Genomic DNA, 60,948 nt, shown 5'->3' with positions numbered 1-60,948 from the left:
AGGGAGTTAACTGGGTAAGCAAATAATTGCAATATAGTTCATTAAGTGCTATGGTAGAGGTCAGAGAGCCTAGAACAATAATTCTCAAACCTGGCTTAAGGTTGCAACTTAAGAATTTCCCAAGGAGCTTTTAAAAAAATACAGATGCTCTTGCCCTATCCCTCAGAGATCATGACTTAAATTATCTGGAAAGGAGCTCAATGAATTGGTATTTTTTAAAAGCTCTTGAGAAAATTCTAATACACAAGTTGGGTTGAGAATTACTGGGATAAAAGATGGGCACTACACTCATCCCTTAGGACAAATAGGCAATGGTCAAGCAGACAAGGAAAGAAGAATTTTTCAGGCAGAGAAACAGCTTTGTTCGAAGGCATGGAAAGAATAGTACTCAGGGTGCATCAGGGGAACTACAAATAGTTCTGCAGAGCTCAGTGTAGGATGCATGAGGGAAGGGGATGAGCCTGGAGACATAGGCAGGAGGAGGCAGGTCATTATTATATGGTCTGTGACTGAGTGTGGGCTTTACACTAAAGTCAATGGGAAACCCATAGGGAAGTGATATGACCTCATTTCTTTCTTAGAAAAGGTAGTTTCAGTGGTGCCAGTCATTAGAGGGACTGGAAGCAGGGAAACAAATTAAGAGGTGGTGGTAATCCAGGCAGGAAAGAGGGGCTGAACTAAAACAGTAGTCTAGGAAGGTAGCAGGTATTCAAAGAATACTAGTAGATAAAGATGACCTGGGCAAATGGATGTGGTTGGTGGGAGAGTAAGAGGAGTCTGTGGAGTATAATTTTCCTTACTTTGTACCTACTTTTATTCATTTGCCAGTGGATCTGCCCATAATTAAACATTTCAGAGTTTGAGAGGAGCAGCTTTTTATGGACTTAACAATATCCAATGTGGTTTGAATCTAGTCATTTCAAAATCAAAAGCTATCAAAAGAGGCTGTTTACAATCCATAAATGACTAAATTCCTAACATGCTTAAGGCCAAGCATCTAACTAGCATTTCCACCCAGTTTGGTGGGGAATGAGATGTGAACAGCACTAAAGCAAAGGTTTGAGAGATTTTAATGGACACAAATGGCTATGCTTAGTCTTTAAATCTGTCCAAGCAAATGGAGTGGAAGCCTTCGAAATCTTCAGAGATTCATCTGTCAGTGACCACAGAAAAAAGAGCCTCCCTCCTACATCATCAAACTGACTTCCTTTAATTCCTTGTTCTGTGTAGGTCTTAGATCCCAGGACTCTCTGAAAGAGGAAGGAGGAAAACAAATACACACACACACACACACACACACACACACACACACACAGCTAAAACATCAAATACCCTGGTACTCACTTTGCAAATCCCCTAAAAATATTAAATTAGAATGTACATTAACAAATGCATTCCAAAAATCTACAACTTGTCTAGACGTTAAAGTGATTTTGAAAATGAAAGTAGTTCTCACCACATTAGATTCATTTTTGCCCTTAGTTGCTCTGCCCATAGTTGTAGTGCCCACAGTACCTGAAGGGAAACATTAGGACAATGAGAGCTTTCTTTGAGGAAAAAAAAAAACTAGTTTTAGTTTGTGTTGCAAGGCTATTAACATTCATCACAGTATTATTATTGTATGACTATAAGATTGACTCTGGTATTAGCATTAATGTGGATTTTCTAATTGCTGTTTTAGAAAACAACTTTATTGCCCTGGCCAAGTGATTAAGTTGACTGGAACATCATCCCATACAGCAAAAGGTTGCGGGTTCGATTCAGGTTCGATTCGATACCTAAATTTCGGTTTGGTCCTATGTCAGGGCAACTAAGGGAGGCAGTTGATCAATGTTTCTCACATCGATGTTTCTCTCTCTCTCTCTTTCTCTCGCCTCCCTTCCTTCCTCTCTCTATGGAAATCAATAAAAACATATCCATAGGGAGGATTTAAAACAATTAAAAAGAAACAACTTTATTAAGCAGTATTTTTAACGTTGGAGTGACAAGCCTTTTTGTTTTGTTTTGTTTTTATTGAGAGCTCATGTCCCACAGGAAAAAAAATAATCATTGAATATTACGTGCAAATAAGTGATTTTATTTGAGAGGCTACAAAATGTATTTCTAATACAACTTTTAAATGAAGAAATGTGATGGTAATTCATATACATACAGTCACACCCTCAGATAACCCACAAAAATGGCCAACTGTGGATAATAAGAACAAACCAAAGATTAAGGTGGGGTAGGGAGGACAAAGAGGAGGCACAGTCTGAGATAGAGCAGGAGAAGGGAGGCAATAAAAAAGAAGAAAAAAAGGGGAGAGAGGGAGAATTGTAGGGTGCTAAATAGGCTTTGTAGTGAATCTGTCCTAGGTTAGTGTTGCCAGATTAAAATATAAGACACCCAGTTGAATATGGATTTCAATAAACACCACATAATTTTTATTATAAGTGTATCCATGCAATATTTGGGACACTTATACTAAAAAAGAATTGTTTATCTGTAATTCAGTTTTAACTGGGCATCCTCTTTCTATTTGCTAAATATGACAACCCTATCCTAGACGTCCTGCTGCTCTCCTGAGTGTGGTGCAAAAAAGTTTGGAATCTATTGTCACTCACTGAAATAATCATAATAAAAGTGCCGTTTACTTTATTTAAACCTTTAAAATGTATATTTTGGAAAAAAGACTTATTCTCCTCCTGGAATTCTGTGGGGTTTTCTATGAAGTGAAAGAATGACCTAGTTTAGAAATTAGCTTCATAACCTACTAATACCATAAATCTGACATTGAGTTGCCTCAAAGCTTAAAAAGGCCTGTGTTTGAGAGCAATACTATTTATCAAGGACCCAGATTTAAGCTAGCTGTGGGTTTCCATCCTGCCTTTCAGCATTTTAGCTTATTTTCCTTTCAGCAGCACCTGCTGGAGTGTATGTCAGCCATCAGGAAGAGTAATACTAAAGTGAAGTAAAGGTTAAAGCTGAGAAGAATGACTTGCTTTCTTTTAGAACAGAGGGAGTTATAGAATAAATAAGGTCTCACGAGTATTCATTTCCCACCACACTGTACTTTCCTCTGAATTTATAAATGTAGCAAAATATTCACATCTAACCTTCAGCTTCTCAAAAGAGTTCAAGAAAATGCTAAGAGTTTGGGGAGGGGGAGGGCGGAGGAGAGAAAACCAAGGCTGTCAGAATCAAATGTCTTATCACCACTTCTATTATTACTAAAGATAAACCTCTTCCTTAAACACTAGCAGGCATGATGAGAAATTCAGCTGAATTTACAGATTGCTTGGTGCCTGTGTTCTCTAAGATAGGTGACAAAGGCCAAGAACTGCTCTCTCAACTCTACTGAAGCCAAGGAAGGGCTGCCATATACCCTGGGTCAAATTGTAATTTTACTCTGGTGGGAAAGCAAATCCCTCCAAATGTGCCCCATCTCTGGAAAGACTAAAAGGAAAGACTTTACCTAGGTATAAAATGTTTTTCTCTTCTATAAGACTAGGTGATGCAGTGTGCTAAACAGATAAGACTGACAAGGTTAATACTACAACCTGGGCCTCAAGGGAATTTGAAAGTAGTGATTGCGCCAAAACCGGTTTGGCTCAGTGGATAGAGCGTCGGCCTGTGGACTGAGGGGTCCCAGGTTCGATTCCGGTCAATGGCACGTACCTGGGTTGCGGGCACATCCCCAGTGGGAGATGTGCAGGAGGCGGCTGATCGATGTTTCTCTCCCATCGATGTTTCTAACTCTCTATCTCTCTCCCTTCCTCTCTGTAAAAAATCAATAAAATATATTAAAAAAAAAAAAGTAGTGATTGCTTGAAGTGTAACCAAGTCAGTAATATTAACATAGTATTAAATTTTGCCAACCAAATAGGTCATATCACTGGGACTCAGCCAACCAGTACACAGGACAGTTGATGTTTGAGGAGGGATTCTTGGCAAGAGCAGTGAGAGAAGTGCTCTCTCTACTTGGAAATGCCTAGAACAATAAGTCCTGTACCTTGATTTACTGGGAGATGGGTCCAAAATTACATTCCACCTCTTCCTTAGGACAGATTTGTGAAATTCAATTCTTTTGGAGCTAGAGGAAAAGAAAAATGACCCAGGAACACTGCTAAGTACTTAACCTTCAAGAAACCACCACACCTTGTGCAATTCCCTAACTGATTTTTAATTCAGTGCCCCAATCACCTAATTTATCAACGGTAAAAAGAAACAGTGATAGATAGGGATTGTGGAGGAAGTGGGCAGTGACTATTTTTGGGGGAGGAGTAGAAAAATAGATAAGAATTGTGAAGCAGAATTCCAATTTTAATACAGTCTAATCAAGGCTGCCAATGATACACCTCAGTACCACAGAGCATGACAGTAAACATCAATAAGTTGTGGGGTGTGTGTGTGTGTGTGTGTGTGTGTTTCAATTGATATATTGTCCCAAGGGTAATAGAAGGCCAGTCGCTCCCACAGCATTTCCTGAATTACCTTGACTGTGGACTAGAAGCATGGATGTGATGGGTGCCACCTACTGGGCTAAATTCAGAATTACAAATCTGTCAACCTGTTTTACTGAACAAATTAATCTTAAGGAGTATGATTCTTCATTCGGAAGATTATACATTAAACTAGTGATAAGTTTGAATTCGAGTCATAGCCTGTAGAAATGGAAGAGTCATAAAAATCACATACTTTAATGCTGCCATTGTATAGCATATTCTAGGAGAGGAACTTTGGATATGGAGTCAGAAGCCTGACTTCTCTGAACTAGTTTCTTGTTCTATAATCACTACCCAACAGAGTCATTGTGAGGGTTGATCAAAACCATATGCTTTCGCCCTGTTGGCTCAGTTGGTTGGAGCATAGTCCCACACACCAAAAAGACTTGAGTTTGATTCCTGATCAGGGCACATACCTAGGTTGCAGGTTTGATTCCTGGTCAAGGCACATATTGGAGGCAACCAATTAATGTTTCTCTCACATAGATGATTCTCTCTCTCTTCCTCTCTTTCCTTCTCCTTCTCTCTCTAAAATCGATAAACATATTCTTGAGAGATGATTAAAAAAACCCCAAGGCCACCATATGTTTTCAACATGCTCTATAATATTTTATGGTTATTTTAGATAAAGAAAAAACTGAAACTAAATGACCTGCTCAAGTTATTTAACTGATTAGCCTCAGAGTAAGGCCTTCAATTTATACATGATTCTAAACATAGTGCTTTTTACACTAAATTACTATTTCCTAAAATTTGACAATGAGATGACTTTAGGTGGCAACTGAAATAAATCTGGAAGGTTTATTTAATGCTAAACACATTACTATAAGTCACAGTGGGAAAACTATCCCTTTTTAATTCTCTCAACCTTGATGGCATCAAGGAGAAAGTTTCAATATGTTGCTGGGTTTTCTTTAAAACTCTCTACATCTTGCTTGGTCAGCGTAGCTCAGTGGTTGAGCGTCGACCTATAAACTAGATCACGGTTTGATTCCTGGTTAGGGCAGATCTTGGGGTTGCGGGCTCGATCCCCACTGAGGGGAGTGCGGGAGGCAGCCGATCAATGATTCTCTCTCATCATTGATGTTTCTATCTCTCTCCCTCTCCCTCTTCCTTCCTCTCTAAAATAAATAAAAAATATGTTAAAAAAAAATAAAAAACAAAACTCTCTACATCTTGCTAATTTCATTTCCTAATAAAAATAAAACATACCTCAGCCTTCAACATCTTGTTAGAATATTAAAATTTTGTTTTCCATATACTTAGTATTATATTTACTTTCTGTTATAAATAACTGCACTAGCTTTCATTTAAAATAGTAATATAAATTTTATTTTCAAGTAATGTGTTTAAGAATTTAAACTCAATCTACGGAGAAAAATTAAATAAACAATAGTCCAAGGGACATAGAAGTTGGGAAACACTGAGCACCACCAAATCACTTCCCTATTATATCACTATTGGCAATAATCTTAAGATAATTACTTTAAAAATCCCTCTATAAAGGAAACTAATGTTTCTTTTGTTTACTTTGCAAAAATCAAGCACAAGGTTATAAATAGGTCAACATAACCAAACTAAGACTTAGATTTCAGACCCATATGTGTGTATTAAAAAATTAAACTGGCCTATAATCCATGCTCAATGAATGCATACTCAATAAAACACAGTAGCAATGGGTCACTCGTGCTTGTGGCTACACTCATTCGCTGTAACAAAACGGGTTGGTGTCCTATCACTTAATTCTCCAGACACATAGGAGGAGAGATGACAAAAAGGATGTTGATCTGAGGGTTGTCCTAGTTCACAGCTCCAAGACTCAGAGTTTGAGGTGATGAAGTTGAATGGAATATTTCATTTATTACTAATTTTGGCTTGATTTAAATCTAGAACTCCAAGAATTTTGACCCCTTACTCCATGGATCCCTCAAGATGACCTTCAGATAATTTTAAATTAAGTAAAACAAGGATCTCTCCTCCTCAGAACCCTCTTTTCCTCTATCATTTTCATTAGTATCTTAATGACTTTATAGTAGTTCTGGTTGTATTCCAGGTTCTTATTGGAGAAGAAAGCCTCAAGCTTTCTGTATCCAATTCTTTTTTTTTTTTTATAAATATATTTTATTGATTTTTTACAGAGAGGAAGGGAGAGGGATGGAGAGTTAGAAACATCGACCAGCTGCCTCCTGCACACCCCCTACTGGGGATGTGCCCACAATCTAGGTACATGCCCTTGACCGGAATCGAACTTGGGACCTTTCAGTCCACAGGCCGACGCTCTATCCACTGAGCCAAACCGGTTCGGGCTCTGTATCCAATTCTTATCAAAAACAACAGTTAAGCCCTAACCAGTTTGGCTTAGTGGGTAGAGTGTCGGCCTGCGGACTGAAGGGTCCCAGGTTCTATTCCAGTCAAGGCCATGTACCTTGGTTGCAGGCACATCTCCAGTAGAGGGTGTGCAGGAGGCAGCTGATCGATGTTTCTCTCTCATTGATGTTTCTAGCTCTCTATCCCTCTCCCTTCCTCTCTGTAAAAAATCAAATATATATATATATATATATATATATATATATATATATACAGTTAAAAGACAAATATGAATGGAACACTGGCTGAAAGATAGATAGTCCATCCAGTCTTCTAGATTTTCTAAATTTGCATATGGATCAAGTCAGACTAACAGAATGCTATATATCTGGACCAAATCATCTTGAACTGATTCATCATTTTTTTTAAACTTCAAATTAATAATTTCTTATCAGATTGTGCCAAGGAACAGATAGGAAACAGTCTAGGAAATTTAGATTGTGAATTCATTGTAGAGTAATTATTGAGGACACTAGCTACTATAATACACATAGTATCCTGTCCCCATGATAAGGACTTGGAAAGAAATTTCTCCTGGTCTCAGTGCCAATAAAAGCTATGGTTCTCCCGATCAATTGGTGATTGCTTATTTTGTGGATACCATAAGTCTATGTTTCTTTTTCTGGGAAATTCAGAATCATGTTTGAAGCCTGCCTCTACCAACTATATAGTACTTCCGTTATGTATTTTCATGTATTCACCTGGCTTTGAATTATTTTCCCTTTGTGTTGATTTTCTAGTCCATTTATTTTGTCCTATCTATTTATTTTATCCTGTGTTGTGCTTGAATTTATAAACTGTTTAAGCTCTTTATGGAATACAACTGAGAAGAAATTAGAGATACATGTTACTGATACTGATAAAACATTATCATCCCTTCGCTATGATTTCTCATTCTATGTGTCTTTTTTAAAATACAGAGTTCAGATTCATAGATCCCTGAAAATTTAAGAACTCTTTTCTCCTGCCCCTCCGAAAACATTATTTTCTTTCTTTTGGTAAACTATATGATTTGCTCTAATGATGCCATAAATTCTTTGGGACGGGAGTGGGGTGGAGGATGGGGGGATGCTGAAACTCCCAGAGGAATATCTGAATTGGTGAAACTCATAGCCATTGTTTGATGTCTATCTCTTTGGCTCTCTGTTTTGAAGTAGCAGAGTCTATTCCAACTAGATTCATGAGATAAAGCTACTTTAATTTCTAGGAGAGGAGAGGGGAATGGGGAGGAAACTAGTTTATCAAATGCCAACTATGTATTAACTACATATGCTAAGCATATCATGTATTAGTTCTTACAAAAGAAAATTTCACTTCCTCCAGAGAAATCCTTACCTTGGTATGAGAGCTTCTGAGTAATAATAATAATGATGATGATAGTGATAAAAATGTATTATAACACTACTAACATTTAACTTACTATGTGCCAGACATTATGTTGATCACTCTACAAGTAGTGGGATCTCTAATGTAAAACAAAACAAAACCTCAAACTATGTATCTATAAAATTTGCCTACCTTCTTGGGGCCCAGGAAGATTTAAAAAAATGCTTGCTTTGGCTCAAAATTCTGATGTAAGTATAGTGATAATTTCAGATCATTGGCCTTCTGGTAGTTCTTCAAGGCTTCAATTCTGAGCTCAATCACTTTTCCATTAAAGTCATTCTACAAAGAGAACATTTTTCAAAACTATTCGTACACTACTGGCTTCTCTAAAACCACTATTACCTGAATCCTTTTTACTCAGAAGTTTAAAAATGATCCTATCATGCTTAGTTTTTTAAAGTTGGGAAGAAAGTGTTTGTGATCCCCCCCCCCCCCCCCCCCCCCGTTTCAAATAGAACAAAATCAAGACCATAGGGAAAAATGCTATTTATCCCCAAGTTACTGAAGGTGAAGCTGGAGACAGTTCTCTCCAGATGTCTCCCCATGAAACATTCATTTCTTTTAGCAAGACAATTGGTAATTGAGATAAAGGGATCAGGCTTAACATTATGAAACTAAAAGCCTTTACATTGTATGAATGAAACTGTACCCCGAGTCTAGCCTTGGAAGACATTAATACCTGAAGGTTGTTGGCTTGTTCCTGGTACCTCACCCATTCTGTTTTCCTCTGTTGCTTTTCCTGGTGGAAGAAAGAGCCTCTGGGTGACAAAGTAAATTGAGATCAGAAATCAGTTTTCTCAATATGCCACAAAGACTTTAGAGTAAAATTATGGTGTCATAGATTCACTAACAAATTGGTTTCAACTACACAGTCCTTTCAATTGGTCTCACCCTACAATTCACTCTCCAAAAGTTAAAATCTAAGTGAACAGGATAATTTTCTATGAATGAATTGGCTGAGAGAAGATTAGATACAAGCATAATACCAAAATAAATGTTCAAAAACAGATTAACAGGTGTTTTGATGTCACATAGCTATTGTGAAACTGTCATTGTTGGCACAGCTTCTCCCACTTTGCCCTCACCAACATGATTTCCCAGAACTGCAGTGTCACTCTGACTCAAATATAACGTCAAAAGGGAATCAGATCTCCTATAAATTTTTGCATCAATTCAGAAGCACATTATAATAGAGGCATATTACTGCTGCATTAATGATATTGACTCTGTCAGCTCTAAAAGCCAGTGCCATTCAGAAAATGTGTACTACCTTCCCTATCTCCTTCAGTTTCTCTGCATATGATATCTCCAATTCACTCTTGATCTTCCTAGGTGATAAGGGGGTTTCAGGAGCCTGGGGTGAAAGAAGAGAGCTAAAAAAAAAAAAAAAATAGGAGGCCCCTGGAAAGAAGTACAAGGTCTTAGCAGACAATAAGTCCAGTATATCCTAAAGGCCCAGATCTTACCTATCTGCCTATCCAAAATAGCCCTGATTGTCAACTGCTGTTTCCAGTTGTGTAGTATCAAATACCAAGAAGTCTACTTGCCTTTCCATCCTGCACGTTTGCTTTGTTTTTTATCTGTGGTGCTTTTTGTTGATCACTGATTTCTTCTGTGTTGAATGTCTGCAGAGAGACATATTGGAAAAGCTTTAAATTAGCAGGAATGAGTAAGGGAAGTGGAAATCCAACATGGGTTAAAGCTTTTGGTTCCTGCCAGTCAGCAATCTCTCAGGGCCCTACATGAAAAGTGAACTACCAAAGGGGGTTCAGAATGGAACAAGCCCTTCCATTTGGTCCCTCGAGTGTATCTTATAATAATAATAACTATTAATTGAACCTTTATTATATACCAATCACTAGTATAAACTACTTATTTACTTACACTACTCTACTACATTAAAAACATTCTCATTCAATCCTTATAGGACTATTTTTATTTCCATTTTACAGATGAAAAAACTGAGACTTGGAGAGGTGAAGTCATTTTTGGGGATCACACAGCTAGGAAAATACAGAGCTGGAATCTGAACCAGATTTATCAGATTCTGAAGCCTGGGTTCTTAGCCATTAGGCAGGCTGCTCCTCTCTCCATTCTCACTGTCTAAAAGTATGGGTAAGGAAAGTCAATTACAATCGAAGTCATTTGGACATCCCTTATAAAAAGTCTCTTAGGAACTCTGGAGAAGCTGGATTTTGATAGAGGCTATTTCCTGTCACAAAGACTCAAGAACTCAGGAACTAAAACTCACAATTCATAGAACTGATTTGTAGTTGCCACTGAGAAGTAGGGGATCTCAGTATAAGATGCAAGGCTGGATGGTATCCTGATTATTTGTGGAAAGGTGAGATTAAAAAAATCACTCAGAGCCCTGGTTGATTGGGCTCAGTAGACAGTGTCAGCCCCCAAACTGAAGGGTCCTGGGTTCACTTCTGGTCAAGGGCACATACATTGGTTGCAGGCTCCATCCCTGGTCCCCTGTGGGTGTGGGAGGCAACCAATCAATGTGTCTCTATCACATCAATGTTTCTTTCTCTCTTTCCCTTCTAATCTCTCTAAAAATCAATGGGAAAATATCCTCGGGTGAGGATTAACAAAAAACAAAGAAACAAACAAAAAAAAAGCAATCAGAAATCACAGGACACACCTTTTTTTTTATCACAAGACACAATCTGCTCTTCTAGTCACATAGTCTGTGGAAAAGCATTCAGATACCAAGGACTTAGTCCACAAAAGAATTTCTACCTGTCTGGTTTTCCAGCAAAAGGCCCTACTATTGTCATCTTAAACAATGCAACGATTGCTGCAAAATTATAGGGGAATTAGAATTAGGTATTCATTCATTCATTCATTCATGCCATTTAAATTTATTGATTGTCTACTGTTCCAAGCATTGTGGTATGTGCTAGGCATTCAGAGATAACTAAAGCAATCAAGATACTGGAGGAGCTCTTATTCCAAGAGCAAGGAGACAAGAAACAAGTAAAATAATAATTAAAAATAATGAAGATAAGCTTATATCATAAAAAGTGTTATGAAAGACATGAACAGGGTTGCACAATAGATTGGAGGGGGGTTGCCATATTTTAGATAAAGTAAACAAGGAGGGCCTCCCTGAGGAGGTGACATTTAAACAGAGACCTGAAGGATGAGAATGATCCAACCATAAGAAAATACCATTACAGGCCAGGGCTAAAGCAAGAACAAAAGCCTTGAGATAGGAAAAGTCTTAGCATGTTTGAGAAACCACAATGAGGGAGGGAAGGACTTCTATGAGAGGAGACGAGAGAGGCAGGCCAGAGCCAGATATGCCACAATAAGAGGTATCTGTGAAGGGTTTTCATAAGAAGAGTGATATGATTTGATTGTTTTAAAAATATCACTTTGGCTGCTATGCAAAGAATGAATTAGAATGAGGCATGAGTGGAAGCAGGGACATGAAGAAAATGAGGATACGGACCAGAGGAAGGGAAGTATATTTTCATTATGGTCTGTAAGACAATACTTTCAAGAGATACTTAGAGGCACACCTTGTTCCATAGCATCTCCATTTCTTTCCGTAGCATCTTGTTTTTCCTTTCCTGTTTTTGGGGAAGGGTTGGGGGGCGGGGGGGGGGGGGGGGAGAACCAAACAAACAGAAACATGTGTCTGTTCCCATCATTAAAGTGAAATTCAAAGAAATTATTAAGTAATAAGGGGAAAGGAGTGCAGGGACATAGTCACCCACAGAGGAAAGCAACAATGAGCCTAGCCCCAAATCCAGGAACATGAGAGATGAGTTTGATGATGATTATGATAAAAAATAATAAAAATTTTGAATAACTTTCATTATGGTAACTGTGGTATGATATTAATAGAAATGGGTTCCTCACACTGATAATACTTAAGGTGTATGATCATATGGAAATTTCTTGGGGCTTAAACAACTACTTTCTATTTTTTAAGATCTTTTACATTGTTGATTTTAAAAAATCTTATAAAACTTTCAGAACAAACTTTTTATTTTATTTTATTTTGGTAGGAATGTTCTATCCCTTCTGAAATGTGAAGGGTTACTATGCTTGTATTTATTGACTACTAGATAAGAAGTTTTTACAAAGTTAACGTGATAGAATATTTGCTAGCTATTAGTCCTTGTTTTCCCCAACATTTTATCTGACTTCCTTTGGATCATCCTGCACTTTCTAGATCAAGGATGTATAAATGTTAGAGCATCAGATACTAGAGATGAACCCTCTGTCTTTCCTTCCACAGCAATGGAATCGATCTCTGACCAGGAGGCCATTCCCTAGAGTGCCCATCAACCTCTTACTAGATTCTGCTTCATGTCCTCTGCTTCCTTAATGATCTCCAGAGCTGAGGATTCTTCACTCCCCTTCCCTGCCATGATCTGTCTCATAATCTGCAGACTAGAAGGAGGAGAGAGACATCATAAAACATAATACTTCCTAAAGAATAATATTAATATTTTGTAACCAGTCAGAAAGTACTCTACCATGGGAGTGAGGTGGGGGCTGAAATCATGGGAGTTATGAAAGTCCTTCTGGATATAGCAGGTCTTAGTAGGCAGACTCCATTCCTAATTGACATTTGTCTTAGCTGTGTACTCTATAATAAATTCTGTGTTCTATAATGCTCAAAACGTAGGTCTTCAACAGCCAGTGAGGCTCTTCTCCACTCTATCAGAAGAATGTTTGATATATGACTTTTGGGGTAGAAGGGGCACTTTTGCTCCTTTGAAGGAAGTCAAAGAACCTGTTGTCTTCAGGATAAATCCAAGAATTATTCCCTACCCTGTCTCTGTACATCTCCCCCACCTTGCTTTTCCATATAAAGAAATTTGAGTTAGTTGAGGAAACCACTTATATCCTTATGGTAGCCCCCAGGGAATCAAGCCATGAAGAAGTTTCTAACAAAATCTGAATCAGTAGCAAGTCTTTGTGAGAGAAGGTATCCTTTAATGGCATTAGTAATGTTTATATTGCCCTAACCAGGTTGGCTCAGTGGATAGAGCGTTGATCTGTAGACTGAAAGGTCCCAGGTTTGCTTCCGGTAAAGGGCATGTACATTGGTTGTGGGCACATCCTCAGTAGGAGGTGTGCAGAAGGCAACTTGATGGATGTTTCTCTCTCATCGATGTTTCTAACTCTCTATCCCTCTCCCTTTCTCTCTGTAAAAAAAAATCAATAAAATATATTAAAAAAATAATAATGTTTATATTGTTGTACTTTTTCCTTTCTAATGAGAAGCAGAGAAGCAAGACTTTGTTTTTTTCTTGCTCCAAGAGAAGTCTGAGATTCTGGGTTTGTTTGACCACAACTTTCTACCTGGCATTTATTCTCCAAAATTCTGAGCTCCCTGAGATGCTTATGATAAGGGTAGAGGATGAAGGTAAACACATTAAGGTGAGTTTGCCCAACACTAGACAGGTAATAGAGAGTTGGTGGGTCTCAAGAACAGTGAGTATCTTGGTGAAGCATTAAGACCTAACTGCCTAGTATGCTTAAAAAGATTGCCATTCCACTGCTTGGCATGGGAAGAGCAGAGTCATCTATCCTAAAGTGATTCCACAAACACGAATAAGGCGCTATTAGTGTGACCATGATAAACTGAAGATATTAAAGGCCCTTATCTTTTCTTGGGTAGATACACCAGGGAAAAGAGTAATAACTGTAACTCCATGAGATGAGGGCTGACTCATATTTAATTTTACTAAAAGAGAAAAAAGGATTCCTTGCCATTCTGATTTTATGGTTACAAATTTTTTTTACCTACTTTAGCTGAATGTCTAAACCTTTTTTTTAACATGTAAATAATAATTGTTAATCTTATGGATTAACCTTCTCCAGGCTTTCTGCCGTTAGGAAATCCTGAGTAGGGAGCCATTACCTTCTTTGTTTTTCCTCTAAGTTAGACATTAACTTTTGGAATAAGGGGTTGTTCTTATCTTCAAGCGGTGTTAGCAGCTCTAGAAGTTCCAGTTTTCTTAGTTTTAAGTCCTCATTCAATTCCTTCAAGAAGTTGCAATCTATTTTAGAACTTCTGTGGGAAGAGACACCATAGTATCTGCATTTAGTCTGGGTTAATAGAAACTTTCTTTTTCCCTACTGGATAATTATCACTTAGCATCTTTGGTCAAAGACTCACCTTGTTTTGGGGGATAAGTGAGAACCTGGTGAGTCTGAACTACTTGTCATCTTGAAGGGAAACTTCTACTTTAAGAATAAAGAGGTTTTCTTGAAAATATGTGCCTTCTTGTTCCATTCAGTTGTCATCATTTTTGTGCTGCTGTTCTTGAAACTCCTGTTGCATTGGACTGATTTTAGCTGCAGCTTGAGGTCACAATGGTCCCAAGACCACAGAATCAACAGGTCTTTTAAGTAACTCCAACATCAATGACAGTTTGTTGACTAAAAATACTATTAACTACATCTGGTAAGTTCTTGCCTTAGCTTTAGCTAATGCCAAAAGTTTTATTCTGAAGTCTTTGATTAGATCATATAGTCATAGAACATCTATATTATGGAATTCCTAATGTGGTAGAAAATGGCAGCCTATCAAAAATAACTCAACAACACCATCTTCCATGGCAGTTAACCTCCATGGAATCCCTACTATCTGTAGGGCACAGTCCTGAATTCTGTGGGTGAAGAAAAGTTAAAAACAAAGCATCTATCTACCTTCTGGGGGATCCTAGGAGGAAGAGAGGCCTCTAAGAGACATTTTCTAAAAATAGAGGCCAAACTGGCAAATATAAGGAACAGATGTAATATTGAGTAGTATTATATATTTGGCAAATGTAACTATTTTCCTATTTTTAAAACTTGAAATATCTCAATGGGAGGTGGATTAATATTGGACATGTAGCAAGAGGATATAATTTGTGAAAGATCCATACTGTCAGTATGTCCTTCCTTAGCCAGGCTTTTTCCTGAGAGGCTGTAATTCTAGACTTAACTCCAGATTCTGATTCTGCCTCCATTTTTCTTTCTTTATCAGAACCACGTTTCTCCTAGACCCTAAGATTTTCTGTCTTTATTTATGTCACTTAATGAGCAGAAGATAACCCAAAGAGTTATATATTTATTTCTTCATGCCCTTTAAACACAGTTTTAGGACAGTAATTTTAGTGATGTTCTCAAATGTGAATTAGGTTATGTCATTTTCAAGTATTAACTAAACATTTCCAAGCATTTTCTAGGGGCAGTCTTCAAATTAACTTAAACCCTTTGTCTTTCGGGAAACCTTAAAAGCAGAGTATTGCAGTAAAATAACACAAGATTTGACCCATGAACCAGGAGATTACTGTTCGATTCTTGCTCAGGGCACAAGCCCAGGTTGTGGGCTCTATCCCCAGTAGGGGGTGTGCAGGAGGCAGCTGATCAATGATTCTCATCATGGATGTTTCTATCCCTTGCGCCCTCTCCCTTCTTCTCTCTGAAATCAATAAAAACATATCTCTATATTTCTATCTCTATATCTATCTCTATATCATATCTATATCTATATCTACCTATATCTATCTATATTTATTTATTTAAAATGACACAAGTTTTAGTTTGCCAGGTCTTGGTTTGAATCTCACTTTCACTCTGAGCCCTGAGCTGTAAGTTACTAACTTCTCTAAGTCTCAGTTACTACTTTAATGAAAATGAGAATGGTAAATAAAAACGTTTATTATGAGAATGAAATGTAGTATTAAGTAACGTTCCTGATTCATGTTGGATGTTTATATTTTAGTGCATTTTGAGGGTTTTTTTGTGTCAAATATATAAAAAAAAGCTGATTTATATGAAACTAACAAAGCTTAAGCTTTAGAGCCCTTCATTTTAACAGAACTCTACCAAAGGCCCTTTACCTCATTTTGAATTCGTAATTTTGTATTCTTTTTTGGAAAGAGAGCTCTCTCCAAATTATATACACTTCAGGGTCCCACAAAACCTGGATCTGCTCCTGATTAGATATGATACATATATCTCTCCTAAGTATATTTTACTAGTACATCAACACTTCTCATTAGGCAGTCTCTATAAATACTTTTTTTCTAAAGCATATATATCTCACTTGTAAGTTTTGTATGATAGCTAGTGTAATATGACATTAAATTAGAATAGCCATATCAGGTAAAGCAAATATAATTCACTTGGTTACCCTAGGAGTTCCCATGAAAAGTTTTGATCGAATAAGGGTAAGCCAACTCCACATGGTCAAAAGAAGGAACTAAGTGGACTAATTATTATTATGATTAGCTTTTTAGACTGTAGATGTGGTGTGGAAGCAAACAGTAGAGGACAAAAAATGACATTGATCACTGCAGTGTGACCTCTTTAATTTTCATGCTGTGACATTTGGTTGGCAGAAATATGTTAGAATTTTAAAACATTTAATAGGCAGGCAGCATCCCAACTCACCTTCCTTTCTGTCCTTGCTTGTGAATGATTGAAAGTGGAAGAACACTTGCTATTCTGATGTGCTCTTTGCTGTAGCCAATCAGCTCCTTTTATTTCCTAACATTCTGATGGCCACTTCTTCAGCCTAGAATATGACTTACAAAAGAAGTGACTTTTGATAATATATACAGACTTTAAGATATTTAAAAAAGTATTAACAGGGGATCATTTATACATTACATTAACTCTGGGACACAAGTAGGGAGGGTGAAGCTATAGTTGTCCATTACAAGTAGAAAGAAGGGAAGTTGAGCACCAGTTTTTCCTGAAGTATAGTAAGAAACTTTGAAAGAGTAATGACCTGAGGTTTGGAATAGCACCTGCGCTATTGGTGGCAAAGGAAGCCAACCAAACAAGAGTGAAAGGATTGCCAAGTAGTGTTAAAGGTCAAGGTGAGTTTGGGAACTGCAGATTTGTCATGGCATGAATCAGCAGTTATACAATTTCTCCAGCAGTGCTTGGCAAACTAGAAGCAGTAGTAGAGAGAACAGATGGTTGTTTGACTCTGAGCTGCATCTTGGCGGAATGGATAGGCAGAAGTTTAAGAGTGTAAGAGGGCTGAGAGTGTTGGTCAGAGTATCCATCAAAAGGTTGAACATCACATTCAGACTAGGAAAGAAAGAAAATGAAGAAGTGGGTAGCTAAGAAGAGAAGTCAGGAAGGGGTTGAGTTTGAAGAGTTTGGGATGGAAGAACAGGTGTTATGGTCAGGGATCATAACAGGAAATAACTTGTGGAACCTTATGTGTTTAGATTAATTGTAGTAGCAATTCTTTTTTTTTTTTTTCTGAAATAAAACTTTCTGTCACTGCATAATTGTCCCTGAAATTCATGTGGTACCTCAAAATAGACCTATTCACAATGACCTCACCCAACATTATGGCATTCGAATTTAGTATCCGTTAAGAAAAAGCATGATTGCTCTATAATTAGAGCTCTCAGAGCAATAGCATTTTAATGTTAGCTTTACCACCAGAAAATCAGATTAGTCTAATTAAGCCAGGTCTCCAAGAGTAGAAGCAATTATTTTCATATTAAAGAGAGAGGGTGGTGGGGAGAGGCTTCTCTATCTTCGCCTCCCCCAGCTTTGGCTGTGGCAACAAATTTAGAGAATGAGGGCCTTCTGGTCTTTCTGACCAAGAGTCAGTTCAACCCTTGAGGCAATTGTAAGAATTCCATTAACTAACATATAAGGTAAGATGTGCTGGCAAAATCATAATAGTAAAACTTGTAGGCTCTTAAAGATCACCCACATTTCCCTGTGCTGTTTATTATGACCATTTTGTCATCTGTTTCATCTTAACCCTTACTGTAGCTGTCCCAAGCCAGGGTGCATCTACATGTGGAGTGAATCCAGGTAGTTAAGAAGACTGAGGTACATTTTGGTACTCTTTAATTCTCTCTTATTGTTGAGGTCTTTTTGAAAGTAATGCATTCTCTTAATGTGTCCAGATAGTTAGTAAAATGGTTTCAAACTTAGATATGTGATCTTTTACAAAGAGTTTTCAAGGAATATGGAAGCAAGGGTAGTTTTCAGGGAATCTTTTGCTGGATCCTCAATTTCCACAAGTACTTTTTGTATTTTTTGCTAAAATGGGTCTGCCTGAAAATGCCCTTTGGCCTCTTTTCCTAACTCCCTTTTCCTAGTCACTCTTTTCCCACTTGTTAAAATGCAATAGCTTTCAACCATCTGAAATTCTACTTGAGTAATTTATTTATCTTACTTCAGTAATTTGCTTTGGGGGTGTGTACAAAACTAGGGCGTTAAACTAACCGCAATTCAGAGTGTTGGTGTTAAACAGAGTGATTGTTAACGACTAGACTACAAATTCTTTTGCAGGTTAGGTAGTTTCCAATTCTTTGCTTTCAAAAAATTTGAAAGATGACCTAATCATATTGTCAGCTTAAATTTATTAAAAATAAATTTTGATGATAACTTACTATATGTGTTTTGGCTTATAATTCAGAAGGAATTAAAGGATTTGAGTAACACTACTATAACAAAACACCTTCCATTTCTATTTACTTATTTGTGTCAAAAGTTTTCAGTGAGTGTTATATGTAAAGCAAAAATGATGAATGAAATTAAATGCTGAAGCCTGTCTTATTCTAGAGATAAGTAGTATTCAGTATTCATGTATGAGTACATAAACTAAATGGGGGTGGGGGGGAGTCTACCCATATAATTAATAGAAGCATTTCCAAAATAATTAGTTATACATAAAAGTTATTTATGAAAATATGTGTTTTGTCATTTGTGTACTACTAATAATTATAATGCGAATGCAATTCTGAAGAAATTTTAACACTTAGAACCTTAAAGTCACTGAAAAAAAAGTTTCAATCTTCATACACATTTTGTAGAGAAGAATGATAAACTGATTTTAAAAATGACTTCCAAGCATACATACATTGCATTGGAATAAAGTTCTGTGGAGGAAGTGGGATGAAAACACCAATTTAAAGAGAAAATGTAAAAAATTTGACTGCTTATGTAGTTAGATTTATTGAATATGGGTTTTTTAAGTTCATTGTATATATTTTAAAGTGATATAAAAGATTTATTTTAAAACATAAATATTATAATAAACCAGAAATTTTGTTTTGTAACTACTTAAACTTACAATAAGAAATGTTAGATGCCAACTTATAAACCATGTGAAATGGTACCTAGTTTTTCAAAATTCTTTTAGAAACATACAAGCAAAAAGAAAAAGTCTAAAGGCCATTGCTCCAGGGCAGTGGCTGTCACTCTGGTGTATTTAGAATCCCCTTGGGAAACTTGTAAAAGCTACCGATTTCCAGGCTCATTCCCCAGAGAACCCTACTCTGTACATCTGGAGAATGTGCAGTTTTAACGAGCGCTCCCTGGTTATTTTGATGTGTGATCTGAACTGGCCTTTGAGAAATACCACTTCAAGTTTTCTTCTCAGATCACAATGCATCAGCAGAAAGCTACTTACTTGAATGGTTTTTTTCTCGGCCATCTGTGGAACTGCTTCCTCTGAGTCATATTTTGTGTCACACCTTTACCTTTCACTTGGGATGCCCTGAGAAAATTTTTGTGAAAGCTTCCTGCATTTGTAAAGAAAATTATCCAAGACATCATTCTATCACCAGCTCCCCCGGCTGCCACCGTTGCTCACAGGTGACCATGCATCATATTTTTCTTTTAGAATTTGGTATTAAAGAAATTGTTGCTTCTCTGGAGAAATACTGGCATTTTTTAAAGGTCTAAATCAGTAAACTAGTTTTGTTTTTCTTTTATTCTGGCTTACTAGGAATCTGAGAGGTAATTTGTGACTTTAGACATTTGGATTTTAACTCCTACTTATGATCTTCTTAACATAGTTAATACTTTTCTTCGTCCTGATTTTTTAAATAATTTTTTCTTTATTATTATTTTAATAAATCAACTCAGATCCTTTTTGGAGAAGTATAAGACTCTCTGGAGAGTGTCTGTCTGTCTCAATATTGGCTGCCTCTCACAATAGTGGCCGGCTGGGTGGCTCACCATAGTGATAACAGCTGCCTCTCGAGGTAGTACCTGACCGGGAAGCTGCTTCTCATGACAGTGGCTGCATTGGCGATATTGTCCAAACTCTTGGCTTTTATTTTTTTAATATGTTTTTATTGACTTTTGAAGAGAGAGGGAGAGGGAGAAAGATATAGAAACATTGAGCTCCTCCTGCATGCCCCCTACTGGGTATCAAGTCTGAAACCCAGGCATATGCCCTGAACAGGAATCAAACCAGTGGCCTCTTGGTGCATGGGTTGGCAGTCAATCACTGAGCAACACCAGCTGGGCCAAACTCTTGACTATATATATATTTAATTGATTTAAGAGAGGAAGGGAGAGGGAAAGAAAGATAGAAACATCAATGATAAGAGAGAATCATTAATTGGCTGCCTCCTGTATGCCCCACACTGGGAATCGAGTTGGCAACCGAGGCATATGCCCTGAACAGGAATCGAACTATGACCTCCTGGTTCATAGGTTGATGCTCCACCACTGAGCCACACCTTCAGGGTCAAACTCTTGACTTTAAATGCTGCATGGACCCAACAACATACTTGTGGGCTTCATTTGGCCTGCAGACTAACATTTTGGAACCATACATTAAACCTTTGTTTTTGTTTTTCTGTGCTAAGTTTTTCATTTTTTCTTGTATTGAAATAATTATTTTTAAGGAAGGCATTTAAATCCATATAATTCAAGCAGTGCTTTACTAAAATTATATAAGATGTCAATTTCATCTCATTTCCTAATTTGATAGATTTAGATTCAGTATGGTAAAAAATTGATGACAGGAGTAACACTTTTCAAAACAAAATGAAAACCAAAATCCTAAAACAACAGATATTTTTGACATCTATTGTTAGTCATTATGGGACATAAATATATTACATAGAAAAATCTAAAATTTATAAAGGGGATATATAATGCATAGCCAGAATCAGAAGTAGACTCAGTAGTCTAAACTGAGTAGAGAATTCTCTAATTCTGGTTTAGCTATTCATATAGGCTCATATGCTACCTCAACTGAAAAAAACGAGACAGCCTAAAACATTCCTCTACTGTAATTTTTTTACATTTAATAATAACAAGTATAATCTTAGGCATTCCAAAATAAAAATAATTGCCAAATTATATACCCTTGTCACCTAGAGGGCTTCAATGATCAAATACTAAAAATAAGAGCTGACATTTGTTATATTACTAAGCCTTTCTTTTGCACAGCAGCAATTTTTTCATTTGCATTTGCAAATAAATAATTAAAGGAGTATAAATGATAATTAGGAAAATATAAAGAAGCAAAGTCTGAACAGGGATTGTATTCTTAAAGGCTGTGTAGTTCTGGGTGATGAAGTTGAGAATCTTCTGGCTTTATAAGCTGCTCTTTTCCACGCACAAAAAATTTTTATTCAGAGACTTGCTTAATATACCAAATCAGATTCCCTTTCCAATTTTGGTTTGGGTGCACTGTGGTGCATATCTGAATGTTATAAAATGAGGCATCAAGTAAAACATTATTTCTGAACTACAGAATCATTTTAAATAGATGAAGTGTTATTACTTGGGTACATGTATTATAAACTAATCTATAAACCAAGCAGCATGTACTAATAAACAAAATGAAGCATATTAATAGTAACTTATCATAACAATAAAAGTCCTGAATTAGGCTGTGACTAAATTTTTTAATTTGCTAAGGACTAATTGGTCACGAAGCTTGATTTACATTAATTAAGTAAAATTTATTTGGAAGTTATGTTATAATATGGATTGACATTTAAAAATAGTAATTCCTCAAGAACATAAAGAATTTAAAAAGGTTAAGTGTTTTAATGGCTGTTCGGAGAAGTGCTCTATAAAGCCACTCTTGGGTGTGTAATCATGATGAAAGATAAACAGATACATTCTTTTGTCTTGCCCATTGAACAGATTCAATCTTTAATAAACTGAACTGAAATTAATAGTTGAAAGCATCAGCATTTTTCAGCTTGAAACCTTTTGGTGTAGCAGATACTATATGCCTATATCAATGCTACTTCCTCTTTCTTTCTTGTGTCCAGTTCCAGGATTGGAATCACAATTGGTCTGAACCAATTCAAATCCTCTTTGCTAGTGATAGGTCTAAGCATGGACATGTGGTTCAGTCCTGACTTTTGAAACCTAAAGGGAAGACTGCTGGGGTTTCTGGGCAATTTTTTTCTCTCTAACAAAAGAAAAAAGAAAGAAAAACAAATAAACAAAAAAGGAAAAAGTCTGTTTACCTTCTACCTTTATTTTCTACTTTGATTATAGTCCTAAAAGAATAGAAAGCTTAGAGGTATTTACTGTAGCCATTTTGCAACCATGAGGCGGGTGGTCAAGATTATGTGAAAGAAACTAACCCAGCACCCTAATGTGGTAGAACTGCTGAAACAACCTTTGAACCACCTGCCTCCAGACTTTTTGATACCTGAAAAAATTAAATGCCTTTATTGTTTAAGCCACCAATAGCAGGCTTTTCTATTACCTGTAGTTTAATACATTCTACCTGGAACACCATGCCAATGGTGTGCCAGAGCCAGCTCACACTGGCCTGTGGGAGGACTGTGCCTCTCTCTTCTCAATCCTGCTTTCAGTGAATTCAAGATGGTAGCTTTAAATCACCTATGGTGGGTGTATTTACACTATGGAACTAGGGCAATGATACATATCATGGCTTTTTCCCCAGTGAGCTGGTTCTTAACTATTTATCAACGGCACACAACTGGGTGACTTACTTTACTCCTACAGGGGCTGCAATAACAATTACTATGCTATCTATCATCTTTTAAAGTGTATTTATAATAGAAAACGGATAATAAAGTATATCCAGACATTTTTAAGTTGTGGAATTTTAGTACCTAAAGGGATTTTAATAAACATAAGAATGAAATAAAATCTAGACTGATTTTAATACTACCCTAACATTACATAACTGGTTAATAGCAGAGTCAAGTCTACACTTTGACCCTTTATTCCTATTTTAGTGATATTTCTAATACACCACAGAGCCATTATAGTATTATACAACAACAACAATAATAATTATTTGCTTGTGAACATCTAGCCTCAAATAAAAATATTAAGCCAGTGGGATAGTCAATTTCTCTATAAAAAGACCGACCTAGTTTTTATCATGCATATAATAAGCCATATTTAATTACATATTCTAAATTTCAGTCTATTCAGCAAAACTTGATGCAGAACTTGAAGAAGAATGACATATGGAAACTCTTAGCATGAGATTAAAAGCTGCCAACAACCTTCAGTCATAATTACTCACAGTAAGTTGAGATGCGTAATGGGATGATCAGTTGTGCTTGGGCCCCCTGAGTACATCAAGAACACTCTCATAGAGAGGGAGCTGCTGCCCACACCATCCTCCCGAGGCTGAGGACTGTCACTTAAAGTCTGATCTCTGCTTAATTAAAGATAGGTAGACAATCTTGGAAAGTAGACACTGCATTGTAGCATGAAAATAAAATCTCAAAGGATCTGGACTGGCTTCATGGGACAATGCAATAGGTTTGAAACAGCTTCAAAGTGCTGGTGAAAGTGAAAATCGGTACATTTCTGGGAAGCAATTAGACTATATATTCTGTATCAATGACTTTAAAAATAAAGATGTTGAAAATTTTTGAGATATGTTGACTATTGGTGATATTCATGGGGGAGTTCATTATTCTGCTCTCTCTTATTCGGGTACAGTTGAAATTTTTTATAAAATTTCAAGAAATGTTTATAGTATTTGGCTCAGGAATTCTATTTTTAATGGTCCATTTTCTAAGGAAATATGAATGCTAAGACTAATGAACATTCATTATGGAGATTATCTAAATTTCTAACAACTGGGGGATGTATAAATAAATTATGACATATCCATGCAATGGAATGTAATAGAGCCATTAAAATAATATTTTAAAAGTTATTTAACACAAAGAGAAAATTCTCAAAATACAATCAATATCTATATCATCTATATCTATATCTATATCTATATCTATCTATATATCTATATATCTATATCTATGTCTATATCTATATTTATATCTATCTATCTATCATCTATCTATCTATCTATCTATCTATCTATCTATGGCTAATATGTAAAGTGTCCCCTCGGGAGTTTGACCGGGAGACTGGGAGTTTGATCACTCACTATGACATGTGCTGACCACCAGGGGGTGGCCTGGAATGAAGGAAGGCCTTGGCTGGCAGCCAGAAGGCCCTGATCAGCCCTGATCACTGGCCAGGCCTAGGGACCCTGCCCATACACAAATTTTGTACACCACGCCTCTAGTATCAGATAAAAAAGGAATACAGAACAGTATAATCTCTGTGTGTGTGTGTGTGTGTGTATGTGTATATTTAGAAAAGTGGAAGAAAATGAACTAAAATTAAGGTATTCTTAGTAATTACATTTTTCCTCTCTTCAAAATTTCTCTAATGAGCATATATTCAAAACTTTTTTCTTATAAAATCAGCAAATGCTTATTTAAAAACTAGACAGTATAGAGGAAAAGAAAGAAAATATTGAAACATCTATATTTAGAAAAAATAATATAAAATTAAAAACAGAACAAATAAAAGTCCTTCAAGTTACTTGGGGATAGTTCTGACTGTAAAGGTTACCTGTCTCAATCAGTGGTGAAGTCTAGACAGGAAAACAATGCCCCCAAAGCATTCACCCACTGAGTAAGGGACAAAGCAGATGAGTGATAATGCCTTCAGGGGAAGGAGAGAGATAGACCCATTGACTGGGTGTTGGGTAGAGTTTGGGAGAAGTTGAAAGTTGAGAGCGAATGTTTTGGGGAACAACTGCCATCTGTGTGAGGCTATTGAGAGGTACAACAATCAGAAGGGGACTTAAAAGATTCTTGCTCTGCATTCAGAATGCACTCTCTACTTTGAGGTGCATATTTCTCCACTCAAGAATAAAGAGTGAGGAGAGTATTATACTAATTATTAGTATGTGACCTTCCAACTGTGCGTCTTTGAATATGAGAACAAGTTGGGAGTAAGGCGAGAGATACCCAACACAATCTATTTAAGTTATGCCATCATCCCCAAACTTGGTTGCCACAGACATGCAGTTACATGAGCTAGAAATCTGACCGACTTTCTCATGTAACCTGAAAAGCCCTAATGTGGCTCAGTGGTTGTCAGTTATTCTCGTTGGTTACACACAGGGTAGATGGCATTCCCATATGGAATATATCCCCATGTGTACCCAAGGTTAAGAAACATTCCTCTAATTCCAATTCTTTCTCTCCAAATTAAAAAACAGTAATGCTAGCGAGAGTAATGTAATTGTAAAGAAATCCTTAACTGTACTTTTGAGAGAAGTTAGAAACAGGGGTAGGCAGACAGGGTAAGAGTTGGGAGAAGAAGAAAGTATAGACATAACTGCAGGGCTGAGCAGGGCCGAGCTCCAAACACAATGATGTTTATCTTGCAGGTGCAGAATATTATAGGATCCGGGGAAGGAGGAATATGGAAATTGAGACAAGAAAGTTAAAACAAAGCCAAATAGTGTGGGCAATCTGCAGCCAGCTTGTAACTAATAATCCATTATCTTCCCCAGCTAAGGAAACAAAGCAAATGGTTAAAAAAAACACCTCCCTAAGGAGAGAATACAGAAAGGGAGGGAGAAATGAAAAGGAAAAAAAGGGTTGTTTTACTCCCTAAACAGAGAATCCAGCATTCTCAAGGTTTGGCAAGATAAAGTTGCCAGGTGCTTTTCATGAGTTCTGGAAAAGTCACAACAAAGTAAAAAAGGAACCTTGAGAATTAATCTGTACCAAAATAGTCAGCAGAGGAATTTTGAAGCCTATAGACACTCAGGAGGGTATATAACGCCTCAGACCCCCACCCACATTGCTCTTCCAATTAGCTAAGAGACTGTCTGTTCTTCATAAGCCAGATGTATAGGTTTGCTTGCTTTGCTTTTTCAATAAAGGTCCATGCTTTAATTGCTTTAATAAATTGGCTTTTCAGCCCGAACTGGTTTGGCTCAGCGGATAGAGCATCAGCCTGCGAACTCAAGGGTCCCAGATTCGATTCCGGTCAAGGGCATGTACCTTGGTTGCGGGCACATCCCCAGTAGGGGGCGTGCAAGAGGCAGCTGATTGATGTTTCTCTCTCATCGATGTTTCTAACTCTCTATCCCTCTCCCCTTCTCTCTGTAAAAAAATCAATAAAATATATTAAAAAAAATAAAAAATAAATAAAAAAATAAATTGGCTTTTCACAACACAGTCATGTTCTCTCATATAAATTCATTTATATGAGAAGACAAGGATTGAGGTTGGGGACAGCCTTCTCCCACTGACTCTAGACTGTCCTGCCTGGTAACACCTCTCTGGTGTCGGTGAGAGGTGTCTTTAACACTTTGATCTATATTTGAAAATAGTGATTAATTCATAAACTTTGGCTGTTTTTAACAGGCTCATCCCTTAGGTAGGCAACTAGGGTAGCCACCCAGGCCTCGTACTTGGAGGCAAGGTCATATAGGCATTGCACCTTATTCTTCTTTTCTGAATGTAATTAAGATCACTTAAAAAAAAATCCTGCCTATAATGTGATCCCAAGGGGCTTATGAAAGTTGCTGACGGTGCAGCCTCCTTTCAAGTGAGATTATTTGGGGCAGGCAGGACAGGTTGAGTTGCCAGGGTCCAACATCCATCTGTGAGTGGCCTTCCTTTTTAGTTAATAAGTAAGAATCAAATAATATCACTTGAAAGAAGGTTGTGCGATCCTTCATCTTAAGCAGGCCTTTTTACCTTGAAATTAAAACTGTTGATCAGAGAAAAGTAAGACTGATGACTAATGATATTTATTCATTTATTAACCAACTAGAGGCCTGGTGCATGAAGTTTGTGCATGGGAGGGGGGGGGTCCCTCAGCCTGGCCTGCACCCTCTCCAATCCGGGACCCCTCGGGGGATGTCTTACTGCCGGTTTGTGCCAGCACTTTTAACAGATGACAGCTCCATTGCTGTTTTTTTCTTTTCATGCTTACACCCATTGGAATTAGTAGGTATTCAAAGTGTGTATACATTTTGGGGGGACACCCTGTATATTTCTAGTCAGCTGTGAAAGGAACCAAGGGTGGGTTTGGAACCCCCAGACAGGGAACCTCGCTCACTCCCCACATGTCTCCCAACTCCGCTTTCCACCTTCGTGGGCAGCAGGAGAATCAATGTTTTCTCTCATTAACTTGGAAAAGCATGTCCTGTCACCCGCTGCCTGGCAGGAGCATGCTAGGTCCCGATCGAGTGAGGCTCAGTCAGAATGGCCTTCGCTCATGGGCGCCGGCACCCCGAGTGCACATTCCTCAACTGCAGTTGCCCCAACTCTCTCGCTGTTTTACTGAGAGGATGGACCTCCTCACCTCCTCTGGGTTCCGGATCTCGAATGCTGACCAAAGGCACCTCAGTGAGGACCGCCCTGTGCCCACCAGGTGTCTCTGTCTGCACCTGCTCCTGCCCCAGCACCTGCATTAGCCCCGCAGGGGCAATCTGTTGTCACACTGACCTCTGCAGGAACAGGGCGTCACAACTCCGCCCTCTCATTGTCATCTCACAGGTGCCCACCCCGAATATCCAGACACTCTCCAAAGGATGTGAGAATGCCGGAGGGGACGTGCACACGTCGTGTGGGGGACATAGGCACCCCAGGGTTGATGGAAGTGTGGGGGAAGGGCAGGGGGAATTTGTGCACACTGTGGTCCAAGACTGTTGCGGGTGTGTGTGGGTGACAGCGTGCTGGGGGACGTTTGCACTCGAGGCGGGGGGAGAGGATGCGCGCACAGGAGGCCTGCGCCTGTGCAGATAGCAAACCTGCATGGTGGCCAGGAGGACGTCAATCTGGCCCACCTTGGTGGCTGTCCCTGAGATCACGCACCTTCTGGGTCAGGAGGCAGGACTAGTGCAGCTGCTCCTTGGCACTGATGGCCTGCAGGTGCTGCTTCAGCTCAGCCTGCAGGGTCCACTTGGTGCTGCCGCCATGTGGGGAGTACAGGCTGCCCTCTGCCAGGCCCACCTCCCCTGCCCACATCCCTGCTGCTACAAGTTCCTGCCCACCCACGCCTGCTGCACGCGCAGCCTGTTGGACAGTCATTACGTGATGATGTCCCGGACAATTTACAGATTCCTCTATTATTAGTATAGATTATTTATTTAAACATTTATTATAAGCAGGTATTATTTATTCTAGGCTCTAGGGAATCAGCTGTGAAAGAAGATAGATAAGATTGATCCCTACTTTCACGAGGCTTTTATTCTACTGGGTGGAAACTGACATCCGACAGGAAACAAAATCAGAAGGGTTGTTGGTTCATTTGCTCACTCATTCAATTCATTCATTTAGTTAATACCTACTAAAAATACCTAACATGTGCTAGGCATTTTAAATATTGTCACGTAGATTGTCTCACTTAATTTTTGCATTAACTCTGTGTAAAAGTATATTATTACTTCCTTTTTATAGATTCATAAATGACATAGTGTGTTGTAATAATGTAAGAGAGGAAGCAATACATTTGTGCAATATAGGAGATTTGCTAAGTAAATTATAGTAATTTGTTCAATAAAATACTACATTATGTAGCTATTTTTATGCAGCTATTATAAAGATCTCCATGCGCTGATATGGAAAGCTGCCCAAGATAATAACATTAACTTTAAAAAAAAGGCAAAATGCAGAACAGGTTTTAAAATCAGCTCTTGTTGATTTTTTAACAAAAGATATTCATGCACCTATGTTTGTATAGGAAAAGTATATGAAAGATTATGTAAATCAATAATGATCACTTCTGGGGAAGGGGACTGATGATTTAGGATAGAGGAATACTTACTTTTAATGGTGTATCCATTCTTCTGAAAATCAGAAATGTTAACCATACACATCAATTACTTTTTCAGTTAAAACTTAATTTTTTAAGGAGAATGTTGATTGACTTTCCTGGGAACTGCAGGTATATGATTGGCTTGTTCAATGTCATAGGAATTTAGTTTCTAGGTCCTCAATTTAGGAATAATTATGTATAGGTAAATGTCATATAAAGAAAAAAATGTAATAACTTGTATATTTGTAGGTAAATGCTCTTTGTGTGTGTTTGTGCCTGTATACATATGTGTATGTGTGTACCTATATGTACATGTTGAAAGGCAGGTGGGGTTCTGAACTAGAACTGAGGGGCCTAAGGTAACCTGTATGACTTTGGAAAGCAGTTAATAATTCTTCAGTCTTTGTATTCACAGTACCTAGTATAGTTGGTAATGTTATGCCCAGATTTCAAGATTCCCAAGAGCCCACCAGGGAGCCAGCGAGTCCGATGCAAAAGCAAAGAGTCTTTTATTCAAACCCGGGTCTGGCTCCCCTACCCTCCTTACTGACACAGAAGCAGGTGGCAGAGAGAGACCTAGCCTGGTGTGAAGAGGAGTTTTATAGGGGGGTGGAGTAAGGGGAGGAGAAGGGACTGTGGGCCCTACCAATTGGCCAGGCGCAAGTCGGTGTCTCGTTACACAGGATGTGGTCATATCAATGGCGTGCACTTCCCTTGACCGTCACTGGCTAGTTCCAAGAAATTCTGGGCATGGCAGAGTAGCAGAGGCTTGGGCTTCCGGGAAGAAGGTACTTTCCTGAGCTCATGGCTGCTGCTCCAACATGGAGGATACGGGGCAAGATGGAGGGCGCAGCCCTCGCCCTTTCAGATAATTAATGTTTGTTAAAAGCATGTGAGCCCAGCCGGCGTGGCTCAGTGGTTGAGCATCGACCTATGAACCAGGAGGTCATGGTTTGATTCCTGGTCAGGGCACATGCCCAGATTGTGAGCTCAGTCCCCAGTGTGGGGCATGCAGAAGGCAGCCAGTTAATGATTTGCTATCATAATTGATGTTTCTACCTCTCTCTCCCTCTCCTTTCCTCTTTGAAATCAATAAAAATATATTTTTTAAAAGCATGTGCAATTATCTGAGGATTTTAAGAGTGAGAATGCAATGCAAGTGATTTGCATGAAGTCAAAGTAGCTCCTAGAGTTCATAATATGGTTTGATCATTCTGGCTGGATGAAGGTATAAGAGAAAATGTGGTTCAGAATATAAATTACTCAGTTCCTTCTTATCCCCAGTAGAAGGCATATCAACCAAGTTTGCTGATTTGGAAAATCCTTTTTTCTTTATTTTTGAATGAACTGAATTCCCTTCCTTGCTATTTATCAGCATTCTGCTGACCAGTCTTGTTTCTTCTCTATTCTTAGCCCCCTTTTTTTGTTTTTCTTGTTAAAATATCTATTTTAACCAAAAAAAGCGGTTCAGTGGCCCAACTATTTCAAAATCTCATTTCATCTCATTCATCATTTATTAATGGACCTATTTTCTTTCCAGTATTTTTTATCCCCCGGATATATTTGAGGAAACTCTTTTTAAATCCCTGGGGTTATTATTACATCACTAGTTTTTTTACAGCTTAAAAAAAAAATCAGACTCAGATTTTAAAATCACTCTGTATATATATATATTACTCCCCCACCTCCTTTTCTATTTCAAGAACCTTTTCTTTCTCTCTTCTAAATCTAGTACTCTGAAAAATCCCTAGTGAGCTCAAGCTGGATATTTTTTTTTGAGAAATTTATCAGATGAATTATCATTTATTCTGCTTACCTCCTGGTTATTTAAGGATAGTCTGGTCTTTTTCTAGCTAACAATTGCCTGTATCTTCTATCATTAAGGAACACAAAGATGCAGCTCATTTTGTGGTTATTTAATATTTCCCCTAATTTTGACTTGCTATTGGTTCTCATTTTTTAAAACAGGCTTATTTGGAACGCTTTTTTAATAAACTCTGCCTTCTAAACCTTTCTCTCATCTGTGTCCAATTCTAAGGGCCATTTTAATGTTCTTTTTCATTCCAGTGTTCACTTGGTGTTATTGAATAGCAGACTCAAGAGAAGAAAAAAACCCTTTGCTATCAGAAGGATCATGTAGAAAACAGTAGGTTCAGAATTAGGAATTCACTGTCAAGCTTTCTGTTTCACACTTCACTTATTTTTCTTTCTTTCCTTTTTTCTTTTTGATTCAAGCTTTGCCTATCCCTCTTTTGCCATCTAGAATCAATCACCTCTCCTCTCTTCTTTATCTAATATTGAGAAAATGCATAAGAAATTTTGCAAAGCACTATGAATGCCGGTGAAAAAGAGCATTATGTAAATGTCAGTATTATTATGCTGGAGTTTTGCCATTTTTCTGTTTGCAAAGGAATAAGATTTAAAATAATATTATCTCCTTTTGACCTACAGTCCAAGGAGGTTCAGTTACCAAAATACCAGGAGGATGGTTCTTATACGGTAGGCCCATAGCAAAGCTTCAGGACACTAGATTTATGAATTTATGCCTTTTTTAAAAAGTGATTACTGTCATTATTATGTTCACCCTCTTGGGAGAGTCATGGCAGTGGAGGGAATTGAGGGCAGGATGTGCTTTTGTTTATTTTGCTCAGATGAGAGAAAAGGCAACAAAGGAGTGGGTCCTGGCTGTATGTAGTCCAAATGGTCAAAATAGCTCATTTTACACGTGGGGTGGGGGTGGGGGGGATGATGTTGCCTAATAGCAAATGAAATTTTGTTAAATATTTGTTGGCTGGGGTAGGTAGGAATGGCACCAGGTGTTAGACGGGTGGGGTCAGACCTGACCTGGGTTCACCAACCTTGGTACTTGAGTTCTGGCTAGGAAAGAATTCAGAGTCAAGACTCAAACTATAAGAGAACATTTATTTAGAAGGTTCAGTGGTTGAGCATTGACCTATGAACCAGGAGGTCACGGTTTGATTCCTGGTCAGGGCACATGCCCAGATTGTGAGCTCGGTCCCCAACTATGAATCACAGAAGTATTTCGTAGAAGAAATGGGCTTAGGAAACAAGTTATAGAGTCAAAGGAAGGGCCTTTGGAGCTTAGAAGTGAGGAAGGTCAAGGAAAAGAGTCTGGGGGAGGGAGAGGAGGAGGGGTAAGACTTTGGTATTCAGGGAAGTGAGAGTGCACTGGGCCCTCCTCATAAGGGTTTTTAGTGTGGTAATCTTAGGAGAGGTCCCAGGGGAAGATCTCAATAAAATATTCAGCTTTCCTGATGTGTCCTTTCAGGGCCTAGGTCTCCACTGATTGATTGGTGGGTGCCAGGGTAGGGGATCATTATCCAATGCAGTGGTTGTGAGGTCAGCCATGGCATCACTTGTCTGGTTTTGCTGCTTTTCTGGGCCTGGGGCTGAAATAGAACTGAGGCCCAGATGTTATCTTTAGGAAGAAAAGGTCAGGCAGTCAAACATTGCCACAGTCTTTTCACAGCAAAGGTTTAGGAATCTGGAGAAGGGGCTGTGACATAAATGAATAAAGACTAGACAAGAAATAGAAATTTGGAAGGCATGGGGGAAAGCCAGACAAAAACTTAGCTCTAGTGACTAAGCTCCTTGAATCTCTGGACCCACAGCTTTTTATTAACACATTTTGCCCTTTAGCAAAGCAGATATACATATCAAAGGTAAGGTTTGATAAACAATAAAGGATTATCAGGTTAGGGGAATTGCCTTCAGCTGTTTGGCAGCAGGTAATAATATGCAGATCTTCAGCCCTGCTGAAGTTGTCCATCAGCCTTCTGACGAACTTCTCGCATTTATTATGCTAACTACTGTTCTTTAGTCTCCAGCAAAATGTGTCCCTAGTATATGCTAGGGGAAGAAAGGCCACCCTGGGAATAAAGTCCCACCCTACAATTGTTCATTGTTAGGCATGTGAGGCTTTCCACCCTGGTGACTTGTACCTGGCACATTGTCCTTGCTCTGCTCATGTCTAAATGCCTACCATATACTGACACTGTGTATATAGGATATAAGAGTATGTACTACCTCCAGAGCCGCTATCAGGTACTAGGTTGTGCTAGACATTTGTAGACATAAAGGAGTTAGCATTCTATATTGGACCATTGAAGGGCACAGAAAAGCCCAGTCAGCCTCAAAATGCCTACTTCCTGGATGCCTCAGTCTGAAATCACCATAGAACCTTGTCTATTGGGTTGCATTTGCAGTGAACTATTCTATTTGGAACACCTATGTAAGGATTAGGTGCTTATGTTTAACGCATCTAGCAGCTAACCTGCTGTAAGTCTGCAAAGGATTGGGTATTCAAATCTTCATAAAAAAAAAGAAGACTTTTGGATGAGGGGAGGCTCTTGAAGGATGAATAGTGTTTTACAAACTCTTGTATCTTGTACAATTAACTTAAATATGTGAAGAAGACCAATATAACAGTGGATTCTATGCTGCTTGTGTTGCTGGGTAAGAATAATATGTGCTTCATTACCTATTACAGATCCAGTGAAATGGGAAAACAAAACATACCCAGGGCGTCATAGATATTCTAGGCCACCAGTTTTGTATATATGAAGGACAGTGAGGCAGATTAAAGGAGTAATATGGAAAAAAAATTTCACCAAAACTTGCATGTTATCTGAGAACTCTACTGGCATTGGTTCATTTATCACAGGGGTTGGCAATATTTTAGAAGCAATGACATAAGGAATTATCTCTATTCTTTTTTAAAAAATTATCTTTATTGTTGAAAGTATTACAGATGTCCCCTTTGTTTTGTTTGTTTGTTTTAGCATTGACCCCCCATCCCCCCCTCCTCCTTTCCAGGCCTTTACCACACTATTGTCTATGTCCACAGGCTATGCATATATACATATGTTATATGCATATATAATTTAATCGGTTAATCTCTCCCCACCCCTCCCTACCCCTGCCTTCCCTCTGAAATTCGTCAGTCTGTTTCATGCTTCTATGTCTCTGGATCTATTTTGTTCCTCAGTTTATTTTGTACATTAGATTCCACATATGAGTGAGATCATGTGATACTTGTCTTTCTCTTACTGGCTTATTTCACTTAGCATAATACTCTCCAGGCTCATCCATGCTGTTGAGAATAGTAAAAGTTCCTTCTTTTGATCTCTATTCTTTTGAAGAAATAAAACATATCACATGATCTGGTAGCCCAGAGTGAGCAAAGGGAATCTTAATGGGTTCATCTTAAAAGGTTCGGAAGTATGTCCCATAAATATTATACTATTTATGTTTACACACTGTTTTTTAAATGTAGGTGTCAGTCAGAAAATTTTAAATCAGATTACCTTATGTAACCTAACCAAGATTAACCTCAAAGAGAGAATAACAAATTATATAGGGGGAAACAAGGGGAAAGTTTAGAATTTGTGGCTTGGGTAGAAGATAAAATCATAGGTGGGTGTGAGAGCTCTGGCAGGCTGAAGACAGTTGAGGAACCCTGCGGGCATGGGGGTGGGTACTGCAGGAGAGGGAGGAGGAAAGCTTTGCCTACTGTGCAATTTTGCCTAGGGCAGCTAATTGCAGTGCCCAGAAAATTGCCTTTGGAAGCCTTGGGCAATATGCAGTAGGTTTTCCCTAAAGCCTAGTTTATCAGGTTAAGTTGAAATTTGGTAGGGAGGAGAGGAGGGGAATGATGAGCTAAAAGAATTCCTGAGATGAAGAAACCTTCAAAGGTCACCAACTTTTTCAGCAAGTATTTTTCATGACAAAAGAGGGAACTCAAACCTGAGGGAATTGTACCTTTGCCTAAAGAAACCCACCTTGAGTGGAAATATCTTTGGGTACTATGGAAAGTGGAATGGGGCCTCACTTTGTAATTTTTCCCTAGAATTACATTTCTCTGATATGAGGAATATATAAAACTAGAAGCCCGGTGCACGAAGTTCGTGCAGGGGGTCCTCTCAGCCCAGCCTGCAACCTCTCCAATCCAGGACCTCTCGGAGGATGTCTGACTGCCGGTTTAGGCCCAATCCCCAGGATCGGGCCTAAACCGGCAGTCAGACATCCCTCTCACAATCTGGGACCACTGGCTCCTAACTGCTCACCTGCCTGCCTGCCTGATAGCCCCTAACTGCCCCCTGCCAGCCTGGTCACCCCTAACTGCCCCCCCCCCCCACACTGGCCTGGTTTCCCCTTACTGCTCCCCCCACCAACCTGGTTGCCCCATGTAGCCTGCTGCTCAGTCATTTGGTCGCCCTTCACTGACTCCCCTGCCGGCCTGGTCGCCCCACGCAGCCTGCTTGTTCAGTCGTTTGGTCGTCCCTCACTAACCCCCCAGTGGGCCTGGTTGCCCCATGCAGACTGCTGCTCAGTCATTTGGTCGCCTCTCACTAACCCCCCTGCTGGCCCAGTCACCCCATGTAGCCTGTTCGGTCATCCGTTAGGTTGTGATGGCCACTTAAGGCTTTTTATGTATAGATAAGGGAAGACACCTAACAGTCATTGGATCTCTGTTATGTGCCTATACTTTATACTGGACACATTATATTTATTATCTCACTTAATTTTCATAGCAATTGTGAAACACATTATCACTATCATATAATACAGAATTAACAAAGGCCAACATTAACGGATTTGCCCATGCCTTCTCAGCTGTAAGATGTAGAGTTAGATTTGAATGCAGGGGTGTCTGACTAGGCCACACTATCCCTTTTCCAAAATAGTTACTAAGTGTCTGCTAGGTGCAAAGTCCTATGCTAGGCGCTTTAGGAATATGAACAAGGAACCAATTTTCTCTTTATTCTTAGAGTTTATAGTCTAAAGAAGGAACCCCTTAATTAATTAATTGGTATCTTAGCTTTCTATTTAATATCCCAATCTGATTTTTTAAAAGTGGAGATCATGTATAGCACATAAATTGGAAGATATTCTCAATGTTCATAAAACCTTTAAAAAATTAGGTGAGGTGTCACATATGGCCCAAATAGTTTTTGTTAATCCCATATAGCTTTGCATGGCTTATAGAACAGTGCTCCCAAACTGCCTTAACATAATAGGTTCAGTAAAAACAAAACAAAACAAACACACAAAAAATCCCAAAACTTGGTGTTTGCAATATTTTTTTCAAAAGTATATTTCAAAACTATATGTAAGAAAAATATAAGCACATTTCTGCTGCTCTTATTATGCAAAAGTCTGTCTTTAAGAAATAGTGGGCAAAAAAAAAAAAAAAAAAAAAGAAAGAAAGAAAGAAATAGTGGGCAATTCTTAGAGAAAAGGAATTTGCATATGTCACCTGAAGGATAATTGACTAGTGCTCAGTTTGTTAGTAAATGCAGAGTCAGATCTGACCACCTTGCCAACATAATCTAAACACTAATGTATATAAACTATTCCATGATCTTCAGTCTATATTATGCATATTTGAAATATAGATAAAATTTTTATTATATTAAACAGCATTTGCATATTCTTTGAAACCAGATGCCTATATTTTATGAGCTCAGTTGACTTTTCATCACCACATTATAATGAGATCAAACATGTTTGGGAAATACTGATCTAGCTAGAACTTGTTGCCAAATTGGTACCATGCTCTGATTGCCAGTTTCCCAAAGGGTAGACTGGACTTGATTTGGTTTCCTACTTTTTTCCACATTTGGTTACTTCATTAGACAGTTATACATGCCTAACTCACCTATATCTACAGCATTAAATGCACATAGACTTAACACTTTCCTTACACACTTAGTGGTAAAAATATATAACCAGAATGGTTAAAACAGTAAATTTTATGTTATATGCATTTTACCACAATTGTAAAAGGTGTAACAGGGGTGCAATAGTTAGTAACTAAGAATATAAACTTACCCATTGCAAAAAAATAATATTTTTTTGTGTTATAATCATATATAAAATAATAAATACTGAAGTTACATTTTATCAGTGTGAGAGAAAACATAAACAGGAGCTAAATGTCCTCTAGAATTTAAACAAGAAATATACTCATGAGAACTTATGTAGAATTAAGTAAAAATGTTGGGTCACAAGGAGAAGTTGTTCATTGGTGTGTTCTCAGCACTTGGCATAATTCCTGGCATGTAGTATGTGCTCAGCTAATATTTACTGGATGGGTGACAAGATTATTTCAGCTCTGGGCTCTCTCCTTAGTTGCCCATTTAACCTGTTTACTTCCTAGAGCAAGTTATATAACATTTACTAAATGCTCCACGTCCCTGGTTCCCTTAGAACATAGCAAGCCTAAACCAGTGTGATTACGACATCATCAGTAAACTTCAGATTAAAAAACAAACTAACAGAAATAAAATCTGTTTTATGTAACAAATATATCTGGGTAAAATAAGTGTTTAAAATATTTTAAGAAGCTTTATTTTAAAACATTTATGTACCTTTATTATAGTACTAGGGGCCCAGTGCACGAATTCATGCACCTGGAAAGTAACTGTGGGCCGCGAGGCTGCTGTAGGCACAGGGGCGGGTCTTGGCCCATCCTCCACGCCCCCACCCAGCCCCTCCTGCCTTGGCCCCCAGTCCCCTGACTGCTGGCAGCCCTACTCCCGCTGCCACTGCTACCATGCGCTGATGGTGCCAGCCCCACTTGCACCCGCTGATGGCGCAGAGCAACTGGGACCAGCACCAGCAGTGGGTGTGAGCAGTGGCTGCTGCCCCTGACCGCCCCTCAAAAGCAGGGGGAGGTAGAGAAGGCCTCTGTTGCGATCAGGACCAGCAGCTGCTGCTAGCACCCACTGATGGTGCTGAGTGATTGGGACCGGCACCAGGCACCAGCAGCAGGTGTGAGTGGCAGCTCTAGCACCAGCTGCAGGTGTGAGCACTGGGCAGGACTGCGGCAAGCAGCAGCAAAGAATTTTCAGTAACCACCATGACGGCGACCAGTGCCCCGCCTTGGTCTGACACCCCCACTCACCTGCTCCACTATCCTGGGGGGGCCAACGCCCGCCATGTTCTGCACACACCCCCTGGTGGTCAGCGCACATCATAGCAACCAGTTGTTTGGTTATTCCACTGTTCAGTCTATTTGCATATTAGCCTTTTATTATATAGGATTAGGATATATCATAAGAAATTACCATTTTTTTTTATTGGTTAAATATTGACAAGTTAATGTGGCTTGATCATAGTTGACCCATTACTAGTTGGTTTATGGGTACAGTTTCAAGTGATGGAAAAATTGAAGCTTGGAAAAAATGTATGTTCATTAAAAGGGCTCTTTTTTTCTTCCAAATGCCAGGGACTGAAAAGTGACCTAAAAAATCAGAACAATATCCTAGCACCTTCATTAAAATATGTGAAGCTGACACTTTTACTACTAACTTTTATGGTTAATCACAAATCTCCTACTTGAAACTGTGGCATGACCATCTGAATGTATTATAAAAAGATTTAGTGATCTTACATATTGATTACCTTAGCACATAGTAGTCTTTTCCTTTTCTGAAGTTAAAACAAGCCATCTGGACTATTATAGTTAATAAGGATGGAAAAGATATGTATTGTATAATTAAGAATATAATAATAAAGTGGGTCTATAATTTGTTTTTTAAAAATACTCCCAATAATGATAAAAAAAAGAGGAAAAATAAGTTTGATCATTCACTATTTGAACAATTTTAAATCCCTAAATGATCATAGTCATTCAAACAGTCTAGGTCAGTGCTAGGACAATGGTCCTGGAGCCATGACAGTGACCATGGGCCAAGTCCGACACAGGAAAATCAACACTTTGCTCCTGTGTCATCCACGAGTCCTTTAGCTACATGTCAAAACTGTCACAAGAGAGACCCCAGGGGAGGGGAAAAAACCGTCAAAACTGAAAGGTATAGGGGGGACAATTAAAAAGGTGCCAACTGTTACCCTTCCTGCTAGTTGTAACCAGTGTGTCCCCTTTCTCCTCCCAATCTTTGCTTAGCAAGAGAAAGGTTAGGCTGAGATTATACTGGAATGGCCAGTTATCTGGACTTGCTAGTAGACCAGTACCGTTCCAATGTTAATGGGGGAGTAAGTGGGTAATGCACTAATTTGGTGATTAAAATCCTCCAGATGGTTTCTATGCTTATATTTACACTTGGAAAAAATAGAAACATATAACACATGCTACATTGTAGTTTGTTTTTTAAAAACTGAAAAAAATATATATTTTGAACTTTTGTTTTCTGTCATTCATTATTTTTATATAACATTCTTATTAGAGTTGCTTTAAAATTCTATTGTGTGTGTGGTACTCCACAATTTATCCAACCAATCCTCTATTGTTGTTCACTAAGTTTTTCTGAATTTATTTCTTCACCGTTATTAACAAGATCGCAGCTAAATGTGAGCATAAATTCTTTTTTTTAATCCTCACCCGAAGATGTTTTTTATTGATTTTTAGAGAGAGAAGAAGGGAGAGAGAGAGAGGTGAGAGAGAAACATTGATACGTTGCCTCCTGTATGTACCTCGACAAGGGATCAAACCTATAACCCAGGTATGTGCCCTGACCCGGAATGGAACCTGCCACCCTTTGGTGTACAGCATGACACTTCCAACCAACTCAGCCTCCCGGCCAGGGCTGATCATAGATTCTTAATTCTTTTTTAGAATAAATTTAGTAAATTTTAGAAGTGGAATTTTCTGTTTGACAATGGGGATTTTGAATGATTTCCTGGAGAAAACATTTAACTCCCAAGAGCAGAGATAAGGAGGGGAAAGAAGCGGTAGGGTGGGCCCTTTCATATTGGGGAGCTTCTGAAGAGAATCTAGTCTAGCCAGTTTAGAAATATGGAACGTATATTTGCCACCTCATACTTAGACAATTATTTCAGACTAAGGCCAGAAACACAGGCAGGTTGAGGACATCTGAAAATGGTTAACATGTTTTGAGTGTTTATTGTGTGCCAGGCAGTACTCTAAGCATTTTCTCTGTACTATCTCACTTTATTCCTACCATAACTCTGAGAGGTAGATAAGGAATGGAGGCAAGAGAAGTTAAAAAACTTTCTTAGGGTCCTACATCTAGTACATGGCAGAGCACAGCGTCATCTGTGCTTTTAGCAACTGTGCATTGTTGCTTTCTGTCCAACACACCAGGCTACTTAAACTGAGAAGCTAAGAAAGCCCCCAAATAAAAGTCTACAGTGCTTACTATATCTTTTAAAAAAATTTCCTACTTCTCTCCTCTCAAAAGTTTTTTTTCTTCCAATGCAACATTCTCTCTTGGTAGTACTAGTAAATACAACAATAGTAACCTTAAGTATTTTACTATTTGTCACTAATTGTGGATGTCATTTAAAAAATTTGATCTATATTACCCAGCCAATGCGGATCAGTGGTTGAGCATCGACCTATGAACCAGGGCACATGCCTGAGTTGCGGGCTCGATTCCCAGTGAGGGGGTGTGCAGGAGGCAGCTGATCAATGATTCTCTCTCATCACTGATGTTTCTTCCTCTCTCTCCCTCTCTGAAATCAATAAAAATATTTTAAAAATTGATCTATGCATCAATTGTTGCTTCAGTTTAATTACTAAATTCCAAAAGTTGATGTAAATAAGTAATTATTTTTGTATGGTTGTACTGGTTCAGGATGTTGATGAATTCTCATTGGGTATATTCTTTATGTTCCAATTAGCTGGAAAGTCAATCAGGGATACACAGACACAATAGGACAGGTTGTAGTAACTCCCCTTACCAGGAAATAAAGCTGCACAGGTTTTGATTCTCACAAAGTACATACAAATTTTTATTCTAAATAAATACCTGACAGTTTACAAGTCAACATGTTTTGCATAAAATATGGAATCCCATAATGTTGTCTCCTCCTTTAACATGGTTGAAGATATGGACACCTGCATGTTGAAGTGTAGTTTAAAGCACACTTAAGTAAATAAGTGAGGATTATGTTTATATTCAGGTACAATGATCAACTGCTACAGATGTTTTCCTTGCCCCCATTGCTGCTTCCTCTATGTTTCAAAATCCTGAGTTCTTTTCAAGTGCTAATGAGTAGTATAGCAAAGTGAGTAAGTGCATGGATTCTGAAGCCAGACTACTCAAATTCAATCCCAGCTCTGCCACTTACTAGCTGTGTGACCTGAGGAAAGTTCCTTTGCTTCTCTGTGCCTTAGTTTCTTCATCTGAATATCCAAACCTCCATTGACTACTCCTCAGAACTGTAGATTTGTATGTGCGGTTGCCTAGCCAGTATCTCAACTTGACTGCCTTAAAGCATCTCAATCTTAACATAACCAAACAGAATCTGCCTCCTTCTCATTCTGCCCTGGCATATAAATGGCAACCCACTCTTTAGTCACACCCAAATCTAGGAATTTTCCTTGATTCTTCTTTTACCCTCATTCCCATACCTTCAAAACATATCTCAAATCTGTTCACTTCCTCCATTTCCACCAGCACTGTCATCCAAGCCCCTGTCATCTCATGTTTGGGATCTCACAGTGGTTTCTTTACTGGTCTCCATTCTTCTACTCTTCTCTAAAATCCAATCTCCCTATAGCCAGAATGAATTTTTAGAAGCATAAATCATATTAGTCACTCCCTGTCTCCAAATTCCCCAATGGTTTCTCATCACATTTACAGTAAAAGCCAAATTCCTTAATCTGGCTTTCAAAGTCTTACAAAATCAGTGCTGTAGTGGGTCATAAACAGTGCCTCCCTCCCAATTTAGAGACCTTATTTGGAAATAGGGTTTTGCAGATATAATTAAAATGAGATCCTACTGAACAAAGAAGGCCATGTGAAGACAAAGGCAGAAAATGGAGTGATAGGGCTACAAAGCAAGGAATGCCAGTCATAGGTGAGAAAAACAGAAGCTGGGAAGAGGCAAGGAAAAATATGTCTCCTAGAGAATAAAACCGTTGAATGAAGTAGGACCTGATGACACCTGGTTTCAGACTTCTAGCCTCCAGAACTGTGAGAAAATATGATTTATGTTATTTTAATCATCAAGTTTGTGGTATTTTGCTATGGCAACCCCAGTAAACTAATACAGGTGCACTTAAACTTTCCAGCTTCAATTCTGTTGCCCTCCCCTTGCTCTCTACCCTGCATCCGCACTGCTCTCCCTCTGCCCTTGGTGTTAGAACACCTTGCTGGTCCCCCCCCCCCCCAGGGCTTTTCACTAGCTGTTCCCTCTACTTGGGATGTTCATCTCCTGATCTTTGCATGGATCCTTCTTATTATTTCAATCTCAGCTTAAATATTACTCTGTCAGATTCCTTCCACAACCTCTCATTCTAATGCAGCCTCCCCAACATGCTTTATCACATTACCTGGTTTTAATTGTCTTCTTTGCATTTAATACAGTTTGACATTTCTTATTCATTTATGTATTGTTAAATCTGTCACTACTCCCCTCAATACACACACACCACACTCATACATTCACTATAAAGTGCACTACTGTCCAATTTAATAGCCACATGACTCTATTTAAATATAAACGTAAGTGAATTAAAGTTAAGATTATAAAAATAGTTTCAAAATAGTGTTACCCCCACATTTCCAGTCTCAATAGCCACACATAGTGAGTGGCTACCAGATTGGACAGCATAGCTGTGGGACATTTCCATCATTACAGAAAGTTCTATTATAGAAAGCTATTCCAGGAAAAGAGGAATCTTGTATTCCCAGTGCTTTGAATTTGTGTGGCCCATCATAGATGCCAAAGAAGTATTTTTTTGAATGAAGAATGAATGCACTTTCAGGAAAAACATTGCTGAGCCTTGATGTGAATGAGCTTTGTAAAAATAAATGGCAACATTACTGCTAATGGAAAGCGATATGGCTTTCAGGGAAAGATGACTTCTGTTCTCCTTGCCTTTTACCTGGGCAGAGTTTCTGTAACCGCAGCTGCCATTGATTATTCTTTTTGTTTGTTTCCTCAATAAAGACTCAAAAATAGATCTGGCTGTAAAGAAGATTTCAACAATTTCTCTCATCTTGAGTGGTGGTTTCTTTGCTTATCAATAAAAAATTTCAGTAAGGATCGTTGAGAAGTAGAAGGAGGGCAGATGGGAGTGTGGGTGGAATATTATCTTCTGTGCAGTATAGTATTTGCTTTAGATGTCTAAAAAGACAGTGCTATCAATCTCACATCTTGAGTAATGATTTCTCTGTGCTTTGATTAATGTGGGTGCCAAATGTGTCTGATGTAGTGGCATGTGTCTGAAACATTCTGAGACAAGAAGAGCCAAAAAGTATTTTAATTTAAAAAATTAATTCTAAATAGGCTAAAATGGAATGAGATTATTTTATGTAACAGGTAGATACTATGTTACTGCATTAGAAGAAAAATCATGGAAATAAATCTTTGTCAGGCTTATAGGACAAATAGAGCCAGTATGTTTTAAAACATAAAAACTTTGGCTATCAGTCTCCTATTCTGTTTCCAAATCATCACAATAAGATTAAGAATAAAACTTGTGAGTATCTGATACTATATCTAGCATATAAAAAATAAATGATGGTTTCTATACTGTATCCCATTCCTCTATTTTAATACTCAGGTGTATGTCAAAGTTCTTATAAGGAAGCTCATTGATTAGCAATGAAGAATTATTGCTTTAGGAGTACCTGTGATTGAAAAACTGAGGACTCACAAGTAAACTGATGACTAGTTCAGAATGGGTGAACTTGAGTAATATTTATTAAAACTTACCCATTTCCTATTACAAAATTGGCCACAGAGTGGGGTTAGGGCGTTGTGAAAATGCAATAATCATAACTTGGTTTAAGCAGTGCAGAGATGCTCCACGTACCATCACATAATTAGATTATAGTGTTTCCAAACCATGAAGTTTATGGCTTTTACATGCAATTGAAATGGAGGAAAACACAGGGAACTAGATAGAACTTCTTTGTTGTAAAAAAGAATAAATCAGGGTGTGTATGTGTGTGTGTGTGTGTGTGTGTGTGTGTGTGTGTGTGAGTGTGTGAGTGTGTGTGTGTGTAAGAGAGAGGGTAGGGAGAGGGAGGAGAACAAAAAGTTAGAAATGATGGGAGTATGTCTGATTTAGAAATAAAGAAAACAGAATCTTGAAAGGGTTCACAAAGTTCCATCCAATCTCTTCTCTAACTCTCCAACATGGAGGGTCATCTCAGTGTTTCTATGTTGTGTTCAGTGGCCAGAAGCCCGTGCCTGATTGGTAAAGGTTCTGGTGAGGAGGTTAGCTCACCCCAACTGGGGTTCTGGTGAAAGGCAAGAAGGGAGCATGATTCTTGGAACCTTGGTGAGTAGAGCCTTGGTTAAAGTGAAACAATTTCAGAACCACCAATGTAGGGAAGAGGGAAATCCTTTGGTCATGGGCAAAAAAAAAAGTCAAAGAAATAAGAGTGGACTGTGCGGAGGTTCCCCCCCCACAGTCCACCTTTCTCAGAAAGTGAGTCTCCTCTGTCAGAATCAGTCTTTCTTCAGAAAGTCTCCATATTTTGTCTTGCTTTTCATGTTTTTCTGCCATGAATGAGAGAAGAGAAAAAGTCAGTGAGGAGAGCAGAGCTGGGGAGAAGGGAAGGGAAAAAGAAGGAAGGGACAAAATATGATAGTAAGGAACTTTTGTGAGGATTCCAGATATGCCTTGAAATCAAGATCCCTCAAGGCTCTGCTTATACAAGGGTAACTGGGTAATATATATTTAGATAGATGAGTTAGATACACAGGCACGAAGTATAACTTATAAAAATGTACTCACTAAGCCCTAGTGGTTTGGCTGAATAAATAGAGCGTCAGCCTGCAGACTGAAGGGTCCTGATGTTTCTATCTCTCTCTCCCTCTCCTTTCCTCCCTGAAATCAATACAAAAATAAAAATAAATAAAAAACCTACAAGAAAAATGTACTCACTATAAAAATCAAATGTCACCCCAACTTGTGTGCAACCAAAAGAATTCCTCTCCTTTCTTCTTTGAACAGTTGAAGTGGATCTACATTAAAAAACGAAAAAAAAGAACGAAAAAGAAAAAAGCCTGGTTTCTGGCAGAGGAAGAAGGTTGTAGGATGGAATTAGAGAGAGAGGGGGGAACCAGAGGAGGGGCAGAGGCGAATGTTTCTGTGAGGGTTGCTGCCCAGGAATTTCCTTAGAGGCTCCAGGCAATTGCAGAACTGAGCTTGTGTCTTGAACTGGCCCGCTGGCTCCTCTCCTAGACTTGAAAATAGGTTGAGCTCTGAGAGAGACCACAGCCTCATTGTGCCCACTTTATCTCACTTGGTTCTTCCTATTAACTGTTCCTCTATTCTTTTTTTAAAAAATATGTTTTATTGTTTTTTTACAGAGAGGAAGGGAGAGGGATAGAGAGTTAGAAACATTGATGAGAGAGAAACATCCATCAGCTGCCTCCTGCACATCTCCCACTGAGGATGTGCCTGCAACCAAGGTACATGCCCTTGACTGGAATAGAACCTGGGACCCTTCGGTCCACAGGCTGACACTCTATCCACTGAGCCAAACTGGTCAGGGCCTGTTCCTCTCTTCTTCTTTTTGAGCTCTTTTCACAGACAATGGGGAAAGGAGAGAGAGAGAGAGAGAGAGAGAGAGAGAGAGAGAGAGAGAGAGAGAGAGAGAGAGAGAGAGAGAAACCTTGACATGAGAGAGGAATAGCAATTGGTTGCCTTCCATATGTGCCCTGACTGGGAATTGAACCACAACCTAGTTATGAACCCTGACTGGAGATAGAACTTGAAACCTTTCAGTGACAAGACAATGCCCCAACCAACCAAAACACCAGGCAAGGGCTGATCTTGTTTTTAATCAACACTGACCAAAAAGTAGATAGGAAGACAGTGAAGAAATAAAAGGTGGGCAAATAAACAACTGTTCTCTTTTTGAGGAAATCTTTACATGACATATTTTAAATTGGACCAAGTAGGATTAGTGCTTTATATTGCATAAGCCATCTGTCACTGCAGGTTCAGTAAACCAAATAACAGATCTAAAATCTCTAAGTGATACATTATCCTGCAAACGATCAGAGAAAATTCTGTGATTTAAGTGTTGCAGAAATTAGAAATTTGGATTCAGAAGGAGACAATCTTCTGATGGTCTAGTTGCTGCGTTGTAAAATCTAGTCAACATGCCACTACCAGATCAATGTCCCTTAAATCTCTTTTATCGCATGTGTTCCCTAATCTAGAAATTTTATCTGCTTTCTACTCCAGGTATTTTCTTTCTTCCAAATTGACATTCCTGCAAATTTTAAATTAGGCTTTTCAAGGCCACCATCACCGGTCTGTGAGACCCGTGTTTCAGCAGAAGCACATGTCCATGAAACACACCATGATTAGCATGTCAGTTCCTCGCTTCTTTTGGGTTTGGTCCCTTTACTCTGGAATGTGATGCTGTCTATTCAGCTTCACCTGCTGCTGAACAGTTCAACATCTTGGCTCAGTTCAAATCCTCTAATTTCAAAGCAGCCTAACTGATATCTCTCTCCTACAACCTTCTATAGGTCTCAGCAGACTACACAGTCTACCTTCTTATTATATACCCTTGTTTACTCTTTTTTAAAAACTCTTTTAAAATATATTTTTATTGATTTCAGAGAGGAAGGGAAAGGGAAAGATAGAAACATTAATGATGAGAGAGAATCATTGATCAGCTTCCTCTTTACTGGGGATCGAGCCTGCAACCCAAGCATGTGCCCTGACCAGGAATCTTGAACCGTGACTCCTGGTTCACAGGTCAATGCTCAACCACTGAGCCACACTGGCTGGGCTACACTTGCTTACTCTTAAATAACATAACATGTGAAAGAGCTTTACAGTCTAAAAAGCATAATAGCAGTTGGCATATCACTTATTAATTTTCTTCTTTGCTATTGCTGCATATTAATTGTCTTCTCTCCAACAAGACGGGCAGCTAATGAAGAAAGTAGTCATTTTATTTCTTCTTCTATGTGTTCGCCACAGGGCCTGGCACCACGGAGAGCACTCTGTAGATAATCAATAGATACTTACTGACTGAATGATTGATTGGCTAATGCACTTTGTATTTGGATTCCAAGTACAGAAGCCCTTGAGGATGTTCTGGTTTTCCTCCAAATGATCTGAAATTGACCCCTACCACATGGTTAAAATTCACTGCTCTTTTGCAGATGAGAAAGTTGAAATGCAGAGAGAATTTAAATACTCCCCAAGGACATTAGGAATAGCTATCAGCTAGAAATAGAGGCCAGGCATCTTGACTGCCAGTTCATTAAATTAGGAGTCATTGAATTGTCCTTTTTTTTCTGACATGGGTAGCTTTTGTCCACCTGTTAATTTCTGAATTTCTGATGTATAAGCTATACCATGTTGCTGTATAAATCTGCTTATTTTTCTTTTTTGTTTTGCTTTGTGTTTTTTTTTTAAATGACTCATGAGTAAAAATGTGTCTATTTATTTATCATGTTGGGTGCTTTAAAATTTTTAATTGAGGTATATTTGACATGTAACAACATTATATTAGTTTCAGGTGTACAATATAATGACTCAATATCTATATATATAAAAGGCTAATATTTTTTAGTTCTAGTGACAATTTACTAAGACAGGTTACAGTTTAATGATGGTGGTGGTGATTGTTTCTTTCACTTTACTATTATTTGTTACAATAAGGGTGTAGCCTTTATATTCCACACACACAAAAGAAAACAAGAAGTGCTTATGGAGAGGGATTTTCAATCCCAGCAACAACACAGCACTGGTAACTCTTACGCAGCCAGCTCTGGGCAGTGAACTTCCACTGGACAGAGAGGCCCTGTAGCCTCAGAGGCCAACCCCAGAACACTGCTACCCAGAGGCTGACCCACAAACTGACTCTTTGCTAAACACAAAATAAGGCAGTCTGGGAAACAAATGCGGCTTGCTTTAAAATAAGGACTGTGGTTTACAACACAGAAGAACAGTGTATCGCAGGGAAACTCAACACTCTCCTGAATACCTGGCAGGTCTAAGGCGAGCCACACTGAAGAATAGAAGAACCGAAGGACCTTCACTACTGCAATATTTTTTTTTTCTTTTTTCACCTTTTAACTAAGAAACCAATTTTTTTTCTTTTTTTCTTTTTTTTCTTTTCTTTTCCTCTTCTTCTTTTTTTTTTTCTTCTTTTTTCCATCACCTGATTTTACCCTTTTAATTACTACCTTCTTATTTTTAACCAGTATTATTACTGCTACCATTTTACCATTTTTTTTAAAGTGCCATTTTATTTTCTCTTTATTTTATTTTGGGATTAGTGTTCTCCATTCTATTTTCATCGTTATATTATTGGTGGTTTCTAGTTTGCATTCATCTCCAGGGAGCTGTTGCTGGAATTTGTTGGGATTAATGGCTGTTCTATAGGAGTATTCTCCTCATATAAAAAAGTCTCTTCCCCTCTTCCACTTCATTCTCTCTTTTCGCTCTTTTTTTTTCTTTTCCTTTCTTTTCTCGCTTTTACTTTCCCCCCTCCTTTTTCCCAATTTCATTTTTGCACTCCTTTTTTTGGTCCCTAATTTTCTTTTCTTTTTCCTCTTTTCTCTTTTTCTCTTCCTTCTTCCTTATCCCCTAATTCTCTTAATTCAGGTGGTCGCCTTTATTTGGGGTTATTAATATCGTGAATATATTTGTGTATAGTGCCTGGTACGTGGTGCCTTGTTGTGTTGTATTTTGTGCCCTTAAATCAACACAGCAGATCCAAGCAACAGCAACCTTCTGAGCACCACACCCTCTGCTGAGGAACAGCAGCTGTACGTGAAACCTCGCCCCACCAGCCAGAAGAGCCACCACAGCTGTGAACAGCACCCACCAGAGGAGTTGCTGCCAACTGAAGAGGAGCTGCTACCGCAACCGCCCGAAGAGCAACCGCAGACCAAGGAGTCACTGCCACCAAGGGAGCAGCCACTGAACGACTCAACGTCTAGATATGTCAGTGAGATCAAACATGGGTAGACAAAGAAACCCCCAAAGGAAAGAGAAGGAGGACTCTCCAGAAAAGCAGCTAAGTAATACAGAGGCATGCAACATGACAGAAAAAGAATTCAGAATAAGGGTCCTAGAGTGCATAAACCGAATGGAGGAAAAAATCGACAACCTCAGCAAGAAGCAAGAAGAAACAGATGAAAAAATCGATAACATATGGAAGAAGCTAGAAGAAACAGATGAAAAAATCAACAACTTAAGTAAGACCCAAGAAGAAATGAAGAGTGATATAGCTGCAATGAAAAACTCCATTGAAAGTATCAACAGTAGACTAGGAGAAGCGGAGGACCGAATTAGTGATTTAGAAGACAAGGAAGCAAAACACACCCAAAACGTACTGCAATTGGAGAAAAAAATGAAAAGACAGGAGGAGAGCCTAAGGGAGCTTTGGGACAACATGAAACGAAACAACATACGAATAATAGGGGTACCAGAACAACAGAAGGATGAACAAGGATTAGAAAACCTATTAGAAGAAATAATATCAGAAAACTTCCCTGAGGTGGGGAAGAAAAAGGTCACACAAGCCCAGAGAGTCCCAAACAAGGTGAACCCAAAAAGACCCACACCAAGACACATCATAATTACCATGGCAAATGTTCAGGACAAAGAGAGAATCTTACAGGCTGCAAGAGAGAGACGGAAAGTTACATACAAGGGATCTCCCATTAGATTGTCAAATGATTTCTCAACAGAAACACATCAGGCCAGAAAAGAATGGACGGAAATTTACAAAGTGATGCAAAGCAAAGGACTGAATCCAAGAATACTCTATCCAGCAAGGCTATCATTCAAACTTGAAGGGGAAATAAGAAGCTTCACAGACAAAAAAAGGCTAAGGGAGTTTATCACCACCAAGCCAGCAATGCAAGGAATGCTAAAGGGACTGGTATAAAAATAAGAAATAAAAAGCTCAGAAAGAAAACAGCCACACAAAAACAGAAATGCCTACAAACAAGTACCTTTCAATAATAACTTTAAACGTAAACTGACTAAATGCTCCAAACAAAAGACATCGAGTGGCTGAATGGATAAAAAAACATGACCCATACATCTGCTGTCTACAAGAAACCCACCTCATTAGAAGGGACTCACACAGACTGAAAGTGAAAGGATGGAAAAATATCTTTCAGGCAAATGGAAAGGAAAAGAAAGCTGGGGTAGCAATACTTATATCGGACAAAATAGACCTCAAAGTGAAGGCCATAACAAGAGATAAGGAAGGCCACTTCATAATACTAAAGGGATCAATAAAACAAGAAGATATAATCCTGGTAAACATATATGCACCCAATGCAGGAGCACCCAAATTCATAAAAAAACTCCTGGAAGATATCAAAGGAGACATCGACAACAATACAATCATAGTAGGGGACTTTAATACACCACTGACAGCACTGGATAAGTCCTCTAGACAAATAATCAGCAAAGATACAGCAATCCTAAATGACTCACTAGATCAGATGGACTTAATAGACATCTTCAGAACACTTCACCCGAAAGCCAGGGAATATACATTCTACTCAAATGCTCATAGGACATATTCAAAAATAGACCATATATTGGGTCACAAGCAAAGTATCCCCAAATTCAAGAAAATTGAAATCATAAAAAGCGTCTTCGCAGACCACGATGGCATAATATTAGAAATAAACTACAATAAAAACAACCCAAAATACTCAAACACCTGGAAGCTGAATAGCATGCTATTAAATATTGATTGGGTTACCAATGAAATCAAAGAAGAAATTCGAAACATCCTGGAAACTAATGACAATGAAAACACAACAATCCAAAACCTATGGGACACAATGAAAGCAGTCCTGAGAGGGAAGTTTATAGCTCTACAGGCCTATCTCAACAAACAAGAAAAAATGGTAGTAAATCATCTAACTCTACAACTCAAAGAATTAGAAAGAGAGCAACAAGAAAACCCCAGAGTGAGCAGAAGGAAGGAGATAATAAAGATTAGAGCAGAAATAAATGACATAGAGACCAAAAAAACAATACAGAAAATCAATGAAACCAAGAGCTGGTTCTTTGAAAGGATAAACAAGATTGACAAACCTCTAGCCAGACTCACCAAGAAGCAAAGAGAGAGGACCCAAATAAACAAAATCAGAAACGATAGAGGCAAAATAACAACAGACCCCACAGAAATACAAATGATTGTTAAAAAATACTATGGACAGCTCTACTCCAACAAACTAGACAACCTGGAGGAAATGGACAAATTCCTAGAAAAATACAACATTCCAAAACTCAATCAGGAAGAATCTAAAAATCTCAACAGGCTAATAACTATGGAAGAAATTGAAGCAGTCATCAAAAAGCTTCCAGCAAACAAAAGCCCAGGACCAGACGGCTTCACAGGGGAGTTTTACCAAACATTCAAGGAAGAACTAAAACCTATCCTCCTCAGACTACTACAAAAAATTCAAGAGGAAGGAACACTTCCAAGCTCATTCTATGAAGCCAGCATCACCCTAATACCAAAACAGGTAAAGACAACACAATGAAAGAGAATTACAGGCCAATATCCCTCATGAACATAGATGCCAAAATCCTCAACAAAATCTTAGCAAATCGGATCCAGCAGTACATCAGAAAGATCATACACCATGACCAAGTAGGATTTATCCCAGGGATGCAAGGATGGTACAATATCCGCAAATCAATAAACGTGATACATCACATAAACAAATCGAAAGAAAAAAACCACATGGTCATATCAATTGATGCAGAAAAAGCATTTGACAAAATTCAACACCCATTTTTGATAAAAGCTCTCAGCAAGGTGGGAGTAGAAGGATCATACCTCAACATAATAAAAGCCATATATGACAGGCCCACAGCCAACATCATACTCAATGGACAAAAACTAACACCATTTCCCCTAAGAACAGGAACAAGACAGGGATGCCCCCTCTCACCACTCCTGTTCAACATAGTACTGGAAGTGTTAGCCATTGCAATTCGGCAAGAAGAAGAAATAAAAGGCATCCAAATTGGAAAAGAGGAAGTAAAACTGTCCTTATTTGCAGACGACATGATATTATACATACAAAACCCTAGAGACTCCATCCAAAAGCTACTGGACTTAATACATGAATTTGGCAATGTAGCAGGATACAAAATTAACCCCAAGAAATCCGAGGCATTTCTATACACCAATAGTGAACTTTCAGAAAGAGAGATTATAAAAACAATCCCGTTTACCATCGCACCAAAAAAATTAAGCTACCTAGGAATAAACTTAACTAAAGAGGTAAAAGACCTCTACTCAGAAAACTACAGGATGTTGAAAAAAGATATAGAGGAAGACATAAACAGATGGAAGAACATACCGTGTTCATGGATTGGTAGAATCAACATCATTAAAATGTCCATACTACCCAAAGCAATCTATAAATTCAACGCACTTCCCATTAAAATACCAACGGCATACTTCAGAGATCTAGAACGAACTCTCCAAAAATTCATCTGGAATAAAAAAAGACCTCAAATAGCTGCAGCAATCCTGAAAAAGACCAAAGTAGGGGGGATCTCAATACCAGATATCAAGATGTATTACAAAGCCACTGTTCTCAAAACTGCCTGGTACTGGCACAAGAATAGGCATATAGATCAATGGAATAGAATAGAGAGCCCAGAAATCGGCCCGAACCAATATGCTCAATTAATATTTGACAAAGGAGGCAAGAACATACAATGGAGCCAAGATAGTCTCTTCAATAAATGGTGCTGGGAAAATTGGACAGATATATGCAAGAAAATGAAACTAGACCACCAACTTACACCATACACAAAAATAAACTCAAAATGGATAAAGGACTTAAATGTACGACAGGAAACCATAAAAATTCTAGAAGAATCCAAAGGCAACAAAATCTCAGACATATGCCGAAGCAATTTCTTCACTGATACAGTTCCTAGGGCACTTGAAACGAAAGAGAAAATGAACAAATGGGACTACATCAAAATAAAAAGCTTCTGCACAGCAAAAGAAACCATCAACAAAACAACGAGAAAACCCACTGTGTGGGAAAACATATTTGCCAATGTCATATCTGATAAGGGCCTAATCTCCAAAATTTATAGGGAACTCATACAACTTAACAAAAGGAAGATAAACAATCCAATCAAAAAATGGGCAAAGGACCTAAATAGACACCTTTCAAAAGAGGACATTCAGAAAGCCAAGAGAGAGAACCAAGATGGCGGCATAGGTTAACGCTGGAGTTTGCTGCTTTGAACAACTACTTCAAAAGTGAAACCAAAAAACGGAAGGGACATCACCCAGAACCACAGGAACGCTGCCTGAGTGGAAGTCCTACAACTAGGAGGAAAGAGAAACGCATACGGACACTCAGAGGAGGCGCAGTGCTGAAGTCAAATTCTGAGGTGCGGAGTGCGTGGAGCGGGCTGGCGGCGGAGGGCGCGGTTGGCGTTTTCAATCGGGAGGGAGTCGCAGACTCTGAGCTCCAGATCCGGGCGAGTCTTTAGGGACCCAGACTCAAACGGGAGAAGCGGGACTGTCTGGCTTCGGTCAGAGCGAGTGCAGCTTTCTCTCTGAGCTTTGCTGGGACTCAGAGAGGCAGAGCCCCTGGGGACAGGACTGAGAGCCGCCATAACTGCTCTCTCCGGCCCACCCTGTTGATCCTGTGCGACCCGCCCCGCCCAAGCCCTGCACACAGGCATTTGCCGGATAGCCTCAGGCAAACGCCAGATTAGCACCTCCCTAGAGGACAGAAGTTCTCTCACTGCTGACACAGCTGATTCTCATAGCCACTTGGCCTGGAGGTCAAACCCTCCCTGGAATTAGCTACAACAATCAAGATTTAACTATAAGACTGTGAACAAAGACCACTAGGGGGTGCACCAAGGAAGCATAACAAAATGCGGAGACAAAGAAACAGGACAAAATTGTCAATGGAAGATATAGAGTTCAGAACCACACTTTTAAGGTCTCTCAAGAACTGTTTAGAAGCCATCGATAATCTTAATGAGATCTACAAGAAAACTAATAAGACCCTCGATCTTATATTGGGGAACCAACTAGAAATTAAGCATACACGGACTGAAATAACGAATATTATACAGACTCCCGACAGCAGACCAGAGGAGCGCAAGAATCAAGTCAATGATTTGAAATGCGAGGAAGCAAAAAACACCCAACCGGAAAAGCAAAATGAAAAAAGAATCCAAAAATGCGAGGATAGTGTAAGGAGCCTCTGGGACAGCTTCAAGCGTACCAACATCAGAATTATAGGGGTGCCAGAAGATGAGAGAGAGCAAGATATTGAAAACCTATTTGAAGAAATAATGACAGAAAACTTCCCCCACCTGGTGAAAGAAATGGACTTACAGGTCCAAGAAGCGCGGAGAACCCCAAACAAAAGGAATCCAAAGAGGACCACACCAAGACACATCATAATTAAAATGCCAAGAGCAAAAGATAAAGAGAGAATCTTAAAAACAGCAAGAGAAAGAAACTCAGTTACCTACAAGGGAATACCCATACGACTGTCAGCTGATTTCTCAACAGAAACTTTGCAGGCCAGAAGGGAGTGGCAAGAAATATTCAAAGTGATGAATACCAAGAACCTACAACCAAGATTACTTTATCCAGCAAAGCTATCATTCAGAATTGAAGGTCAGATAAAGAGCTTCACAGATAAGGAAAAGCTAAAGGAGTTCATCACCACCAAACCAGGATTATATGAAATGCTGAAAGGTATCCTTTAAGAAGGGGAAGAGGAAGAAAAAGGTAAAGATACAAATTATGAACAACAAATATGCATCTATCAACAAGTGAATCTAAGAATCAAGTGAATAAATAATCTGATGAACAGAATAAACTGTTGATTATAATAGAATCAGGGACATAGAAAGGGAATGGACTGACTATTCCTGGGGGGGAAAGGGGTGTGGGAGATGCGGGAAGAGACTGGACAAAAATCGTGCACCTATGGATGAGGACAGTGGGTGGGGAGTGAGGGCGGAGGGTGGGGCGGGAACTGGGAGGAGGGGAGTTATGGGGGGGAAAAAAAGAGGAACAAATGTAATAATCTGAACAATAAAGATTTAATTAAAAATAAATAAAAAAAAAAAAAAAAAAAAAAAAAGAAAGCCAAGAGACATATGAAAACATGCTCAAAGTCACTAATCATCCGAGAGATGCAAATCAAAACAACAATGAGGTACCATCTCACACCTGTCAGACTGGCTATCATCAACAAATCAACAAACGACAAGTGCTGGAGAGGATGTGGAGAAAAAGGAACACTTGTGCACTGCTGGTGGGAATGCAGACTGGTGCAGCCACTATGGAAGACAGTATGGAGTTTCCTTAAAAAACTGAAAATGGAACTCCCATTTGACCCTGTGATCCCACTTCTAGGAATATATCCCAAGAAACCAGAAACACCAATCAGAAAGGATATATGCACACCTATGTTCATAGCAGCACAATTCACCATAGCTAAGATCTGGAAACAGCCTAAGTGCCCATCAGTAGATGAATGGATTAGAAAACTGTGGTACATCTACACGATGGAATACTATGCTGCTCTAAAAAGGAAGGAACTCTTACCATTTGCAACGTCATGGATGGAACTGGAGAGCATTATGCTAAGTGAAATAAGCCAGTCAATGAAGGAAAAATACCACATGATCTCACTCATTCATGGATAATAGAGACCATTATAAACTTTTGAACAATAATAGATACAGAGGCAGAGCTGCCTCAAACAGATTGTCAAACTGCAGCAGGAAGGCCGGGGAGGGTTGCGGGGCAGGAGGTAGGGGGGTAAGAGATCAACTAAAGGACTTGTATGCATGCATAGAAGCATAACCAGTGGACATAAGACATTGGGGGATAGGGGAGGCTAGGGGACTGTCTAGGGCGGGGGGATAAAATGGACACATATGTAATACCCTTTGTAATACTTTAAGCAATAAAAAAAAAAAGAAAAAAGAAGTGCTTATGAAAAAGTCCCTGCCCCCACCCCCTTTTCAAAAACACCCCGAATGTAGCAATTCAATACAACAGAAAAATCAAGACTTGTTTGATTTCAAATTGTCAATAAAAAAAGCAAAGTATGTAATGCAACAGCTGTTTAACTTTCAACTCTAAAACAAACAAAAATTCCCAATATTTAAATTTCTCCAGCACACATTCCAGTATAAATGCTCTGAACTGTAATCAGCTAGTAATGAATGGAACAGAACCTTAGAAGTTATATTGCTTCCCTACCCCCCTTTCTCTTATAATTAGAGGGTCGGAGGTATTAGGGGATACAAAAGTCAGAGGAAGAAGAATTAAAAAGGAAAATTCCAAAGGCTGCAGTTTGTACTAGAAAGGAAGACAGCATTTTACAAATGCTCAAAAAATCCCAAGACAAGTTACACAATTCATTCACTATCACTCCTACATCTACCCGGTAGCTATGACACGCACTGACCATCAGGGGGCAGACGCTCAACACAGGAACTGCCTAGCTGCAGTGGCTTGGCAGCAGCGGTTCTTGGGTGACGCACCCCGAAACCAGAGAGGAGGGAGCCCGATTCCTTGTGGGGCCATGTGACTCCAACGTCAGTCGTGGATTATATTGTTGCTAGGGCACTGTTGGCCCCGAATCTGGTTTACTGCACACTTGTGTTTGCATTCCACACCCTGTATGACAGCAACTTTGCAGAGTGCCCTCTCTCACTCCAAGACCCCTTAGGGGATGTCAGAGAGCTGGTTTTGGCCCCATCGCTGCAGGCCAGGCCAAGGGACCCCACCTGCGTAAGGGACCCCGCTCACTCTGCAGATGCCCTTTGAGCCACAGCACCACCCCAGGTGCAGTTGGCCAGGGAGGGACTGAGGGAGGTTGGCTCCAGGGACCATCTGGCCCATCTTGCCCAGTCCCGCCCTGCTGGCAACCTTCTAATTAATTTCCTTTCAATGTGCACGAATCCGTGCACTGGGTCACTAGTTTGTATATATTGCCAAATGATCACCACAATAAGTCTAGTTAACATTCGTCACTTCACAGAGTTACAAAAAAATTTTTTTTTTCTTGTAATGAGAACTTTAAAGTTCAACCATTGTTGTTACTTTGTGTTTCTTGGTTGGCCTTTTAAGGTCAGGAACTGTGATTTATATACCCTTACTTATATTTTTGGTGACACCTAATAGGTGCTTAATAAATATTTGTTGAATGGATGGTTATTATTTAAAAAAATGATCTTTTTAGAGTACTGAACAATTAACATGCCTAAATTCTCTTTACAGCATTGAGGGGAGTTAAACTTGTAAATAGTCTTATTTCATTCATTACAATATATCCTTAATGTCAAAATATGATTCTTTTGTCTAATTATTGCCCCTTAGGGATCACATAGTAAGTTGAGTATCATACCATTGTTCTTGATTTGATTTGAAAACCTAGGTTTTAATTTCCAATCCATAAGTAAGGTGTAACACCTACATACTTAAGAAGAAGAAAAAGTAACTTCTTACAACTGAAATGGGAGATAATTTAAGGAGACAGAATTATTGGCCCCAAGTAAGCAAAAAGCATTTGAACTCTGACTCATTTGAGCATATAGATTTCATAACTGATGATTAACTTCTCTTAATCAGCTCAGCATTCATTTAAGGGAAAACTTGACTAACTCCTTGCATAATTAACAGAACATTAAGTACCATCACTTTGAGTTGAAAAAAATTGTTTTAATTAATAGCAAATATGCACAGTTTAGCATTAAGACATTAAAGAGTGTTATCTCTAATCATTAGTAATCTGTATTTTTTTTCTCTCAAAATGTAAAGGAGGTGTTTATAGCTAGTTCAGTGACCAATGTTTGCAATTCCCAAATCATTTTCATTTTTTTCCAGCTGGCATTGAATTGAATATATCTTTTCCACAGAGAATAAGAGTATAATATTATGTACAAATAATAACCACACTTGTATGTGATCAAACTCTCAATTTGTACTAACTCTATCCTTAGTGAAATGGCAAACAACACAGCTCCAAGGCATAGAAGAAGGAAAATAATGAAATATTAAACATTTACAAATCATTTCAAAAAGAATTGGTGCAGAATGGAGAAGGATTGGCAAGAATGCTAAAATGAAGAGATTGGTTATTAAAGGTGTCAGGATCCATACAGGACATGATTCATGAGCCAGTAGAAATTGCAATGTTGAACAATGTGGAGATATGAAAGAGTAGAAGAGAATAAGACATTAAAAATTATATGTGTGAAAGGCTCTTCCTGCTGAAGCTAAGTTTACGGAGCTATTTAAATGAGAAGAACAACTGGGAAATGGATCTTACAATGCACAGAGGATTAACAACGTTGTTTAAAGATGCGATTTGTTAGTCTATAGAAAGTTGCATTAAATTACAGAAACACATAATTAAAGCTAAACATTCAGAATGTTAAGGCTCCACCATTCTGAGCCAGATGGTGGTTGATTCTGACTACACCTTGGGCACTGAGCACCTAATTAGTCTTCTCAAGAAGTTGTGCAGGTGTCAGTCAATTCTGGAGTTAGTGCTGGGCAGGACACTGGAATGGAGACACTGGAATATTTGAAATTGATGAGGCCTGAGGCAAGTTTCACACATTATTAGCAGAAGTTTAGGAACTTAGTAAACATGCAAGAAATTCAATTTAGATCTGTTTCTGAAAGTCTGCATCTGCTAAATGTTTATCTTTTTAGTTAATCTCAAATCACCAGTCCTAGTAAGAATTAGTTAACATTAGGATACCATATAACTAATCTGAAATTGTCATGTTATTTTAATATTATTACATTCTATCAGTTCACTAAGGGATGTTTGTCTGTGACAATGTAAATTTTACCTGAATAGCAGCAGGGAACACATGGTTGCTGAGAAACAGTCAAATAACATGAGTTTCACTAGACCAGCTTCTCAAACAGTGATTGTGCCTAGCAAGTTAAAAATATGGATTCCCCAGACCATCCTCAGAGATTCTGATTCAGTAAGTTTGGGTGGGACCTGGGAATCTGCACTTTTAACAAATACTGATGAAAGAGCCATAGATCATCCTTTGAGAATCAACACACAGCCAGGAGTCCCTTGAGGGTAAAAAACATTCTTTGTAAATTCATCAGGACCGAATGTGATGATGGTTGACAATAGTTTATAATGATTTGTCGAGTGAATAAATGAATAAGTGGGTGATTATTTCTCACTCTGGCTTATTCTCACATAACATCAAAGTATTTTCAGATTCCACAGTGTTTGCCTAGAAGTCCTAGTCTTAAGTTCTTCATCCTAAACAGCAAAATCATGTCTCCTTGTTGGGGTTCCTGCGCATTTATTCATTTAACATTCAAAAATATTCATTGATTTCACACTGTATATCAGGGACTGTTCTAAACACTTGGGATATCAATGAATTAGACAAAGATTTCTCCCTTCTGAAGCTTACATTCTAGAAGTTTGCATGTATCCTACTTCTAACTCTGAGGTTTTATAATTATTTTCTGGGAATATAATCATATAAGTTCTTCACACCAAAGAGTTTCTTATAGAGTCTTGAATTAAGTAAAACATTTATTTTGGCAACTTTCAAAGCTCACTGAGGAGAAGAGAGATTGGCTTAAAGCACCAGGGAGTTTTATTTTTGCATATAAATATTTATGTGTGTAAAGGGGTGTGTGGTTAATTATAAGTGAAGGGAGGAGAATGACAGATGCTTAGATCCTCTGTCCCCACGGAGAGACAGACCTTGCTTGTTGGAGTGTAGTGGCACATCGTGCGGTTTGTGTACTGAATCACTGATTTAAATATTGCAGCAGCTGGAGTGCAAAGTATATCAGCAAATACTACAGGAGGAGGAGCGCATGTGTCTTGAATACAAAGTAAGAATAAAACAGGTTTGCACAGTCACATTGAGCAAGGCTGTGGATGGCTCTTTTCTTTGTATATCTTAGTTTCAAAGGAGAGCTGGAAAAGGGTGACTGGACAGTCCATGGACACAGGCAGATAAATGGGCAGAGGGCCTGGTGTTGCTTCCTACACCCTAAATTTCTATTCCCTGCAGAGAAAGAAAGAGAGAGAGAAATTCCGATCCTGCCAGGGAAAATCTATTCAGAGAATTCATCTCCATAATGAAAGCACTAAACCAAACAAGTATAGTCCCTACTTCAGTGCTCCTGGGGGAAATGAGAAGGAGAAACTAGGGTTCTTTAGCAACTTTCATTGTATTGCCTCTACTTTGGATCTAATATGAAGTTCAAGATCCTTTTCTCAATTTTCCTTTAATAAATAAGGACTCCCTAGTTTACACAGATCACATCTTACCTCATTTACTATTCCCCCCCCAACCCCCGCATTCACAGATTAGGAATCTGAGGTGCAGAGTTGAAATGATGTTACACATAAACCCATCATTTAGTACCTAGCAGAGTGAAGACTAAATCCAGGTCCCCTGATTACAAAACCTGTCTCCACCATCATGCTGCCGCTTCTTACCCGCATTCCTTCTTTTTTATGGTGGTTGTTTTCTCTCTTTCCCCTTTATAATTTCCCCAAGTTAGAAATGACAGGAAAGCTGAGGGAGTGAGGTATTGCAGGTGGGAGGTGAAGAAAATGGTTAATGCTGATGGGTAAAAGTTTTCTACTACAGACAAGGTGTTGAAAAGGAGTAGGAAACATAAAGAGCAGCTTTAGAAGAGTCTGAACTCAAACAGTAGATGAGCAAAAACATGTCATACTTGAAAAATGAAATAGCTAAAAATGTTAACTCCTTTTCTCAATATTCTAGATCTCTATGCTATCACATGTACTGAGGAATTCACATTATCTGGTGAAGTCGGGGAGACTACCTGACTAAAAATGTCCCCCTAAAGTTCCATGATATCACAAGAAGAGCCACCTCATTCTCAGCCTGAAATGTCAGTGA

General features: G+C 38.7%; 1 protein-coding gene across 1 annotated transcript; it reads right to left on the bottom strand.

Annotated features, from left to right (window-relative positions):
• Nucleotides 1-1,046: 1,046 nt before the first annotated feature.
• CCDC196 (coiled-coil domain containing 196) lies at nucleotides 1,047-14,435 on the bottom strand. The gene is given in 11 exon segments (XM_036355863.1): nucleotides 1,047-1,250; nucleotides 1,457-1,515; nucleotides 8,370-8,397; nucleotides 8,400-8,516; nucleotides 8,917-8,976; nucleotides 9,508-9,591; nucleotides 9,785-9,862; nucleotides 11,768-11,818; nucleotides 12,551-12,647; nucleotides 14,128-14,280; nucleotides 14,386-14,435. Coding segments are annotated over 11 exon segments (981 nt in total).
• Between the last annotated feature and the right edge of the window lie 46,513 nt (nucleotides 14,436-60,948).

Source organism: Myotis myotis, unplaced genomic scaffold (genome assembly GCF_014108235.1).
Source record: "Myotis myotis isolate mMyoMyo1 unplaced genomic scaffold, mMyoMyo1.p scaffold_m19_p_1, whole genome shotgun sequence".
Classification (NCBI taxonomy): Eukaryota; Metazoa; Chordata; class Mammalia; order Chiroptera; family Vespertilionidae; genus Myotis; species Myotis myotis.
The sequence above is the reverse complement of the archived record's forward strand: the minus strand, read 5'-3'. Positions and strand labels throughout refer to the sequence as shown.